At 50.7% G+C, this 71192-nt stretch overlaps 2 protein-coding genes across 3 annotated transcripts; one reads left to right on the forward strand and one right to left on the reverse strand.

The window, feature by feature from the left end:
• Positions 1–6345: 6345 nt before the first annotated feature.
• On the reverse strand, positions 6346–9943 carry LOC119099628 (uncharacterized). Its single transcript, XM_037222697.1, has 6 exons — positions 9596–9943; positions 8552–8973; positions 7693–7888; positions 7269–7505; positions 6814–6966; positions 6346–6747 (listed from the first exon to the last, which is right to left on the reverse strand). The coding sequence occupies exons 1-6, from the start codon at positions 9941–9943 to the stop codon at positions 6346–6348; spliced, it is 1758 nt and encodes a 585-aa protein (XP_037078592.1).
• Positions 9944–21438: 11495 nt separating this feature from the next.
• LOC119099633 (brahma-associated protein of 60 kDa) lies at positions 21439–31126 on the forward strand. Of its 2 annotated transcripts, XM_037222702.1 has the most exons (12): positions 21491–21526; positions 22553–22621; positions 22914–23082; positions 23252–23309; positions 23523–23631; positions 24015–24159; positions 24882–25055; positions 25373–25501; positions 25865–26038; positions 26434–26631; positions 27415–27621; positions 30217–31126. In XM_037222702.1, exons 3-12 carry the CDS (start codon positions 22951–22953, stop codon positions 30370–30372), a joined length of 1482 nt encoding a protein of 493 aa, XP_037078597.1. In that variant the 5' UTR covers positions 21491–21526; positions 22553–22621; positions 22914–22950; the 3' UTR covers positions 30373–31126. The 2 variants fall into 2 exon arrangements, with proteins under 2 accessions (XP_037078596.1, XP_037078597.1); XM_037222701.1 differs by lacking the exon at positions 22553–22621 and having other exon boundaries at positions 21439–21526.
• Positions 31127–71192: the final 40066 nt, after the last annotated feature.

The raw sequence follows: 71192 nt of genomic DNA on the forward strand, positions 1-71192 counted from the left end.
ATCGTTCAATCTGATGAAACAACCGAATGTTAAACGAAGTCATGCGTCTCTGACATACTTTCTTAGGCAGCACAACAATTGAATGACCAAATTCCATTGGCTGAGTATGTGACCTTTTGCTTAGAACAGGTATCTAGGTTCTGACGACACTTTGGAGACCAACTTGGAGATAACCTTGTTTGACCTTATTTGACCCGAAGGTCATGACCTAGGAGGCTCAAAATTTGACCTAACGGAGATCACGTACAGGTCAACGCACCCTGTGAATTGAGTGTCTCTAGCAATCCTAGTCCCTGAGATCGCAGGGGGTTCAAATTACCTCCCACCCCCACCCCACCCGAGCGAAGGGTATCCAGCCGGCCACTCAGGCACATGTTAACATAACATCAAACATGTTCAGGTCAAATAGTAATAGCAGTCATTTACACAAGGCTACGAGCTAAGAGTTTCGTGCTTTGCAGACACGTTGTCTTACAGGCGGGCTATCCAAAAGTGTGTTCGATCTTACTTTGTCCCAAAACTCGTTCCTTGCGGTTCCTGTTGTAACCAGGTTCTTGACCAATGTTTTGAAAGCTTACGCTTTTTGTTTCGGGCTCAACATTTCTGCGAGTTTACGGCTCGAGGATCGGAGACAGCCGACACAGAACAGCCCTGGGGCTCTCGCCAAACTGAGAAGAATACGACGGGGACCACCAGCTGAATGGTGAATATTCTGCTGTCTTCTCAGGCAGCTTCATCTTGTCATCTCCCCGTATCCATATTTATGTTGCGTCATCAAATACCCTGCACAAGGGCAGTGGTATATTTACCTGCGTGGGAGCGGGCATCGGGCCATGCCCTGCCCATTGGGGCCCAACGTGGTTTGGCTGCCTCGAGAGAGGCACCAAAGTCACAGGTTGACCGGGCACGAAAACATTCTTCTTTCTTTCTGATTTCTTTCTTGAGCTTTCTTTCCTTCTGATTTCTCAGTGAGACATTTTGGGTGCCGCAACCTTATTTTCACGAGGCACGAAATCAAAGCGGACCATTTAAACCGCCCCAAAGTCCTTATTTCTAAGGAGACTGACATCCAGTGGCACCACAGTTGCTTTATCATTCACCATGACGAAATGCTGTATTTTTTTTTCCGGTCGGTGGAGGAACCCCAAAATCTTTCGTTTCGGGCATCATCAAATTATTGTTCAGAGTCGCCAAATTCCAGTTAGCACCAAACGGGCCCCCGAGAGCTTTTTTTCAAGAGGCTACCAAATCCCAAGTTACACCAGTCTACCCGTGTCCTTCCATTGACTAAACCCTTGGACGGCCATGCGGCGAAAAGCACCAAAGCATTGAATTAAGGGCACCATAACATTTGTTCTCTAAAGGCAACAAATTCAAGAGGACATTCCAAGGAACACGAAGTCTTGATTCGGGTGGTACCAAATATAGAGGCACACAATTTATTTTGCACTCCACCCTGACGAAATCCTGGATGAGCTCCACTCGGCGCGGGGCACCGAAGGCTCTCCTTTTGGGGCGTCATAATCTTGATTTACAAGAGGCACCCAATTCCGGAGGACACCACAAAGGGCAGCAAAGCCTTCATTTCAAGTGACGACAGATTCCAGGGCACCATACATAGCCCAAAGTCTTTATTGTTCAAGAGAAGCCACATAGCATTCAACAACACTCACGGGGCCCACGAACGAAGCACCCGATCGTAGAGTTAGATGGGTAGGCCGTAGGTCATATCCAAGGTATCCCAGCCCTGACTCTGAAGTATCAGTAATACGGCCTGTTGCACTGATCGCGTGTCCCCGAGGCAGTGAGGGTCCTCTATCAGCTGACTGAGACCACCGATACCGAACTGTAGATTCCGTGCCGGTCCAAGCCCTAGGAGGGCCCTTTCCCAAACATTTCCTGAACATGACAACTACTTTCAAAAATTAAAAAAGCCTCAGCCGTTGGTTCTGGACCGTTTCGCGGTGACGACACATGAGGAATGACTGCCTAAGGTTTCACTTTCACATTGAAATAGTGGAGGTATCCTGTGTGAGTCAAAGGTCACAGTACGGAGCGAGGGCCCCTGCGGACAGTTTCAACCAGCGACCAATAAGCCGAATGTCGCAGTACCAATTATTGGACTTCCTGCGCTAGAAATGGGTCCTTGGCGTAAGTGAGGGGCCGATGCGTCGATCCAGGGCCAGGTGCTCGGGTCGCAGGACTTGTCGCACCAGGGAGGGAACCCGCGCAGTGTGTGATGTATCCCTCTGGGAGCCTCCAGATCGACCAGGGAGGCACGGTCTCCGTATCGCCAGAATGGCAGCTGCTGGATACCCCGGGCCAGGCCGGAAGGGTGATTCAGGCCCTGACCAGAAAATTTCGGCCTGTTTTTCCAAGCTGATGCTCTGAACGAAATTAGTAGTTCCAGTAACACGGCTGATACATATTGAGGCACTGCGTCATGGGTTGATGTTGCTGTAGGGGCTAATCCGTCATGAGCGTTGATCCAGAAGCCACACAGGTGAAATCTCATGTCCGGGATATATAACACGCATAAGAGTCGATTTCGTAAAACGTTTGGCTCCAGGTTCCGGGAACACAACAGTGAAGTGCGGTCCCTCCCTCGGCAAAGTTCTGGATCCGTCCCTGATTAGCTGTTACTTAAATATATTAATGCAACAACATTTGATACATTATGCCTGTGAACACCATAATTAATACTCAATGTGCAACAGCATCGTGCAGAACTGTACAGTCATTTTGTACTGTGTTGATGCAGATGAGTGATTTACCCATTTCTGGAATGAGGTGGATCTTTATTTTTTGTCGCAGGAGTAATATTCATCGTGCATTTCTTGCTTGCTCTTTCAGCCGGCTCTCGCTGACTCACTGGCTCGTGAATCGTGGCTCATCTGGTCGCTATGGATTAATGCATAGAGTTCGTGGGCCTGCCAGGCGGGGGGGGGGGGGGAGGGAGGGGGAGGAGGCAGCGGTCCTCCCGGCACCTATTGCGCGTCGTCCTCTCCCCCGACCCTGGTGGCGCTGGTGGCGTCTATGCCACACGTAATATAAGCCGGTTACTGCCTTGCCCCTGGCTACCACCTTGTCCTTCTCGCACGGCCGTCCCGCGACCCCCACGGCAAGCGAACAATCGTGAACTCTTGTAACTGCTCATGTCTAAGCTGGAGCTGAGGTCAAATATTAATTACATCCAGGTTTCAGCAGCTTGCTGTTGGGACTTTTCCTCAGATGCGGCTGCTGTGGACACATTGGTGCTGACATAACCTGTTTCCGAGCTGTCGGGGACAACAACCTGCAGCCGAGGCTTGTGGTCTGGCCGAAAGCCGCTTTACCGTGGAGGCGGAGGAGATGACGGTGGAGAAGGTGCAGGGCATAGTGGCGGCCGCTCTGCTGCAGGAGTTATCATACAAGTTCTTCGCTCAACCACTGGGCCCGGTCGAGCGCCACCCGCCACACGTCTTCCTGCAACACTTTTTGCTGCAGGTGCGTGATTGCGTAGTTGTGTCCGGGCCGTGCTGGACTCTGCCCGGAATGCGGGATTTAAGGGAAGAGGGCACAAGGGAGCTTGCCGATCGGTAGTGATGACACGCAGGTCCAGTGAGTGCGCGAGGCGCTGAAGCGTCATTGATAGTTGACGCGGCTTTGTCTTGTGGCTGATTTTGGAACACGATCTTATGTCGTGTGTCGTACTGCCGCGGGATGTGTCGTTCTGCTGTGGAAAACGTTCTGTCGTTCTGATTGAGATGCGTAGTTCTATTGCGCTGTGTCATGGCTATACAAGTTTGTTTGCAATGCTGATTTGAAAGTTTTGGTTTTTGCCGTCATCGTATGTCAAGAGAGACGCGTCGCTTTACCATGGAGCGCGTTGCTCTACTATGTAATACGTCATTCAATTGTGGATGCGTTGTTCTGCTGTGCCGAGTTCCGACGACACGACATTGTGCTGTGACGCGTTTCCGGCGTATGCAGATGGAGATGCGTTGTTTTACTGTGGAATGAGTAATCTGCTAAGATGCGTCGTTCTGTTGTTCCTATACATATGCGCCATTCTGTTGGGCTACGTTGTAACCACACTTGTTTGTGTTATTACGCTGATCTGAACGTTTTTGTTTTTGTCTCTGGTGGGCTTCGATGGAGATGTAAAAACATATTGCATGGTCGTATATTGCAAGTTAATCAACGTGATGGCTGAAAAAGGGTTGAAACCCTCGAGAGTTCTCAGAAACCATCCAGGTGTCTGCTTGGTATGAGGACGTTTTTTGCAAGGTTCTCGGAATCAGTGTAGGTTATCTCGCTCGAGAATGTTCAATGGCTATATATATATATATATATATATATATATATATATATATATATATATATATGTATGTATATATATGTTTCTACATCTCTATCGAAGCCCACCAGAGACAAAACAAAAACGTTCAGATCAGCGTAATAACACAAACAAGTGTGGTTACAACGTAGCCCAACAGAATGGCGCATATGTATAGGAACAACAGAACGACGCATCTTAGCAGATTTACTCATTCCACAGTAAAACAACGCATCTCCATCTGCATACGCCGGAAACGCGTCACAGCACAATGTCGTGTCGTCGGAACTCAGCACAGTAGAACAACGCATCCACAATTGAATGACGTATTCCATAGTAGAGCAACGCGCTCCATGGTAAAGCGACGCGTCTCTCTTGACATATATATATATATATATATATATATATATATATATATATATATATATATGTAGCCATTGGCCGGTGACAGAGAAAATCAAGCATTCTTAGGCGAGATAATTTGCGTTGACGCTGAGAACCTGGCCAAAAAAGAACGACACGAGACGAAAAGAACCCCTTTGCAGTTCTTGCAAAGTGTGGCTCTCTACAGAGGTAAGATCGACCCCCCCCCCCCCCTCCCGATAGGCTTTGAGAACTCTCGACAGGTTTGCCTGTTTTTCAGTGTTGGAGGGAGACTGCTTAAAGATGAACGAAGGCGCTGTTCCGCGTGAACAAAACAAGGTCACTGTACGTTGGACGGGCGCTCCTTCTGCGAGGAAGTCGTGTAAAAGCATTTGCAAAGGCTATGCAAGTATCCGCCCCAAAATAGTCAAGATGTATGTAAAGAAGGCGAATCTGCGCAGCGGGTCATTCAGTCCCTGCGTTGAACGCCCGGCCCAGACGTCCGTGCCTCACCCATGAACGCTCCGTTGGCTGCAGAATACTCCTGCGCGGCGCACCGCTGCCGGACTGAACCCAACTGAACGACGGAGCGTTATCAGCCGCATTGCCGGGGTGAAGCATTCATCAGTGCATTCTCGGAAACCGGAATAAACTCATGATTATTCATGATTATTACATTGCGAGATTACCCATGCACCGTATGGCAAGACGGAGGTCGTGCACATGACTTGACACTCGTGAGACGCTCACCGCCGAACATGCATATGTATATATATTGGTGCACATGTTACTGTTATTGCACCGGGCCACCTTGTACCGGATGTGTTATTTTGTCGAGGAATTTACCCGTTGTATTGCAAACTGAGAAAGAAATTGGCGACGAAAACGTTGGTGCGTTAAGCCGTCCGTTTATTGCTTCATGGATGACGCGTAAATCGAGCCAGAAAATAGCAGGTGTAATGCGCCGTATGGGAGCCGCCTGTCGCCAGTAATCAATCTCTGTTATCTAGTCGCATTCTGCAAAACAGTAGATCTCCATAAACTAATAACTGCACGCTTCGTAATAACTTTTTTGGGAGACATCCAAGAGCATACCGCTACACGGAATGATACAAAGTCAGCCTGCGTCAGACCGACCCCATATGATGCAGCGGTACCCTGGTGCCTCTTGTTTATAGCCGTGCGTATTTGAATGAACCTTGGTCTCGTCAGGTTGTTCGTGCATACAGTCAACCGGACAGTCGTGATAAATCGGGCCTGCGTGGTAAACAGTCTCTGTGTACGGGAGCGTAAGCAGGCTGTCATTCAGGGGAGTGAGAAACCCAGAGTTGGAATTATGTGCAGAGGTGATCCTTTTCTCACGACCAGCTTCTGTTCTCTCATATAACCCCAACAAGTGAATGCTTTAACATGAGAAAAATAGGAATTGAGTCTTGAACTTGTAGCAAAATAAAATGACCACAGACTGGAAAGATAATAGTGTTCGGGGATACCTTTGGTTAGTCAACATTAGGGTTAGATACCCTTGGTTAATCAAGTTTGGGCCCCCGACTGGTTTTCTAACCTTACACCTCTGAACCATGGTACAACTGTGCACCAGTCTGCCAGAGATACTGAACACTATTCCGTTGCGGCCTTCTTCGCGAACCATTGTGCATTTCTGTTCACACAGTGCAGAGTGGCTTGTTCTCCCCTGGTGCGCAAGCGTTGCGCACCATTGTCTCGAACCCATGAATCTCCGACCCGTATTCGACCTTGATCGTAGCTGGCAGCTTGTAGACCAGCCACTTGTTGTGGTTGGTGCACAACTTCCCTTTGAACACTCCCCCGTCGTCCGTCACGCTGTCCTTTAAGGCCAAGTACCATTTGTCAAACCGCACGTTTTCTAACGTGATCTGGCCACCGTGGCGCGGGAGCCCGCCCACCCGCCACAGCTGCTTGCTGCTGTCGTCGAACCGGTCGTAATAGATGTTGGACGTGTACGAGCTGTACAGAATGTCGTACGACGCGTCCGTGGTGTGTGCGGTGCGCAGTCGCACCCGCGCACCGTTGCCGACGATGTGGCCCTGCGGCGCGCCGTCCAGCAGCATCTGGTGGCGCGCGGCGCCGCCCGGGTTAGCGTAGAAGCGCACATGCGGCCAGCCACGGCGCCGGTGCGGGTAGGTAAGGCCAACGCATGTCTCGCGGTCGACCAGCAGCACCGTGTCGCCGCTGGCCAGCGCGCCGGCGTGAGCGGCGTACTCGAGCGTCCAGGCGACGCTCCGCGAGGACAGGCGCAGCACCAGCTGGTGGTGCGACGTCAGCAGGCGGCGCGGCGACGTGTCGTTCACAGCGTAGCAGCCAGCTGAGCCCGTCGTACACGTCGATGTAGTCACCGGCGCCGAGACCCGGCGCCTGCAGCGTGGCTGACAGGAACATCAGCTGCTCAACCTCCAGGGCGCAGCTCGCACGGCCCCCGCCCGCCCTCCGGCTGCACGGCGTCGGCGTGATGGAGAGTGCCCGTCGCAGCAAGCTGGACCGGCTCGCCGCACGCGGCGGCGCCGCGGGGCGAGGCCGACTCCGGCAGCGGGAACGGCGGCTGGAGCGCGTTTAGGTCCGGAATGGGGTCGTCCGGCTCGTAGCTCATCGAGAGCGAGCAGTAGGGGCTGGCGAGCGTGTGGTGCGTGCGCGCGCTGTTCGCTTCGTGGCTGTGCACGTAGCTGTCCAGCGGGTCGACGCACTTCACGAAGTAGCGGCCGGTGGCCAGCAGGCCGTAGATACGGTTGGTCAGCTGCTGGACGCGCCGCTGGCGTCCCATGGCGTGGAGCAGCAGTGGGTCGAGCTCCTGGCGGAGTTCGATGGTCAGCAGGCGGCTGGGCCGCGGCGGTGGGCGGCTCGCGCAGGTCGCCGCCCACATGTAGCGTAGGGTCATCGGCGGCCTCGTGCTGCAGCGCGGCCCGCACCTCGGCCTCCTGCGCCGGCTCGCGGCCCGCGCCGCCGGCCGGCCAGCAGCCGTCGGCGAACAGCGAGACGCCGCCGCCGCTTTCTGCGTAGTGCCACTCGCGTAGCTGCAGCTCGAAGTGGCGCAGCTCGTGGCCGCCCACGTTGAGGTGAGCAATGCCGTCGCGCGCGTTCAGTCCCCAGTGCAGGTAGGGCAGCGCCATCTGGCGGCCATCCTCCATGTACCGGCAGCAGGCCGCCGTCCACATCCGGGACGGAATGTTGACCCTGCAGAGGGGATGTGTTCCTTGAATGAAGTGTCTTTGCACTTTGCTGAGGGGCCCGGACTTTGAAAACATGTCTTTGAGGAATGAAATACTGTCTCCAGATTGCTCGCGGTACCTTATTTCCAGAAACATCGAGTAATTAAAGAGGCTCTTGGTACCCGTTTCCTAACAAATCATCCACATCATACAGGTATTGTGATACTCTCTCCTTGCCAGGTCCAAGGACCAGGTCTTGTATGCGACAGAATTCCTAAAACTCAGCTCCTAAGACGCCACGTGCATCACACGCCAGACAAGAAAGCCCGAAATAGGGTGTTGCAGCCTCTTGCGGTTTAAAGACAGGGCTCCGACATGTCATGGGAATTTGACCGACGCCTCAGGCCGGTGTTCCATGATGATGGCCAAGGAATTGGCTTTGACCTATGCTCAGGGACACTGCCTGGAGTTAATTGACACGATTTTACGTTGCAAAGGTGTTCTTCTAAGCGCCAGCGACTTATATCTGCTTTCAGTTTTTAATCGTTGCAATTATTATTTCCCCGAAGCCTTATGCACGTCTGAGCGTCTTCAGACGACACCGCGGTGCTCGTCCTGGAACTCAGTCTAACCTGTGGTACACGTCTTTAGACGACACCGCGGTGCTCGTCCTGGAACTCAGTCTAACCTGTGGTACATGTCTTCCTCGTGCTGGGGCCTCCAGACGCTGCAGCCGCCCTCATTGTCGCCGCAGGATATGGTCCGAGTCGTCCTCAGGTCACTCTCCTCAGCCGGGTAGTTCGGCACGGCGCCGGTCAGCGCGTGCAGCGAACCGTTCCGGGCGTAGCAGAACGTGACGAACACATCATCGAACAGCTGCTCGGCGCGCTTCCACGCGCCCTGGTTGAAGCAAGGCTCCTGAGGCACGGCGTTGGTGAGGGTGAAGGTGGCGAGGCGCGGATTCTTGCCGTCCTGCAGGAAGTTGGGGTTGAGGTGGCCGCGGTTGAAGCCCGACTCGGCGTAGTCGTCGTCGACGGCCTGGAGGCGTGGCAGCTGGTCCCGCATGCGGCGTGACACTCGGCCTCTGGAGCCTGGCCACTGGTCCATACCCTGTCCACAGACGACAGAGGAGGCGCTGCGAGGCTGGCGACGAGCGTGCCAGATACAGGATCACTGTGCACAAAAAACGGCTCGAGCCCGGGCCCGTCTTTCGCAGCTTTATTACTTCGTGAACATGGCGCCTATGATATTGCGCAGTTTTTTTTTACGTGTGTGTAGGTGCTGTTCCCATGGCCAGGAAGTTTTATATGTAGTGAGTTAACTCAGTGAGAATCTGTGGAAATAATGTCGCGTATTCAGAGGGTATTTAACAACATTGCTTATCTATTTGTGACTTATTAAGTCTTTCAGGCTAAAAAATCATGGGCAAGGTAAAGGCAGCGTCTGCTTGAAAAGGCAACAGCAAGGTGGGGTTTCGTGTTATGATACAATACTCAACGACAGGACAGACTCAGACTCTGTCATCAGGCCGACACGCTCGCTTTAGTCCCCGAACAGAATCGACAATCGGCCGGCAGACACCAACCGCACAGCCTTGGTCGGAGATAACTGGCACCGAAGCTCCGCAGCTGCACAACTGATAAACCTCTTTAGCATTCGCATTTACTCAAGCCAGATGGTGCGCTATTTTACGCAGCCCTGGCATTCCTCCCCGCTAGCGCGGTCATCTCACCTGAGTGCCGTTGCTGTCCTCGGCCAGGGAGTGTTCCACGTACCAGCGTCCGGTGCGACGCCTGCCGCTGCGCGCGCCGTCGGCCGGCTCCGGCGCCGGCACGTACGCCGAGTACACGGGGATGCGGTAGCGCGTGTCGAACAGCGTGAAGTAGTAGTCGGCGCCGTGGTACCGCTGGCAGAGGCCCACGCGGCGCGCGTCCTCCACGAAAGGCGCGCCGCGCGGCGGTCGGCCCAGCGAGAAGTACTTCTCCTGACAGGGGAGCTGCGTCGTTGCTGCCGTCGCGAGCAGCAGCAGCACGCCGGCCGCCCGCGGCGGGAGGGTGCGGTCGAGGCCCGGGCGCCACATGGTGCTGCAGCTGACTGCGTCTCAGCGGACGGCGGCGCCCGCGCACGACGGCCCGCAATCAGCCGTGATGCGCTGAACGAGTCAATTCGGCTTGTTGTCTGAGGGGCGTCGTCACAGCTGACGGGGTCGAGGTGGGCACGACTGCCTCAGATGTCAGCTTGTGGAGCGGATCGCATGCTCCTGCCTGCGGCGCACCGGATGAGGCGGTGCTCTGTGAGTTGCAGACGCTGGTGCTTATGCTGGGGCCTAGAGTGATAGTGTGAACTCGAAAACTTGGCTTTGACGAACATGACGTTATGCGTTCAGGCTGATCAGATCGAGAGCGACATGTTCCTAAGTTGCTAATTTAGAGTCATCATAGGTAACGAGTCTAGTGATGCCGGTTAAGGACTCAAAATTAATAAACATACCTTAATATGACTGGACCCGCTGAAATTGGGACGAAAATATTGACATGAAGCTATCGGTAAAAGTTATCGTCAATAACTGCGAGCGGCATCCGAGTTCAGTTGGTTGAATGCCGTGTAGACATGCAATCGATTAGGCGGGATGGATGCAAACAAGAACACAGCTGACTGTTACACAGAACGAGGACAATCTTGCAAGATAACATGGTGCCATCTAACAGGCAAGGTCAAGAGCCTGGCCCGCATTATCTTCAGTCAGGCCATCTGCTAGTGGAGATCTGAGGCAATTGGGATAAGGCAAGGGCGATTACAGGACTTCGCAATGAGTAAGGTGGGACCCCACTAAAAATATTCACTGAAAAAAACATTTTTGCTCACCGCAAGCGTGAAAATTCCTTGCGATGCGTGTAACAAAGCCAAGCATCTTCATCACGCTTATCTTACTTGCGCTTTTCGATTTCTTTGATGTCGGCATCACGGGACCGAAGCTCTCCTCTTCATGCCATACAAAGGAATCAAACACCAAGACCGGTTCGTGTTAGGACGCGCATCGGGCAAAAAGCCAAGTCACCCTGAGACGCCCGACCCCCGCTCAGCTGACGGCCGGTTATACTGGGAGCCAGCCCGCCGACGGCTGCCTTCGCCTGCCGCGACTGCTGTGCGAGACTGGAAACCTGGAATACCGCTCTCTGCCCTGTCGGACGTCCCCCTGTCGTTGTTTACCGACATCCATTAACATGCACAACGCGAAATGGAAACAATTGGAGGCGTGCGGAAACATGTATGGGAGAGGGCTTTGATGTAGCGTAACGGCAACGCGGGAGTTTATCCAGGATTGGGAGGCTTTGCTTCGCCGTAAGCCTAGTGTTAAACTTTCTCAAATGTTGGGGGTGGGGGTGGGGGCTGCAGCCCCCAAAGCTGCCTGCATCGGTAAATCTCACGCTTAAAGGGTATGTTCCACATTTGAAGATATTGAAGTAAACATCAGATACGATGGAACAAGCTCACTCATAGCTATCGGTATACCTTTGAAGCGTAAAAGACGGCTCTAGACAGCACAGTTATCTGTTTAGTAAATATGTTCCTCAACGCGTCATGGTTCGATTACGTCATCGTACCTTGCACAACATTGATCGAGAACCAATTGACAGCCGTTTTACCTGGACATTGCGCTCACGAACGCCACACTTAAACATTTCGATAATCATATTTTCTTGGCCTTGATCGTCGCATGGCTTATGGAAAGGCAGGACTTGAATGACGTTATTATGACTTCATGAGTGCCAACGTATCTTTGAAATACTCTCCTCGATATACCTTTCGCCATTTTCGCGGGTGTGTAGCTCAGAAACTATAAGCACTTAGGTCTTAAAACGGACAAGATTGTGAACAGCACCGAAAGGTCTTCAAGATGACTATTTCAGTTCAAAACCTTGTATACATGTGGGACACTTTCTTTAAGTGCCTATAACCTTAGCGCAAGAAGGAGAGAAGGGCATTGAAGGGCGTAACATGATGCTCAGGCAGGGGCGAGTCCAGAGGGGGAGGGCATGGGACCATGCCCCCCATTGGGCCCCGAAGGGGCCCATAAGCTCCGGAGGAACGCATAACCGGCTGAACAGACGAAGTTTTGTGTACAAAACGCAACGAAACTGTCCGCCTCCAGGTTTCCAGGCGAACAAGAACAGTTGCAAGAAAAAGTGAAGTACCCACATCTCGACACAAATTATTCTCCGCTAATTGGAAGGGGGGGGGGGGCATTAGGAGTTTTTAAAACTTCTTACGCTATCCAAAGTTCCCACGCCGTTTCCGAGCCCTTTATGCCTACCTGAACGGTTAATTTGATTGTGAACGAGCCTCCTATGTTGCTCTCGATTTTTTGCATTTGCTCGGAGTGTCCTGCGCTGTTGCTGGGCCCGTTCTGCTGGCGTGCCGGGGCACTCTTGTCATGCAGGGTCCTTCCATAAATGCTTTCCATTCGCCCGAAAGGTTCTGTACGCTACATAGGCGTAGGAACGTTTCAAAAAGTAGGGGCAAGCTCAGGATATACCTCAGGACCTTGTTCTGGGAGGCAAGCCCGCTGACCGCGGGAGGGGGGAGGGGGGAGGGTAGAGACGGAGACCGCTGTCTGCTCTTAATTCACATAGCATATTTTGGAGATAATTAAATGTCATTGCTGGCTAGAATACATCTACAGCTCTTTCGCTCTGGTGCGCGATCCTGGCCATTCTGCTCATCCATGTCATTCAGCAAAGAAGCCTTTCCAGCTTCCAACGATTATTCATCCATTTGAACATTGCTTTCCCTGGAGGCGTAAAATTCCACGAGCGCATAGGCATTTTGGGTCATTGAGTAGGCATCTATCCCAACAGTGTAGATGTCAAAATACAAACACGACATGGGCTGGTCAGAATTTTGAATGCAAGGCGATGACCCATAGTGCGTCTGAATTCTCATGCGCCTAGATTTCGCCGGCTGCTTTGTTAGGGATAAGATTTGTCGCAGCATTTTAGGCGGAAAAAAATTCGAAAGCTTAAAATACTAACAGGCAAAGACAGGGTGACAAAAACCATAGAACTGGAGTTTTGCCTTTAAAAAACCAAGAGACAAAACGAAGACTCTTCTGTTACATATTCCTTATCTGGACCCTGCTCTGTGATCAGTAAAACAGTGGGGTGAATATGTGGGTGCATGAGCTTGGCCGTGATGAGGCCATGCCGCGCCTCTTTTCCCACCACCGCCGAACATGCCTCGGTGACTGTGCGCACGGCCTTCTCCATCGCCTGGGTATGAACCGGATAAGGAGGGATGGGCAATGAAGCGTGCACTATGCCTCGCAGCTCGCCGTCACTGATGTCTCGTAAAAGTGGGGGTTGCGTGACTGGTTCGCGCCAGATCAGCTCCGTGTAGCTCACGGCTTCGAAGTTGAAAGCTTGGGATTGCGAAGATCCTGGGCCCCTCGGTTTGCTGCTCACCCGCGACGCTGATGATTTGAACCGCCTGTTCGCGGACCGCACGTCCTCGTCCGCCACCATGGCCAGCAGCAGCTGTTCCGGATGGGCCCAGCACCCGTTGCGCTGGATCACTGGCTGCACCGTGGTCCGTGTGCGCTGCGGCAGCTCGCGGGCAGCGCGATGCTTCGGAACAGGTTGCGTGAGCCCACGTCACAGCTGCTGTTCTGTCGAATGAAGAACCACGCCGGCACATGGTGGCCAACCACGTACTGGACGAGGTCCTATATAGCCCTGCTGGAAGTCTTGGTGGAGATGTATCTCGGAGCAGGCGAGCGGCCACAGTTAAAACAATTTGTTACAGAACAGTTAAAACAATTTGTCCCGAACTGAGCACCAGGTCATGCAAAAATTATTTCAATTTTAACGCAACGGCAACACTTATCAGCAAGTATACTCGTAAGCATGAACCAACGAGTAAATGATACGACATACTATGCCACAACACATGGTAATGAGTAAGTGCTTAACGATCAGTACATGAAATGCCAGATGATGCATGAGAAAGTTTCAATATTCGTTGCTATGAATTCGAAGACAAAACAGTACCAATATCGTTGGTTTTGTTTGGCGACAGTATTAATAACGTAGCTTGGTTTACGTCAAGGTATATCGCCGAAATGTCAATATGTCTATTATTCCATTTTCCTCGATACTCTGCGTGGAATAAGGCTATTATTACTGTCTTATCAATGTGCATAATATTTCTCGCAAATGCAATTAAAAACGTCCGGAATTAGAAGAACCCGTGCTTTCATATTTACCTAGCATGGTTCAGGGGTCCGTTTCGCTGCCGAGCTGTCGCGGTCCGGACGGAGCCGTTTTGTACGCCTGAGGCCAGCAGGTACAGCAGTTGCTGGTCGGTGTCCAGCCGCTGGACCAGGTCGACCGGCAGGCTTGACACATGCCCGGGCACAGGCTTGAATGCCACGACGTCCGTTTTCCAGACCTCTCCGTTGCAGGTCTTGCCGATGGGTCCAGAAAAAAGATTTCGGTCCCGCAGTCGTGCCGTCCAGACTCAGCAGCAGGGGACGTAAATTCAGCTCATTTCCGTGCAGCTGGCAGATGAACCATTGCACGGGTGACTCAGTGACCAGCTCAAACAGCCGGCACACTCCACCTGTCGTCCCTGTGATGATGGCCGTGCCGTCGTAGCCGAGGACCTTGACGAGACCGTCAAACTGCTGGCTCACGGAGTGAAGCTCGTTGAGCAAGTGCAGGGCGCGGCCGGACCCGGGCGTGAAGTGAGTCACGTAGCGGCTGCCTGGCTCAGCGATGGCAACCACGTGTTCTTTGACGACATTCACGTGGCTATGTGCCATGCAGGTTCTGTCTTTGCGGCCATCGAAGTGAAGACTAGTCCAACCTGACTCGTAGATTGATTCCGCATTCTGAGGGGCCGCCTCTTTTCTCGCTCTGTCTCTTGCGCGCCAGATCTTATTAGGATCTACATCTAAAGCAGCCTGTCCTCCTCTGCCGTCCTGTTGAAAGGCGCTGATGATGGCAGCAGCCGCCCGGTTCGAGACACTGTAGCGGTCAACCGCAAGAGCGGTGTTGGTGAGATCGTTAAAGTTACGATCTGCTCTGACAGCAGCCTCATCCGAAACAAAGAAATCGGCGTCGTCGCCACTTTCTACCATGCGCGAAGCCGTGCCAGATTCCGCACTCTCGGCTGACTCGCCAGCGCTGAGACCACTCGGTCCCGGAGCAGGCTCGAATTCAGCACTAGCAGCCAGCGCTGGCTCAGCAGGCAGCATGGGCTCAGCAGCCAGCGGGGGAGGTGACTCAGGTTTAGCAGCAGACACCGCCCCACTGGCGGCTGAGCTAGACGCTCTTGGAGCTGTCTGGCCATCCCTCGGATCTCGTGAGCCTCCTTAGCCACAGTCGTAGCCCAGTCACATATCCCCAGGGAAGGCCTCCGGTGCATGCGTTGGTCTTTTAAGAAAGCAACCTTTTCTTCCGGCACTCTGTAGGCAGCTGGACATTTGCAGCTGCGCTGGGACTGGTACTTACATTTTGCGATGTCGAGAAGATTATTGAACTTCGCGGTAACGACGATGTTCTGTCCTCTTTCCTTTTTCGTTTTTTTTTGCTGATGGCTTTGTGTGGTTCATGGCAATCCCTCTTCATATCTTTTGTGACGTATTTTATGTCATGAACGGGGATCCCTTCGTTCGTCCACAGCTCACTGATCTCTGCCGCCACGGTCTTGAACACGGTATTAGTGGGATTCTTGTTTGATTCGCTTAGCCATCTGATGTAAGCTAAGCCTTCCCCTTAGTCGGCAGTCGGTGGGACAGCGGCGCCGGGTGACCTATCACGAAATGGTTTGCACGTGACCGCGTGGCCTTCGGCATGCTTATCCAAGTAGTTACTCGAAAGGAACGTTTGAATACCGGCAAACCAAACTTGTACCCTCTTATATCCCATACAAGCGCATAAACTGCAAATCAATATCACAATGATGCGTAAACAGCTGTAACCTTCAACTTTCTGCGTTCTGCGGGAACATTCTGATAACTGCCCATTTTGGTACGTTACCAATTAACAACATTTTTCATAAAAAGTTAATTTATTATCAGTTAAGAAAATTTTCGTTGATATCCTTCCTGATATAGGCTCCATACTTAACTGACGGTTACTTAAAATCAACTTAGAAGCATTTAATCCGTCAGGTGTGGGTAGCATAGAAAAAGGAAAGAGGCTTGTCCATAGATGGTGTCGCTATTTATAATAGATGCCACTAGTATTGAAAGATGATTTTCTCGGCCCAGGTAGGAAAACCTCCTCTCGACTGATAAATACCAATATTGTTACGGTGCAACAGGCCTGGAAATTTATCATTCACCCATGTGCCAAGGAAAAACTTTGTCTCAGCTGATACCAAGAGATTAACCCTATCGAGGACATACCCTAATATACATCGAGCTCATTCATGTTCTACAGATCACGTTAAGTCCTGTAATTCTGAGGCTAAGTATTTCGGAACAACAGGCAAAATTGACTGGAGTTGGCTGGTAACAACCAGCAAAACCAGGCACGGACTTGATTCCTAGCTTTTTTACGGCTAGGCAGCTGGGCGATGTAATCAGCTGATGGCTGATGGCCCGTGCAGAATTTTTCCTTTGTTATAAAGTGGTACAAAATATCCTAGCATTCAAAAGGCGTTAAAAACGTGATGCACTAGTCTAATAATAAGTGTCACGCACTCAATAGCCAATGGAAATGGCGCATACGATGTCGGCAGCACGTAAAACTACGTTCAACGATTGCGCGTAAAAATTCACCTGCGTATATCCGACTGCTGTTCTAAGGCGAAGGCACAAAGACCAAAGAGGACGGAAACTGAGCGACCATGGGTACCGCAAGATGCCAACAAAGTGACTCTCGTCAGCAAGTATAGGGCCCTCAGACCAAGCAGAAAAGAAACCAAGACCCACGTGGGGGACCCCCAAACGATCGGTAGTGGCCCGCCAGGCTGACATATAAGGCTCCGATCACAGCACATTAAAGACCATCTGAGCAAAGGGAATTGTCCAGGGCCATGAGTTAATACCATTGTGCGATCAAGAATGCACGAGAAGGCTAACAGAAAAATCCTCGATAGGAGCGAATGAGATCAAAGGGAAGGAGTCATCGATCAACGTAGAGGGCCCCACGCATCGAGTGTCTCGGTGTCTTACCTTATTAAGCGCCTCAGCAACAGCACAAGACCCTCCGAGCAAGTGAAAATAACCCGGGACTAACGTGGAGGGCCCCTGAGCAACTGAATGTACCCTGGTATATGGGGCCCCTGAAAAAGCGTATAGAGCCTTTCGGGCAAATGTGAAGAGTCCGTGGAGGAAAACCTGCACCGACCAAGAGTGTCCAGGTGTGGAAGCAGATAGCGTCACGACAGCGTTAGGCCCTACGAGAAAATGCAAAGAGATCAAGGGAAACGTGGAAAGCTCCCTAGCGATCAGATTAATCCGGGCAATGGGCACATTGGGTCAGAGTAATCAACAGCATAATGCCTGTAGACAGCGTAATGAGCCCCCAAATTTCCCGCAAGCAACACGTTCTCAACCAGCAAAGCATTGACACGCACCCGGGTGGCCGGCTAGTTACCCTTCGCTCGGGTGGGGGTCAATTTGACCCCCCTGAGATCTCGGGAACTAAGAGAGCTAAATACACCAAATTTACAGGGCGTGTTGACGTATACGCAAACTCACTTAGGTTAAAGACTGAGGTTCCTAGTTTATGACCTTCGGGTCAAATAAGGTCAAATAAGGTCAAATTCCAGGCTGGTCTCCAAAGTGCCCTCAGAACCTAGATAGCGTTTTCTAAGAAAAAGGTCACATGCTCATCTGAGATCAGTGACCTTGTCTGACCTTTTGAAGGTTATGGTGACCAAAAGCATACAAGACTGCGTTGGGTTTTGCATTTGAATAAGCGACAAAGATTGCGCCAGACAGTATATCCCTTTAACAAAGATGCTGGCCTGGGTTATTTGACGTCAGTGACCTATTCTGACCTCTGAGAAGTTCATTGCAAATGTATAATGCGGTTCGTGCTATCAATAAATTTGAAATAAGCACTAGAAACTATCCCATACAGCAAGCCCTAGAGTAATAAAGCAGGCTGGTTTTGACTTTGGTCTGACCTTTATACCTGAACTTAGGTCAACTTAATTTGCTCACTCAATGTTTGTGTTGCCTAAGAAAGCATCTCAGAGATGTATGGCTTCGTCTAACACTCCGTCGTTGCATCAGATTGAACGATTCCATAGAAATTGACTTCGCTGAAACCATAGCCTGACTTTGACCCGCCATAGGTCAGTGAACTTACAGAATACATCTCAATTGTTCATGCCAAACGATTCGTTATTCAATTGTCTGCAGCAATCTAGAATTTGGCGCAGCTGCGCCGCGTCGTTCGGAAGCCGTTCTGGAAAAACCTTCGGGGGGGGGGGGGTCAATTTGACCCTCCATTCGAGTGCGTGTTAACTTCGTCTGCTTATGAACTCTTTACTTTTATTAGCAATTGTTTTTGGTCGTCTACAGGTGCCTTCAGGTCCTCTCGGCATGGTCCAATGGGGCATGGTCTCTTGCGTTCAGCCGCCCTCTGCATCCGCCGCCGGCCCGAGCAGCTTAATAGATGGGGCCTGCCAGGAACACAGAGCCACACATTCAACTAAGAAATACTAACGACACAATGTGTAGGGCTCCGAACGATTAAGTGTGTCGGAGCAGGCTGGCATATAGAGCCCCCGCTAAGAGTGTAGGGCCCTCCATTCAAATGGGAAGTACCCAAGACCCAATGTAGGGGGCCCCGAATAATCGAGTGTGCCAGAGCAGGTTAACAGATAAGTCTCCCAACAAGAACGTAGGGACGTCCATTTAAATAGAAAGCACCCAAGACCCAATATAGAGGGCCCCCGAGTGATAGAATGTGCCAGAGCAGATCAACAGATAAAGCTTCCAACAATAACGTGGGGACGTCCATTCAAATAGGAAGCACCAAGACCAAAAGTAGAGGGCCCCCGAGTGATAGAATGTGTCAGAGCAGGTTAATATAAACAGTCCCCGTCAAGAGGGTAGGGCCTTCCCTTTAAATAGAAAACACCAAAGACCCCATGTAGAGGGCCCCCGAATGATCGAGTGTGCCCGAGAATAGTATCAGATAGCCTCGACAGGAGTGTAGGGGCCTAAATTCAAACACCAAGGCCCGACATACAGGGCCCTCGAACACTCCAGCGTGGCCGAGGAGGCGACCAGGTAGGTTCCCGACAAGCGCGTAGAGCCCTCCGTTCAGGTAGGAAGTGTCCAAGACACAATGTGGAGGGCCCCCGCATAACGAGTGTGCTCAAGTAAGTTAACAGATGGGGTTCCCGACGGGAGCGTAGGACCCTCCATTTAAATACTAAATACACACGACATGATGTGGGAGGCCCCGAATAATGGGGTGCACCAGAGCAGGTTAACAGATAGAGCCCCGACGAAAGCGTAAGGCCCTCCATTCAAACAAGAAATACCCAAAACCCAGTGCGGAGAGCCCCCAAAAGATGGACAGTACCCGAACAGATTATCAGATGACTCCGATAGGAGCGCAGGGCCGTAAATTCAAACACCAAGACTCAATGTGCAGGGCCCCCGAACAATCAAGTGTAACCGATGAAGCGAACAGAGGGGAACCCCCGACAAGAGCGTGGGGCCCCATTCAATTTGGACGTGCCCAAGACCCAATGAAGTTGGCCTCGAACGATCGACTGTGCCCGAGCAGGTTATCAGATAGCCCCCCCCCCCCCCCCGCCTCCCACAATCGCGTAGGTCCCCCAGTGAGTGTGCCCAAGCAGGCTATCAGATGGGCCCCTGACAAGAGCGTAGGGCTCTAAACATTTGAACATTTGACAGAGGATTGGAAGCGCTCTAGACCAATGAAGAGGGCCCCTGAACATGCCGCGAGTGTGTCAGTAGGTTAACCGAGACCCATGTAAAGGGCCCCTGAGCAAACGAGAGTACCCCAGCTTGGCATCAGAATAACAGAATGTAGTCCGGAGAAAATGAATAAGCTGCGTATATGCGCATACGTAGTACATGTAACTTTCTAGGGCTCTGCACAGTAAGATAGGCTCCCGCATACAAGATAGCATACTAAGAAACTTGAAATTTGATGGCCGGAATGCAAGGACCTTTTGGAGGCACCCTAACATTTAGGGAGTCTTACAACGATGCGTACCCTCCCCTCCCCCCTTGACGAAATCCGAGATCTGCCCCTGTATTCAGGCATTATGGCGAATTGTATTAGTCCTTATATATACTTCACAAATTTAAAGTCGTATACTGCTGACACCCTATCATGACAAACAACACACCCATCTTTGTTTTGCACCACTAGCTCGTCAGTTAGGGCTGTAAGGGTGTTGCGTTTTTGGCATGTTATGCTCAATTAACATAGTGTAACCATGGGAAGAGAAAACCATGGGAAAATGACCCAAAACACGCATTTCGCAATGAAATTTCTGAACGACACACACCCTCGGATTTAGGGAGTGAGGAGTGCTGCAATAAATTTGGTCGGAAAGCCAGTGCAGTGAGCTGCCATTGCAACATATTTTTTTATGGTTGGAATAACCTGCTATGCCGGAAGCGGGAAAGAGGAAGAGGCAATCGCGCTGTTTGCTATGAACATGTTTCGGGGGCAAGTTTATTGCGTAATTATGGCGTCATAGGTCAGTTGCATGTGCAAATTTTTCAGGTCTATGCTAATGTTAATCTTCCTAAATCATCCATGCTGACAGGCAAGTTTACATAATCATCAGCCATCAGTTGATCACGTTTACCAACCAGCTGGCTGTAAATAAGCAAGGAATCAAGGTTGTGCTTGAAAAAGTGTAAAGTGCTGACACCAGATCGAACAGGGCCTTAGTCTGTGGTCTGTAGTAGAAGGGAAAGCAAAGTTAAAAAACTTTCCCGTCAGCCTACACATCAAACGCACCATCAGCACGCATGACGTCACGCGTTCCAGCTGATAACAGTGCTAGCGACGGATCGAACGGGGCCCTGCATCCCCATATGCCCGAATTTCTGTAGGTGAAGGACTCAGATAAGACAGTAGGAATGGTATTATTCCTCGAAGGAAAACCAGAAGGAGATATAGTTGGGTTGATATTTCGGCAACATGCGTTCATCGAAACAATAGCAGATGTGAATTCAAAATTACCTGCCGATGACCCTACTCGCTATCCTAGTCATTATGGCATCGCGATTGCAGCCTTTGCTATATCAGGTGATATGCTTTTTGTGTAATTCTGGGAGAAATGATGAAGACATGCTGTCTCATATTTTATGCAAGTGCTTGTGTTCTTAAGTAGCCGTATTATGTATTCGTTAAGACTGAGCTCTTTCAGAACGCAAAACACTTAAAACAATCTTTGTATGGTGTTACTTTTTGCTTTTCTTTTCCTGATGTATTGTAACTTACGTAGGTGAAGTACTGTTGAAGAGATTTTCAAAGCTGGTAGCTACAATTTTCAAGGTCAGATTATCTGGCCGCCTTTGAACTATCATCTTGCGGCAAAATTGGCGGACAAGCCATTGGACGCCGGTACGTCGTTAGCCGTGGGCCGCGCATTGGGGTATAGTCCAACGGCTTGGTCCTACCTTGAAGCTTCATTCTTTGTTTCGGTATGAAGGCATCCGTGGATTGTATTTTTTTGTATCGTGCTATTTTTGTTTTTCTTTTATTGATGCATTGTATTCAGAGTACTCATGCTGATGTCGAAATAATTTTTTGACGCGGTTAATTGTATTCTCTAATTAGGTATGGACAGTGTTGACACTTTAAAGTCTGCTCATATCATTGTGTGCTCAAAGGAGCAATCAGATTTCATTTTGTTAAGAAGACCTGTGTCTGTTGCCTCACCTGTCCTGACCTGCCTCTAATGATGTGATGCCTCAAATATTGTTATAGTCTAGCCTGCAGAGATAATAAAGTACCTAAGAAAGCATTTGCTGAAATATAGAAGGATTGAGGGAATCATCACATCAATAATTTGGTCGCTCTGAAGAATATTTTTGAAGCATTTTAGGGAAAAGTATCACAAATCTCATCACTATTTGGCCTGGTTCAACTTCAGAGCACTGTTAGATTTTTGCATAAATGAAGTCAACAGAGTAAGAATGGATCAACATGGGAATAAATTTAATCTCAGCAGGAGTAAATTGCAACATTCTTTCTCAGTAATGGGGTTGAAGATGGTTGAAACAAGCTGCCCAATCAGGTTGTTAAAGTTAGTTTGCCCATTGTTCTTGAAAGTCGGGTGGGCTTGTAGCCTGCAAAAATTGTTTTTCAAACATGTTCAGTTTAGCGACAGACCACCTGTATAACAAGTAACATCATAGCAAGTGATATCCTGACAGGAAGCGACTTACCAGCATTAGTTTCAGAGCATGCATACCATAAGTTTGAGCACTGACAGTCGTGCTTTTCATGGTCATCACCAATGTCAGTGCGTGGACAGGCAATATTTGAAGGAATTGTGATGTTGTCCATGTTCTGTTAGGCCAAAATTCCCCCTTAACTTGATTATGCAAAGGTCAATATTCTTCACATCCTGGCCTATTGTAAGTTCAAAACACTGGTCCTTGTGCATCAGGTTCAGCTCACTTATGTTTGGAAGACATCCTGTGCAATGGACTAATCTTTTGCAGATTGGTAGACAAGAACCTTTCTCCTTCTAGCCCTGCCCCTCCCCCCAGTTCCTGTGCCATCCATTTCAGGTGACTGATGATATGCTTTTACTGTAATCAGTTGGGATGCAGATTTATAGTATGCACCACTTTTATAAGATACAGTGCATTTGATTTGTATTGTTTGAATTTTGTTGTATTACTGCTCTTTCTGCAGCCATTATGTCATGGCATTGTCATTACAGACTGTGTCATGTCAGGTAATATACTTTTGGTGTTATTCTTGCGGAAGCGATGTAGCCATGCTGGCTCGTGATGCATGTGAGCATTGTGTGTTGTGAAGTAGGCGCATTATGCTTTCATTGAGACTGTACTCTTCCAGAACACAAAACACCAAAAACCAGTCTCGCAGTGTGGTTATGGCACTACGACACAACTACCCACCACAAGATGGGCAACCACGTCCACAGATTGCTCCTCAGCAGCCTTGTTTTGGAACTCCAGGGACCCCTGTGGCTCGTACATATGGCAGTGGAGGATCTGCATACAATGTAAGTGCAAGTTATGGAACTGAAGCCAGGTCAATGGTAGTGATAGTAACACTGATTGTGGTCCAAATTGTTTGATATTTGTTACTTGCAAACATGTTTCACTATATATTATATCTGGGTTGTGTTTCAAGCATGGCTTGCATGCTATCACATTTTCATGTTCTTACAGGGAATGCAGCATGGACACTACCCATCAAGCAGCTCTCAAAATATGATGCAGCGATCAGGTATTGTACTTGCCCTTTTCACCAATGATGACAAAGTCATAGGTACCCCCCCCCCCCCCCCCCCCACATGATGCCAATAACTAGTTAATTTTAGCTCCCTTTGGGAATCAGTTAGAAATCAGGTGTGACGGCTGCCCCTCCCACTCCATAACTATAAATGAGCTGTGCTATATGTATACTGTGGACTTTTGCCAAAACACAGTGCCTTGACAGGTGGAAACATGGTGCAAAACCGGTACCCTGTGGTCCGACCGCAGCCAGGACCGCAGCCTATCAAACGTCCGTCGGATCAGAGAGGACCGCTCGCCCAGCAGGGTAAAACGTAAGCTGCCAATGTGAACTGATGACCACCGTGCCTAGCGACGACTGACGAGGCACACAGTTGCCCTTAGCACTGTTGGTCTAGTGTTGTTTGGTGGTGATGGTCTTTTGATGAAATGCCTCAACTTGGTCGTAACTCGCGGTGTTCTGAAATTTTCTGCATCCATGTGTGATATGGAAGGTTTTACATTCACTCTGAATTTCCTCATTACATGTATTATGTTAAGGAAGCCACAGAGTGGCATGCACTCAGCCCTATCTATCTGTAAGCTCCAAAATAAGCAGGATAGTGTTGTGATTTGATTGTGTTGTTGTTTGTCTGAGTCCATTGCCTTCTGCCGATCATTACGTGGCTCGAACCGTGCTCAGACCCGGTCATTTCAGCGTTAAGAAGCGGAAGCGGATGGCAGACAAGATCCTGCCGTGGAAAGTGCGGGACTTGGTACCCGAGTCGCAAGCCTACATGGACCTCCTAGCCTTTGAGCGCAAGCTGGACGCCACCATCATGCGCAAACGGCTGGATATCCAGGTGCGCATGCCATGTTGTGCACCTTTGTTGTGGAGTTTGCTGCTGAGTATAGGTTGTCAATATACGCCTTTGGGTATGGCACCACGCTCTGTTACAAAGACATCTGCTTTGGTTGGTGGAGCACTTGTGAAATCAATCGTTGTGATACGCTGATTGATTGTTTTTGTAGTGTGTGCAGCTGTTATGGGAAGAGGCGCACATTCTCTCGCCAAAGGGAGCAGGTGAAATCAGGGCTCAGGGCAGTGGTCGCAGCCAGCGATGTTTTCGTCATAATTTGTTTTTCTGAGATATGGCACCCACTGCAGGTGTGCATATTTCCTGTATGCAGAGCTGACCTTGCACAGCAATGTGGTATAAGGCTGTGGATCCATCCTAGACTTCTACACCTTCGCCCCGGTTGGTAGTCACTGCTCTGCCGGTTTTGCTCTCCGTCTTTCGCCGTCCACCTCCATATTCCTGCATCTCTCTCTCCCTCTGTATCTCACGCTCACTATCACTCGCTCACTCACTCACCCAGTCACTCACTCATTGTATCTGTCTCCCTCTGTCCGTCACCCTATGTATCTGTCTCCCTCTACCTCCATCTCCTTCTGTCTCTGTCTTCCTCTGTCTTTTTCTCCTTCTGTCTCTGTCTGCCCCTGTGTGTGGTTTCCTCTCTGTCTTTGTCTGTGTCTGTTTATGGCATTGTCGGCGCGCTCACCGCCCACGCCCCACCGGCGTAGGAGGCGCTGAAGCGGCCGATGAAGCAGAAGCGCAAGCTGCGCGTCTTCATCTCCAATACGTACTTCCCTGCGAAGGCGGCGGCCGAGGGCGAGACGGACGGCAGCGCCGCCTGCTGGGAGCTGCGCGTCGAGGGCAAGCTGCTGGACGACGGCAAGCCTGACCAGTCGGCCAAGGTGCGTTAAGACGCGGGGGGCTGCCCAGGGGGGGGGGGGGGGGGCTGTGGTGTGGGGTATATGACAGGTGGTGGATGCTGTTGGTGAGAAGTGGTGGGCAGCCAGGTGTTGTGTGATAGTGGTGTGGGTGTTTGTGCCATATGTTGCTTTGGACATCGAAAAAAATCGTTTAATTCAAGTGCCTGCAACCCCATTTTTTATGCTGGTGGTACCTGTTGTATGTACTGTATGCAACACTGTGTACTGTGTTTTGTCCGTAACCGTTCGTTTTGAACATCAGTCGGAACGCGCTAGATCGGTTTGTGTTCATTCTGCAGGGCAAGCGCAAGTTCTCTTCATTCTTCAAGTCATTGGTGATCGAACTGGACAAGGACTTGTACGGTCCGGACAATCACCTGGTGGAGTGGCACAGAACAGCTAGCACTCAGGAGACAGATGGCTTCCAGGTGAGACCTCACAGCCAACTATCAGGGTCAGGTCGCAGACTGGCCCCTGCAGGTGGGTCCAACTGGGTCCTCACTGGTGGCTGTGATGTTTGTGTACTGTGGAGAAGCATCCGTTGTGACTGGCAGGAGGCCGGGCTTCCAACTGTTATGAACAGATAAAACGAAAAACGTACAACCTCCTCATGTCATCTTGCAACCCTATGTAATGGTGCTTAGTGCTACAGAGTGGAGGTTGAATGTTACTGTGTGCTTGTGCAGTAAACTTTGTCTGCTTGTGAGCTCTGGCCTCTGCCTGTCAGCTCCATGCGCCATCTATGAGCTTCCGTGTGCACCGCTGACCGGCGCCTCCCCTGCCCTGACAAGGTGAAGCGACCAGGGGACCGTAACGTGCGCTGCACGATCCTGCTGCTACTGGACAACCAGCCGCCGCAGTTCAAGCTGGACTCGCGGCTGGCGCGTCTGCTGGGCGTGCACACGCAGTCGCGGCCCGTCATCACGCAGGCGCTCTGGCAGTACGTCAAGCACAACAAGCTGCAGGTGAGAGCGAGGCAGCGTGTCGGCGTCCAACGCGCCGTCCGACAGTTCGGCCGAAAGAGACACGGGGGAAAGTACAGCTGCGCCAGTGAGAGGCCGCGGGCTCGTGGCGTTCGTGTGTCATCCGTACAGTGGAATTGTGCTGTGCTTTGGTTGGTGTCATTATCTTGGGCAGGGTGTTGAAATGTGGCTCCCGGTCTGCTTTCTGGAAGGTGGCGCGTGTTTGGGGAAGGCCAGATAAGACGACGTTATGACTGGTAGCTACTTGGTGTGTGTGTATGTGTGGATGTGTGTGGTGGCCTTTCCCCATCCCTACCGTCGTGCAGAACGGTGGTCCCGTCCGCTGCCCGTCGCCTGGTCGTGTCGTGAGGCCTGACGCGCCGCCCCCGCCGCCGCAGGACCAGAGCGAGCGCGAGTACGTCAACTGCGACCGCTACCTGGAGCAGATCTTCCAGTGTTCGCGTATGAAGTTCGCCGAGGTGCCGCACCGGCTCAACTCGCTGCTGCACCCGCCCGACCCGATCGTCATTAACCACACCATCACCGTGGACGGGCCCGAGCAGAAGAAGACGTCCTGCTACGACATCGAGGCCGAGGTGCGAGCCGCCGTCGCTGGCGGCAGGCCCCTCGCCCGGCCTCCGGTGTTTATACGCGCCGACAGCCAAATGTTGATGTCGTGGGGTGGCAGTTATGACTGGGTGGCAGGGAGCGGGGCGGCGCGACCGCAGCGTGCTACGCAGTGTTTAGCGATCGTGAGACCGTGTTCCATTCCACGAGGCGGCGTCAGGATGAATGTAGTGGGGTATTGGCAGGTGTAAGCTGCAGTAGCAGTACCATGGTCATTGTTTTGCCTGCTAACCAGTCCCCTGCGCGACCGAGCCCGGTCTGTCTGCGCGTCCCGGCGGGGCCGCTGGGCAGGAACATATTGGGTAGTTAATACTCTTTTTAATGTTGTTTTAATGTTTAAACTCATTGCTGAATTCGGTGGTGACAGAGTATGAACTGGCTTCGTGAAACTCCCCTGCCCTAGCTCCCTTTGCTCTTCGGCATAACTCTGTCAGTTTTAGAATGCTTGTAACTGTAACTATGACGCCGGGCAGGAACCAAGTAACTGTGTAACTGTAACTGTAATTATGTAACTATGTGACAATGTAACTATAGCAATGTTAACTGTGATTGATGGTGCGCCGTCACCCCTGGTGGAAAGCAAGACCGTTATTATTTATACGGGGAATTCAACTCAGGCACTTATATCTCGAAGCCCAACGCCGTTAACCCTTCTACGGCATAGGTAATTATGATTTAGGGTTTTCGAGCGCATCCACTGCGAGGGGTCATGCAGCGGCCGCTGACGGCCCCGGCATACCTTCACCGTGCAGGTGGACGACACGCTGAAGGCGCAGATGAACAGTTTCCTGCTCTCGACGGCCAGCCAGCTGGAGATCCAGACGCTGGACAACAAGGTGCACGAGACGGTGGAGATGATCAACCAGTACAAGGTCAACCGCGAGTTTCTGCTGGGCTTCGCGCGCGACCCGCAGCAGTTCATCAATAAGTGGCTCGTCTCGCAGAGCCGCGACCTGGAGGTGGGTGCGGCGCCGGGCGTCACGCTCGTCGGGTCGCGTGTTGGAGGTGGGTACGGCGCCGGGCCGCCACGCTCGTCAGGTCTGGTGTTGGAGGTGGGTGCGGCGCCAGGCCGCCACGCTCGTCAGGTCTGGTGTTGGAGGTGGGTGCGGCGCCGGGCCGCCACGCTCGTCAGGTCTGGTGTTGGAGGTGGGTGCGGCGCCAGGCCGTCACGCTCGTCAGGTCGCGTGTTGGGGGTGGGTGCAGCGCCGGGCGTCACGCTCGTCAGTCGGGTGTTGAAGGCGGGTGCGGGGCCGGGCGTCACGCTCGTCAGGTCGCGTGTTGGAGGCGGGTGCGGGGCCGGGCGTCACGCTCGTCAGGTCGCGTGTTGGGGGCGGGTGCGGGGCCGGGCGTCACGCTCGTCAGGTCGCGTGTTGGGGGTGGGTGCAGCGCCGGGCCGCCACGCTCGTCAGGTCTAGTGTTGGAGGTGGGTACGGCGCCGGACCGCCACGCTCGTCAGGTCTAGTGTTGGAGGTGGGCGCGGCGCCAGGCCGTCACGCTCGTCAGGTCGCGTGTCACGTGACCTTATGGCCCGTTTCGTTGGGCGAGATGTGCGGCCAGTGACGTCACTGATGCGGCGCAATAGCGTCCCGTCCGGTAGGATAGTTGTGCTGTGTCGTGGCTGCGATTGAGCCATTCGTTCTACGTTTGGCTGGACGCTGTCACTCTGCTAGCTGCCTGTTACTGGGGCCAGGGCTTGTTCAGAAAGCTTAAGTATGACTTATCTATGCCTGATAATGTAATAGGATAATTGTTTTTTATGGAAAATCAAAAGAGTAAAGGCTCAGTCTCTGAATCAGAAAAGATACAGTCTCTGAATCAGAAAAGATACAGTCTCTGAATCAGAAAAGATACAGTCTCTGAATCAGAAAAGATACAGTCTCTGAATCAGAAAAGATACAGCCTCTGAATCAGAAAAGATGCAGACTCTGGATCAGAAAAGATTCAGCCTTTGAATCATAAAAGGTTTGGGCTCTGACCCAGGACAGATTTATCCTAAATCAGAAAAGGTTCAGTCTGAATGCACTAAAGCAGGGTCGTTTTTGTTGAGTCACAAAATGGCATCATGTATATTAAGCAACGTATTTTTCATATGAAATCTAGCACCGATTACTGCACTCCATTTCAATAACCCTGCATCCTGGACCTCATTTTCGCGCTCTCCGCATGCATCTCGGATCCCAGCACCACCACTTCCCCCCCCCCCCCCTCCCTCCCCCGCCCCTAACCTTAATACCGTCATCGTTTTATTAATGTCGCCTAAGTCTCCTGCGACGGGCATGACCTTGTCCGCGTCCTCCCGGTCCTCAGTTCCGTCCCGTCTTCGAACCCCTGACGTCCTGACCACCCCATCCCACGTCTCCTCTGGACTCAGCACCGCAGTATCAAAACCTCAGCAGTGTGCTTCTCCGGGCCACCATCACCCCTGCTCCCCCTTGTCTCCGGGCCATCATCTCCCCCGCTCCTCTTGTCTCCGGGCTATCATCTCCCCCCGCTCCCTGTGTCTCCGGGTCATCTTCCCCCGCTTCCCGTGTCTCCGGGCCACCATCAACCCCGCTCCCCCGTGTCTCCTAGCCATCATCTCCCCCGCTCCCCCGTGTCTCCGGGCCATCATTGCCCCGCTCCCCGTGTCTCCGGGCCACCATTGCCCCGCTCCCCGTGTCTCCGGGCTATCATCTCCCCCCGCTCCTTGTGTCTCCGGGCCGTCCTCTCCCCCGCTGCCCGTGTCTCCGGACCATCATCTCCCCCGCTGCCCGTGCCTCCGGGCCATCATCTCCCCCGCTGCCCGTGTCTCCGGGCCGCCATCAACCCCGCTCCCCCGTGTCTCCTAGCCATCATCTCCCCCGCTCCCCCGTGTCTCCGGGCCATCATTGCCCCGCTCCCCGTGTCTCCGGGCCACCATTGCCCCGCTCCCCGTGTCTCCGGGCTATCATCTCCCCCCGCTCCTTGTGTCTCCGGGCCGTCCTCTCCCCCGCTGCCCGTGTCTCCGGACCATCATCTCCCCGCTGCCCGTGCCTCCGGGCCATCATCTCCCCCGCTGCCCGTGTCTCCGGGCCGTCATCTCCTCCCTCCCCTCCCACTCCCCCGTGTCTCCGGACCATCATCTCCCTCCCCTCCCACTCCCCCGTGTCTCCGGGCCATCATCTCCCCCCGCTCCCCGTGTCTCCGGGCCATCATCTCCCTGCTCCCCGTGTCTCCGGGCCATCATCTCGCCCCGCTCCCCGTGTCTCCGGGCCATCATCTCCCCCCGCTCCCCGTGTCTCCGGGCCATCATCTCCCCCCGCTGCCCGTGTCTCCGGACCATCATCTCCTCCCTCGCCTCCCACTCCCCCGTGTCTCCGTACCATCATCTCCCCCCCCCCCACTCCCCGTGTCTCCGGGCCATCATCTCCCCCCGCTCCCCGTGTCTCCGGGCCATCATCTCCCCGCGCTCCCCCGTGTCTCCGGGCCATCACCTCCGCCCACTCCCCCGTGTCTCCGGGCCATCATCTTCGTCCGCTGCCCCGTGTCTGCCTGGCTGGCGTGCCACCCGTGACCGGCTTGGTCGCCGCTGGCAGACCATCACGGACGTGGTCGGCAACCCGGAGGAGGAGCGGCGCAGCGGGTTCTACCAGCAGGGCTGGGCTGGCGAAGCTGTCAACCGCTACTTCTACTCCAAGGTGCAGCAGAAGCGCGCCGAGCTCGAGCACGCATTGGGCGTGCGCAACGGATGAGAACGACCGGCATCGTCACAGGCGTCAGTCACAGCTTTTCAGCGATGTTCTGTCAGCGAGAGTTGAACCAAGCATTGCGCGGGCGTCGCTACCTGCCGATATCGTCAAATTGGAGGGCGGTGCTGGCGGCAGTTTTGCATACATTGTGCGCCCTCGCCCTCACCACCGTAAGCGAATGGTGGTGGACAAAAATGTAGATTTAGTCGCAGCACCGAAAACGCATTCGTTGATTGAGGCACACACTTCTGTTGACGGTGTGCTTAGCGCGTCCCTTTGCCTTCCATGACTTTTGCTGTACATCGGCGAACAGTATATACTCATTTGTCGACATGTGGTGGTGATGTGCCAGTGCCGATGTGTTCTGTTCCGCGGTAGCAAAAGGCTCATGTCCGTCGCGGGCGCACCTCCGTCCCCCCGGCATCCCGGCCGCGAAGTCCAGCAGTTGCACGCCTGGTCGTGCGCTGACCCCGTGGTGAGGTGCTGGCGCCATTGCCATCTGCCGAGGAGTGCAGTGAGCGCCACACGTGTGCGTGGCGTCCTGTATGTCGCGTTTCTAGCGGCCAGTGGGCACGGGTCAAGCGCTGCGCTGTCTTCCGGGGCCGTATTGCTGTCTCGCTCATGTTTGTGTTGCATTGGCTTGGAATGTGGTCGCGGTTGCGGGCATTTTAGCCTTTGCACATTACTGATCTCTCTATGCTGTTTACCTCACTTGGGCCGTCGTCTAATAAATGTTTGAGTTTATATCGGGCCACTATTTCGTAGTTTATTGCAGATGAAACACGGACTTCACGTAACATAAACGAGTGCGGACTTCGCCTTCCATCAATGAACTGTACGTTCACATGCCCATGTACCACTTTGTCCTCAAGGCGGGACTTGAGTCATATAATGAGGATGCCCTCTGAGATGTAGGTGCTTACGAAGCTCCCTAGATTATTTCCATTGGTGCGGTTCGCAGTGCCTCGTTTTTAATGTTCTCGCTTCCAGCTTGCGCCAACGCATTAAAAGATGGAATGATTCTGGGACGTGGTCGTGGATGAAAATCGGGTGAAGAGACTGAACGAGAGAGAGAGAGAGAGAGAGAGAGAGAGAGAGAGGGAGAGAGATTTATATATATATATATATATATATATATATATATATATATATATATATATACGTATGTATGATGCAACTACACACACACACACATACACACACACATATATATATATATATATATATATATATATATACATATATATATATATATATATATACATATATATATACATATATATATATACATATATATATATATATATATATATATATATATATATATATATATGTAGTACGCAACTCGGAGGCTTCAACCGCTGTGCTAATCATAATAAAGATGATCCGCACAAAATCGCTCATATATTCGTCGCTCTTTACATTGCTACGTTTCGAGGTATTATCGCAGCGTCAGAGAAGACTGAGTGAGACAAGAAGTAAGTTTTGGGTTTTCAAAGGATGACATTTGCGCAGTACTGCTGGAAAACATATTTTGGTATGGAGAACGCAAATAAAGCATGGCCAAATGAAGTAAACGAAATCCTATTTTTACTTTTATACGTATAAAATACACTGCTGGTGGGAACGCTACAAAGACAAACATGTTGCCACAATCACATCAAGAGTGCTCACCGTCCACCACCTAATAATTTAAGGGTTGTAGAAGAATTTGTTGAGGGCAAGAGAGGGCTCGTCAATGAATATACTTTCCCAAATTTGAAGGCGTTTTCTGTCATTGCACGCCGTAAAGTGTCGGTGCTGTCTGTCACCTGTGTCAATGTCCTGGCGTGTTTGTGTCCCACAGGGGCGGATCCAGGATTCCGTCAAGGGAGGGGGGGGCGAGCACGCAACATTGTGGGGCCCCCTGGGGTTCGGGGCCTCCCTAAAAAAATTATCCCTACATTTCAGTCAGTACATCTTGAGACAAGTCATGTTTAATATATATATATATATATATATATATATATATATATATATATGGGTACGCATATATGCATGTATGTATTCACTAATTCATCTATTTCATAAATACGAAAACCCATCTTACTGCGCGCGGCCTTACAAAGCTGGGCGTGCTAGGCATGCATACACATAGAGCTCACTCACTTTGTACATATCATGTTAAATGCTGTGATGTTGAGGCTAAGTGTTTCGGGACAACAGGCGAAATAAACTTGACTTAGCTGCTAACAACCATCAAAACCAACCTTGGACTTGATTCCTAGCTTATGTCTTTAGGGCTAGCCAGCTGGGCGATGTAATCAGTTGATGACTGTTGATTACTGCATAATTTTTCCAACGTTACAAAGGAGTGCAACATGTCCTGGTATTCGAAATATGTTAAGAACGTGATGCACAAGTATTATAAGTGTCACTCACTCCATAACCAAGGAAAAGGACAGATATGTCGGCGGCATGACAAATTGCGCTTAGCAATTGCTCTTAAAAATTCATTGGCGCGTACTCGACCGCTGCTCTGAGGCGAGGCCACCAAGACCAATAGGGACGAAACCTGAGCGATCATGGGTGCCGCAGGAGATCAACAAAGTAGCTCCCGTCAAGTATAGTGTCCGCAGAGCAAGCAAAAAGAGACAAACGTGGTGGGCCCATGAACGACCGGTAGTGCCTCGGCAGGCGGTCATATAAAGCCTCGGCCAGAGTACAGAACCCTCCGAGCGAAGGGAAATTATCCAAGATCATGAATGAATAGCCCTGTGCGATCAAGAGTGCGCGGGCGGGTAAACAACACGAGCCTCGATAGGAGTGAAGTAAGTGAAGAGTCTTCCGCAAATGAGACCAAATCAAAGTAGATGGCCTCCGAGCATGGAGTGTCTCCGTGCCTCACCTTATAAAAACCCTAGCAACAGCATTAGACCCTCCAAGCAAGTGGGAAAAGCCCGAGACTTAAGTGAAGGGCCCCTGAACAACTGAGTGTATCCTGGAATATGGGGCCTGGAAAAAGCGTGAAGAGCCTTTCGGGCGAATGGGGGGAGAATCCGCGGGGACAACCTGATTGGTCAGCAGTGCCCAGGTATGGAGGCGGTAGCGTCCTAACAGCACATGGGCCCTACGGGAAAATGCAGAGATCAAGGGAAACGTGGAAAGCTCCCTAGCGATCAGACTGACCCGGCAAATGAACATGTAGGGCCAGGAAACCAACAGCGCAATGGCTCTGGACAGCGTAATGAGCTCCAGAATTTCCCCCAAGCAACACTTTTAATCAGCAAAAAGTGATCTTGGTCTGCTTATGAGCTCTTTACTTTTGCCAACGATTGTTCTTGGCCCAAAGGCTTCCAAATTTGTTGTAAGAAAACTGCGTCCGTCCGGCCGGTTATGGACCCCTTCGGAGCCTTTAGCTTTCTTCGGCACGGTCCATGGGGCATGGTCTCGCGCCTCCCCTCTCCCAGCCCTCTGCATCCGCCACCGGCCCGAGCACCTTAATAGATGGGGCCCGCCAAGAGCATAGGGTCATCCATTCAAAAAAGAAATACTCACGACACAACGTGTAGAGCTTTGAATGATCGAGTGCGCCCGGTGAAGTTAACAGATAAGGTTCCCGAAAAGAGCGTAGAGCCCTCCGTTTAAACAGGAAGCATGCAAGGCCCAACGCAGAGGACCCCCGAATGATCCAGTGCGTCAGAGCAGGTTAACATATAGGACCCCCGTCAAGAGCGAAGAGCCCTCCACTGAAGCAGGGAGTGCCAAAAACCCAATGAAGAGTGCCCCCGAGTGATCGGGTGTGCCCGAGCAGATTAACAAATAGGGCTCCCAACAAGAGCGTAGGACCCTCCATTCGAATGGGAAACACCGAAGATCTTATTTGAATGGCCCCAGAATGAAAGAACGTGCCCGAGCAGCTTATCAGAAGGAGCTCGAGAAGGAAGTAGTGTCCTCCATTCAAATAAGAAGTACTCAAAACCCAGTGTGGGAGGCCCCGAAAGATGAAGTGTACCCGGGCAGATTATCAGGTGGCCCAGAGTGTAGAGTGTTAGAGCGAGTGTAGGACCCTAAATTCAAACACTAACACCCAATGTGCAGGGCCCCGACAATTCAGTGTGGCCAAAGCGGTGAACAGATGGGGTCCCCGAAAAGTACGTAGGGGCCCCCATTCAGATAGAAAGTACCGAGACACTGTGAAGGGCCCCCGGATATTCGAGTGTGCCCGAGCAGGTTAACGGATGGGCCCTGGCAAGAGCGTACGGCCTTCCGTTCAAATATTTAATGCCCACGACGCGATGTAGAGCACCGAATAATCGAGTGCGCCAGAGCAGGTTAACAGATAGGGCCCCCGAAAAGCGCAGAGGGCCTTCCATTGAAAAAGAAAGTGCCCAAACCACATGAAAAGGTCCCCCACGATCAAAGGGGCCCGAGCACCTTATCAGAAGGGGCCCCACAGGAGCGCAAGGCCCTCCATTCAAATAAGAGGCACCTAAAACCCGATGCGGAGGGCTCCCGAAAGATGGGGTGTATCCGGACAGGTTATCAGATAACCCCGATGAGAGCAAAGGGCCCTAAAATCAAGCATCAACAACCAATGTGCAGGGCCCTCGAACAATCCAGAGTGGCCGAGGAGGAGAACAGAGGGGCTCCCGACAAGTGCGTAGGGCCCCATTCAAATAGCACATGCCCAATGCCCACTGCGGAGGACCCCCGAACGGTTGAATGCCCGAGCAGGTTATAAGATAGGCATGCCAAAGCGTAGGGCCCCCCATTAAGAAAGAAGTACCCAAGACTCAGTGTGAAGGGTCTGCGAACGACCGGTGTGGCCAAGCAGGCCATCAGATGGCCCCCGACAAGAGTGCAGGGCCCTAGACAAGTGACAGAGAGTCGGAAGCGCTCTAGACCAATGAAGGGGGCCCATGAGCATATCGCAAGTGTGTCGGTAGCCTAACTGAGATCCACGTAAAGGGCCCCTGAGCAACCGAGAATACCCCGGCAGCTTAAGATATGGGACCCCGGCTATAGCCCACAGAGCCTTTCTGGCGAAGGGAGAAAACACGTGGAAGCGCCCGTGAATGACAATAGTGCCCCGGAACGCTAGCAGGAAGGGCCCAACAACGGCGCAGGGCCCCGAGCAAATGCCAAAAATAAAGGGCAACGTAGAATGCTCCGTAACTATCAAAATGATCCTGAAAGCGGGCATATAGGTCTCCCAGAAACAGCATGGAGCCCCTATACAGTGTAATGAGGCTTAAATTTCCAGCTCACAACTTTTCCAATTATTGAATAATTTTTTGACTTCTCATAAGCCCTTCACTTCCGCTTACAGCAGTTCTGGGCCGTCTGGAAGTCCAGAGCCATCCAGTTTTGTTTCGTCTTGTACTTAAAAACCGCACCTGTTCGGCCGGCTATGGGCCCCTCGGAGCCAATGGACCCCTTCAGGGCCCACTGGCCTCCTGCCCGCCCCCCCCCCCCCCTCTTGGATCCGCCCCTGGTGTCGCATGTGGTCCAGCGGTGCTCCGTCACGTAATTGCATCGTCAGGCGTCGTGAGATTGTTGTGGTCGCACCAACGTAGTGTATGGAACGAAGATGCAGCCTTTGTGTTGCATTGGAATTGATGCACCACATTGGTGCATTTTAGTTCGTCAGGTTTGTCTGGGCTGTTTCTCACAAGAAAGTTAGATGTTTTCTTATTGCGATAATAAATGACAAGGTCTGTTTGGCGGTCATTCTTGTCTTTTACATGTCGAGAGATGATTTCCTGTAGAGCTTTTTCGTCTTCTTTGTGGGCAGATGTCATTTGATTTTGATAATACGGGTGAATGGTTGATTGGTTGTATCGTCTTGGTTTGCTGTCAAAGTGTCCTGTCATAAGTCGTGATCGTTGTGAAGTAAGAATTTTGATACATGTATATATATATATATATATATATATAATACATTTTAGCATCCAATCAAATAATAAGTGTGAGAATCGGCGCAAATGAAATCAATAAAGCTTCGCACCTTGGGACCCAAAGCTTTGTGAACGCTATGTAGGTCAGTCACAGCAATTCTTTTGCCATAAAAACTTGACACTCGTGCGTTCTTAGAATAACTGTAATGGCTAAAAAGCGTGAGACGCATTTTAACTAGCGGATCACGGTGTGCTTTGTTCCACTGATGAACACAAGACGCGGCTAATTCCACTGAAAAACACGTGGCACGGAATCACTTTCAGTACTATGGATAGTTGGCACAGTTCGTCGCTGATGCTCTAAGATCACAGATCGTAATTAGTCAAAGTACGTACGCAATTCAGAGGTTGCAACTGCTGTAACCAACGCGTTGATTACTTATGTACAACAAAGCAACTGAAAAGGAAGGTTCCATGTTGGATACATCGAAGTCAGTATCGGGCATGATGCAACAAGCACGTTTAGACTAGCGATATGCTTTTACGTGGCAAAAACCCGTCTAGATAACAAAGCTTTTTAGTAAATATGCTCAATACGTTTGACTTCAAAGCGTCATGGAACGGTTGCATGACGCTGAGCTGCTGCCAAACTAGCCGTGCGAAATTGCCATCCTAGCGCTGACTTGCAGTAATTCTCTTGCCGAGAAATGGCGGTGGAGGTGCTGGATGTTTTTACTGAGCCAAATGTCGTTATGCGCTCATGTTTTGCCTCTTTCTCGTGGTGGCTTTTCATATCTATCCGGGATTTTAAAATGCGTCATTGTATTGACATGCTCGGTTATGCTCGGCTTGCTCATGCTCACTGACATGCTCGGCTCGGCTGACGTGTATGCTCGGTTATGGCACCATTCTTGAGTTATTTTGATTGAAAGTCTTACTTCCTTGATAACTAGCAGTCTCGTCCAAATTTTTTGATTATATAGCATAGACCATGTGTTTATCCGCGGAATCTGGTTGACTCGCTCTCTGCTTAATTGCGCTGTGCGTCCACGCGGCGCTCCATCCGTCCGGGGAACGCCCCATCCATCCGTCCGGAGGTTGCTTTCGCAGGTGAACAGCGAGGGCAAAGGTGCCTTTCGGGTAATTTCGGATTTCCTCTATGGGCGGTCAAGCGCTGCGCTCATCCTGTGTAACATTTTTGCATATATATTTTCTCACCATACCGTTCTTAAATGGTGTGGTCCGATGCGTGATCCACATTGTCGGGAGAAATTGTTCTCGCAATAACATCTTGCTTTCTTCCCTTTTCACTTTCTTTTTTTAAAAGCACGCGACGCACGTCGTCGTGCCCCGTTTATGGAGCACCAATGGCTGCTTTGGCTCGTTAGTGTGAGGCTGGCAGAGGTAAGCAATACACCAGCAATGGGTGATTTGAACAGTGATGGTCGGGTAGTTGCCATTGATGATGATGACGATGTACGATTTATATTGCTGGAAGATGGGACCAGATTTAAAACTGACGCTCTAACCAGATAAGCGTGTTGTGATCACAGCTAATATTCTTATAGCAACTCCGTAAAATGCACTTAAACGCACTCTTCGGGCGAAATTATAAACATCTTCTTCCCGGGTCGCCGTATTCTGGCTAGCATGCTACATGGAGAACGGCTTGCATTTGATAGCAGCTGACAATCCACATACACACGTGGCTATAACGTGCCTTTAGCCTGAGAGGCAAGGCAGCTTGTCAAAAAACAACGGAAAGTGATAAGTGATGGAAAACGCACAAGCGCATGTGCGCATAAACACCTCTATCGCAAAAAAGGACCTGGCAGCGCGCTCAAAGCTGCGAGCACCGCTCTTTTTCCGGCTAACACCAGACGGTCTATGCGGCACAGAGAACTGTCCCTGCCCACGCAGCTTCTCAGGATTCGCCCGGCAGTCACGCCTGATCGCCGACCTCTCTCCGCTCCAGTCCGCGGAAAGCCGGCGATCTCCCCCTGCGACACAACACGCCCCTCCGCTGCGCCAAGGTCAAAGGTCACCGGGGTGGCAGCTGGTGCGCTTGGATTCATCAATGACATCAGTTTTGTCGGAGCGTGTTTGTCGATGATTGGTATGACGCAGTCAGGCAAATGGGACCACATATCAGCTGCTAATGGGTGCCTCAAAACACAGGACCGTCGACATGGTACAAATCTCAAAGCTAACAAACGTGGCCAGTCCGTTTTAACAGTCGAGTGTGGATACGGAGGGGCTTGACACGACACTGGCAAAAGTAAGGGCGTGCAAACAAACTGATGAGGGCTAAAAGCGTAGTGAAAACCCCCAACACGCTCAACGATGTTACCTAAGTTAGAAATGGCCACGTCTAAAGGCGACCCGGAAGAAAAAGTCGACAAACTGGTGCGGATGAAGCAATTGGATTATCTCACTTAATCGGTCCTTTGCAACGTCACTAGGAGGGTCCAATAAATTACGATTTGAATCACCAATGATGGCGATCGGTCCAGGATGCCGAAGGAGTAATCGCTGATATGCAGCTCCAGTTCGTTGAAGTCCGCCTGGAGAGCGGCCACGGCGCGGCGCGGAGGCCGATAGACCACAGCCGCAGTGAAATGCGGACCGGACTCCGATCTCACAGGCAGTCAGAGGGACGCTAGCCGACAGTCCGGACACTCAGATGCCGGCTGTGGGGCGACAGTGGCTTTGTAGCAGTCACGGCTCAAAACCACCACGACTTCATCGCCGACCTCTCTCGGCCGGTCCGCACGGCGCAGCACATGGCCGGGGACTGTGACCAGCCTGGACGCAGTGGCGGATCGAAGTCATGTCTCGGTGATCAGGCAAAAGTCGTAATGGAGCCGGCTCAGATGGTCATGCTGCAGTGGAAATATCACCGGCAGCAGGGACTGGATAATGATCAGTCCCACCAGCAGGTTCCGACAACGACCGTCCGGAGAAGAGCGCCGCCACACCTGACCGCCCTGCAGTCCCGGCGCCTGGTGCCGGCACCGCGCCTGCCGCGCCGGCAGCTCGAGCCGCAGGCAGGTCACGGTCAAGGTCACCTTGACCGTGGGGCGGGGCGAGTTCGTCTCGAAATCGGCCAGCGTGTTGACAAGGCCGATGGGCTGGGGAGGGGGAGGGTCGCTACCGGACAGCCTTGGATGGTGCTGGTCCGAGTCCGGGAGCTGGCTGTGGTGTTGGTCTCGCAGATGATATGAGCAGGTAGGTCAACACCAGCAGCACCAGATGGTTGGCAAGATCGCGATGCGTCTTTGCCGCAGCAGAAGAACTCTTTTGTCGGCTGACAGCATGCACGCAGGTCCACGGCACGCCACGTTACGTCATGAATCCACGACGTCACATCACACAAGATGTGACGTCTCTCGCACAACAGTCATTGGCAGACGCGCGAGACGAGGCCCGGTGCGGTGAGGCAGGAAGGGGCGTAGCTTCCAGCACCGCAGACGACCGCGGGCGCGGCGACAGCTTCTGTAACAATGCGAAGGAAAGGGTGATTTGAACAGAAAAGATCACGTCTGTCCATGAGTGCAGATTTGTAGTGCCGGCCGATAGAGCTCCCACAACGGCATGGTGTGCGCATGGCTGTACTCGTCGGGTAGGAACAGTAGTTCTTAATTTGGACGTCGTCACTTTGCAAATCGTTGTTGTAGGCGGCCTTTACCATAGAATAAGATACTGCCAGGACTCGACCGAATTACAGTAAAAATTAATTAGACAGGGGTGTTGTACAAGCAGCTTGTACCTCTATATCACTGCTTTCGAATGCAATTATTTCTTCGCGCGCCAATTATAGATGCTTTCCCCGTGCGCTCAAATTCTGGCTATTAACACGCGCTAACGGGTGAGGGTCTATTTGATCACCGCGAAGGTTCTTGCAGAACGATTTCATAACGGCGTGGCATAGCCGCGTCAATCTTTGCTTAGATGTAGGAAATTGCATAAGGAATCTTTTAGTGCGCACACATTGATGTACCTGGCAAGATCGCTGACCTATGGCAGGTCAAAATCAGGCCATGGCTGTCAGCGAAGGCCATTTCTAGAGAATCGTTCAATCTGAGGCTGCAACGAAGTGTTGTATGAAGCCATACACCCCTGAAATGCTGTCCTCGGCAATAAGACAACTGAGTTTATAATTTGACCATATTCCACTGACCTAGGGTAACATATGAAGGTCAGACTGAGGTCAAAATCAATTCTTTTTTTGCTTGAGAGCTTGCTGTATGGGATAGTTTCTCGTGCTTATTTCGAATTATTAAAAACAGTAACCAAGACAGACATGTTGCGGACGTAAAAAAGGTCAGAGTGATTAACTGACCTCAAGTAACCTAGGTCAACATTTTGTTTTAGAAACATACTGCCTAGTGTAATTCCTGCCGCTTATTCAATGACAAAATAGAAGCGATCTGGTAGGTTTTGGATCACTTTGACCCTCTACAGGTAAAAAAGGTCACAGGTATCAAGTGGAACCAGTGATCTTTTGCTTAAAACAGGCATCCGGGTTCAAGGCGGTTGCATAAGGAGTTCTCGAACACTTTGGATACCAACCGGAAATTTAATCTTTTTACCTTACTTGACCCCAAGGTCATGACCTAGAAGCCAAAAATTTCGACACAAGTGAGTTTACACGCAGTCCTAGCCACCCTGTGAATTTGGTGTATTCAGCTCTCCTTGTTTTTTTTTAAATCTCAGGAGAGTCAAACTGACCCCACCCCCACCCGAGCAAATGGTGTTCAACCGGCCACCCGGGCGCGTGTTAAGCTGCGTGTTGGCCGGCAGCAGTTAGCAATGCCCCTTATAGCGCTGAGTCGAGCAAAACAGCAGGTCTCATCGCCGGCCAGTGGCGCTTCCACAATGCCACCGTGTGTGAATGGTCGCGCCCGCCGTGACCGTGAGCATAGACTTAAATAATTGTTATGACTTAAGTACAGGGCGAAAAGACTTAAACTGAACTCATCGGGCCGTGGCTTTGCAAACCGACGCTGCGGGAATCCAGGCAGCATTGGGTGAGACGCTATCGAGGGATGTATGAATAGAATGGATTCTCTAATCGGACATGTGTTCATTATTGACAGCTAATAGTGCTGCTCCAGCACAGTCGAGTGCATATGGTCACATTTTGGCGCATGATTATAAGCATTTTTCCTAGCGCGCCGAATTCCGGCCTCATGCCGCAGACAGGCCGGCTGTAGCAAGCGATGCGCCGTCAAGGAGTGGTAGATTTGAACAAATAGATCATATCCGCTAATGTGCGATTTACGTTGCCGGCCGCCAGTGGTCCAACAAGGACATCATGTGCGCATGGTCGTAGCCGGCGCGGGCGATTTTTTAGTGTTTTTTGCATCCTTGCGAATCGCCCGCTGCAGTCTTTCCGACATCACGATGACTATCGGGGAGTTGACCGCATGAAATGCATCCCCTAATCTGTCAGGCGTGTTCTACTGCCAGCTGATAATCTTACAGAAATACTGTCCCATGCGGTCAGCCGGACTCTTCGTGTGCGACTATTCGTTCATTTATATGATGCACGAATTATTACGCTGCGATTCGTGCGCGATATTTTTGCCCATCCCGCCTTATTCCGAACATCTCGCTGTGGGCAGTCCTGCTTCAGTTACCAATGCGCAGTCAGCGGGTGATTCGAACAAATCAAGTCATTAGGGCCAATGAGCAGTTTGCATTTCTGGACGACAATCCTCCGACGATGATATCGGTTACACCCGCCGCAGATGACAGGTATTGAGTCTTGAGTCAATTAAGTCTCATACCAACACAATCGAATGTACACAGTCGCACTCTTCGCGCACCATTAAGCCCTTCCTTCCAGGACCCGAGGGATCCGGTCATGATCTCAGGGCCGGCCGGCAGCAGTTAACAGTCCGCGGTCAGCGTGGGACTGAAACAAAAGGCCACGGCCGGTGAGCAGTCCACATGGGCCGGCCGGCAGCAGTTAACAGTCCGCAGTCAGCGTGGGACTGAAACAAAAGGCCACGGCCGGTGAGCAGTCCACATGGGCCGGCCGGCGGCAGTTAACAGTCCGCAGTCAGCGTGGGACTGAAACAAAAGAGGCCACGGCTGGTGAGCAGTCCACATGGGCCGGCCGGCAGCAGTTAACAGTCCGCGGTCAGCGTGGGACTGAAACAAAAGAGGCCACGGCCGGTGAGCAGTCCACAATGGGCGGGCCGCCAGCAGTTAACAGTCCGCGGTCAGCGTGGGACTGAAACAAAAGAGGCCACGGCCGGGGAGCAGTCCACATGGACGGCTGATGATGCTTTCACAATCAATGATGTATGCGCATGGTCGCACCCGCCACGCACGACCAAAAGTATTTTAAATTGGATGCGGTATGCTCGTAAATCGCAGCTGTATCAGACTCTCCAGCATTGATTGAGACTCTCTGGGGAAATCGACCTTATAGAATTGATTCCAAGAAATGTGATGCACTGACAGCTGATGGTCGTATGCCGGCGCTGTTGAACACACAGCCTCACTGTCTGCGCGCGGTTGTAAGGGCACAGTCGCCCACAGAAAATCTGTGACCTGAGCCACCCCCCACACGCACGGGTTGATGTCATAAAGTGCTCCACCGCTGCCGTGCAGTGGCAATACTAGACCGTCGCCGAGTGCAATGACGGGCGCCGCGACTTTTGCTTGTGAAGACTTCGGCCCGTAAATGCTAAAAACTATCTTCATGCTTGTTTGCCAATAGATTCTGAAGAAAGGCTGGACATAACAAGGAAAACATGGGTTAACCGTATCATCAAAAAGGTTTGACCCCCGCTCGGCCCACAACCCACGTTCAATGCATTTGGCCGCGTCAATATCTCTGTGTTTTCCTGAGGTTTTCCAACAGCGCCCCCGCCTGTTATCGGTTGAAAAAGAGACTTCTTAACCATGGTAAAATAAACAGCATTCGCATCATTTGGTTCCTTTATTTTTTTAACTTCCAAAGACAACCCAAATGTCACATTGTAGTGACTTCTGGTTTTTGTTTCAGTTTCAAGGACAAAAAGTGAAAACAAAACGAAGCAGTGGGCTTCCTCCAAACCAAGTATGCTGAACCTGCTTTTTTGTGTGAGAGGGCCTTTCACTAAAAAGGGATCTCCGTGATCTCCAGCCCCCCCCCCCCCCCTCTTTACCGAGGCTCCAGCTGCGTCCCTGTCCTTATATACTGACGGTCGGTAACTGCCAGTATAAGAACCCCGAACTATTAATATATCAATGCATCCATGTATTTCGTGAGCATGTCCACGTGGCTCCTCCGATTTCCGGAACATGGGCCCGGACCACGAGGGAATAAGCTGAGCACATCAAACGTGACCTGGCCGTTGATCTAATGAAGCCGGAAATCATGCTCCAGTCAGCTCAGCAGTGCTGCGCGGAAATCCCCGGGCGACGCCAGCCTTCGCAGCATCTGGCAGCACACCGTTCCATGTGGCTGCAGCTCACAAATGATTGTCGGGCAGGCTCAAGGCGATACATACCAGACGAAACCGTCCCGACAACGCACTTCTCAGCAAAAATCCTTATTTGACGTTACCGGGACACTCCTTTAACGTTGAGACGGCCGCGCGCGTGACAAGGGTCATGGACACCGCACGTTTTACAACACGTTTGGTGGGTGGAGTGATTCATAGGTCAAAGTAAATGTGAATGAATGAAAAACTTGACAGTTATGCCTGATTTTGAATACATTTCAAGAAGCGAGGCGGTAGCATAAGACACAGCAAGAAAGCTTTTCTAAGACGATCCGCCGCGTTTTACACTAAAGAAGTGCTCAACGTAGGAACTTATCTATGACTTTGGAGGCACCAGATGGACTCAAAACTGCACACTCGGGATACCACTTTATTTCGTGCACCACAGCTGCCGCCCTGCGGGGTACCTACCCCGAGCGAATCTATGAGGCTTCTGAGCCCCAGTTGGCATTTGGATTGGTCTTCGGTTTAGCAAATCGCCCGACGGAGCAAAATGGTCACATCGACGTGGCCTATGACGGTGTAGCGGGGCGAGAGCGGGCGTATCTGCCACCTTCCTGGCTGAAATATATGTGAGGAGCAGTCGGGTATTGCAGCGCAAGAAGCTTGTAAGGTGCCCTAAGCTCCTCAGTCGTCGCTCCCGACCAGGAACTGGCCAAGCACATTCGCGCGGCTCCATCTAACGGGAACAGTCATATCAACGCACACTGGGGCCTAGTTATTCACCACTGACGGTTGCTAGTTTCATAGTGCAAAAGGCACCGCTGGTTTGCTCCACCTACGCTTGGCAAATACCGGATGAAACTTGTTCGAGCATTCACGAAATGCAGCCTAAGAGCGCATCACAACCCACGTCCATAACCTTTTGGCTGCTCCACTGCATTCATAATGAATGCAGTGGATCAATAGAAACGATATTCCTCGTCTGACAGCACGCGCAAGCTATGAGACGGCCGACTGTGCAATGTTATCTCGTTAACGCAGAAGCAGGACCAGATGCACTCCAGCAGGTCCATGGTCCCCACCGCCAGCTTCAGCACCCGGAGGGCCGCATGGATGGTGCCAGCACCGAGCTGAACCTTGGAAGCCACGTATCCACCTTGGTAGCGTGCTGTTTGAAGGCAGGGCATGTTCATCACATGCTGAGCGAATGCATAGGTCTTCCGGCAGGTGGAGCGTAGTGCGACAGTATTGACGACATCAGATCCTTCAATCGACCCTTGGCCAGTCGATGCTGGCTGAGTTGCTAAGTTGACTGGCTGAGCTGTCGCCGGCCGAAGACACCCTCGGTCTGGGCGTGCTGCAGGTCCCGAGTATTCCGCAGGAGCTGGCACACCTGGCGCAGTGGGCGAGCGATCCCCGAGGACGGTTGGTTCGGTGCTGGGCATGCGACTTCGTCCGCCCATAGTCAGATGGGTATGCTCGCGTCCCGGTGACAAATCCAGATCTGAGGATGACACAGGCTCCAACAGTGAAAAACGCTCAACGCGGGATGTCCGGCTGTTAGAGAACCGAACAGTGCGCAGTTTTTTCTACCGCCATATTTGTTGTTTGTTAACTACCCAGCTCACGCACCAGGGGCGTATCCAAGCCTTCTCCCTTTCAATGCGGACTCATTCGGACACTATTCAATTTAAAGCTGGACTGGTACAGATTGAGGCTGAGTGCTCACACGCTAGTAGGAGAGGCCCGCACTGTCCCACAGATTCCCAATCGATGCATTGGCTCTCTGAGCGGCCTTAAAGGTCATAGCCCATCGAACGGGGTGCGTTCTTATTACAACATATGGGGAGTTCTTCCAGCCCTATGGCCTCTTCAGCCTTCCAATGGGGCCCTTGATCTTTATTATTGAGGGGTATTGGGCCCTTTTTGGCCTCCTCAGACAAAGCCCGTGACGGACTCGGGGACACTTGCTGACATATGGCCCACTGTAAGGCACCGTAGACCCATGGCCGACACTGGGGTCCTGTCATCGTTTCAGGCACCCAGACGAAAGCAAATCATGGACCCTGGCTTTATCTTTGTTTGGGGAATGGGATCCCAGGGCTCAGACCGATGCGTAGCCAACTGTTTGGCGTTGCAATTTCTCAGCGGTCCTCAAACGGCGTAATGGGCCCCCTGTCTGATATTTCAGGGGGCCCCAGCAACCCTACGCTCCAATCAGGTTCTTGATTGTCGGTTGCGGCGAGCCCCCGGATCCGTGTTCGGGCCTCGCTGAACACTGTTTTTGGTCATCTTGGGACCCCTTACCAACACAGTACCAGCTGGTAGGCTCTGTAGGCCCCTGAGAGATGCAGGGGCCCCAGTTTAGTCGCCAGTCGTTCTGAAAGTGGGCCCTGCCAGTGCCAGTGCCAGTGAAAGTGAAAGTGGCACTGCCAGTGCCAGTGCCGGTGCTAGTGCCAATGCCAGACTCGGTGCCAAACCCTTGTCGACTCAGGAGTCCCCTAACCGCGCAAATGATCCGCTGACCGTCATCTGAGGACCCGTCGCCACAGGTCGGGCTCCTGAAGAAGACTCCGTTTGGTCGTGCCCTTAGGCCCTCCGGTCGGGTCCTTTTTCGTCGGCCCGGTGGACCCTCCTGGATCCTCGGAAGCCGGAACCTAAGGAGGGGGAGGGCTTGTGCCCCTTGAACCCACTCCCCTTCTGCATGCGCCACTGGCGCTAAATTTGGTTCAATTTATGCATGGTATATTTGACGCACAGCAATGCTAGAAAATGCAGAGTTTTCAGACATCAATGCTCCGCTCTTTCCTAAATGCAGGCCGCCAACCGGGAGCCAGGACACTAGTGGTTCTTCCTGCGGGCGGCAGGTTGGAGGGGCAGACCCTCCCCTCCAATTTCGCGTAACATTGAACAACCACAAGTACAAATCGAGTCACCTCCCCCCCTCCCCCTCCCCACCCTCTCCATAAATATTCCACCTCTACTGCTTCTTTCAGACAAAGACCGCACTACACATAAAACACGCTGCGTACTTCATGCCTACCTTCACCAGGATAAAATAACTGAAGATTTGAAATGGCATTCCCTACGATGTTAAATGCAATTTACACTCGCTATTCAGCCCTCAATCGTTTTTGGATTCGTCGACCACCCTCGCCTTAGACAGCCTTGCTTGCGTCTGCATTAAAGCGTCACGCCGTCGTCGATAGCAACCGATGGAATCTTCGGCAAAAACTGCCTAAAAGTACTGCAGTACTTCAACAGCCAGCGGTAACATAAATATAAAATAAAGCGGTAACTGTGAGCGCACCGGGGCCATATGTGTGGATGCAAAAGTTAAAGGGAACGTTCCACATTTGAGGATATTCAGATAGGCATCCGATCTGATGGAAAATGCTTCCCTGTAACCATTGGTAAGTTTTCAAATTTCAAAAACGGTGTAAAGTAGCAAAATTTCAGTTTATAAAAATGGGCCCCACTGCCCCTTTGTTTGATGGCGTCATGAAATGGGTTTGTGACGACAGCAAAACCTGGCAGCATCTGGCAGCCATACCTAAAGAATACCTCGAAGTACACGAAAGATGACGCCAGCCGGCCATTCTCGTCGCAGAGGCTGGGTCGGGGCGGATTGGCGGGTGGGTTATTTGTGGATTTTCTGTATTGGCGCCGGCCGTAAGAAAAGCTTTCGTGGACTGCTTGGCATTGAGCAACGTAGCGATCACCAGCTTTTATGGCAGACTATGAATATCAAAGCACGATATGCCGTGCTGCTTCCGTTGCTGCTTTGCTGCTGATGATTTTGTCAATACTTCATCGTCGACCCATTGTTGTGCGCAGTGCTGTTGTCCTGGCATTGCTATCATGTGATGTGTACAGTAGTCACTGTCCTTATTGTTTGTAACTGGAAATGGAGTATCTTGCCACAATTAATAAATTTGCAACATTGTCGTTATTGTTTGCAGCTGGAAATGCGGTCACAGGTCACGTCACAGGAGTCGGCTGGCTTATGAGCGGGTCATGTCATTGCTGCATAAAGCACTCGTCAGGTCATCTCAACACACTTTTACAAACGACTGATCGTCACGCGTGATCCTCTGGATGTGCAGCTTATGCACGAATTGATGCTGCCGTGTATGTTGAGTGACGAATATGAATATGTCAATACATTTCGCAGTGACAGCCATTTCATATCATTCTCCTCATACCGCCTACAGTCCTGATTCAAAGTCATCATTTGCGTGTGTGCGTGCGTGCGTGCGCACGCATGGACGCACCCACGCACGCGCACCCTCACACACCCACCCACACCTACCCATATATATATATATATATATATATATATATATATATATATGCATGAATTTATACTTGTCAACATATTCTATGGCATTCGAGCTCGTAATTTGTATCATCTGCCAAGTCCGAATAAAATGGGCCTTGCTTCCCGGTTTGGTAACGAAAATTATAACTTTCAGAAGAATTTTCTCAAGGTTGGATTCGGTGGAAGAGCCAGAGCTGTAATTTTTTGTGGTTCGAAAAGTTGTATTGTGGAAGGCCAAAATGTTAGAAATGGTCACGTGATTTTACGTCACAAGTTTAGGATTTTTGAAACTCAAAGTATACACGGATTTAAAAATAGCAAGAAGATGCACTGGATCATTGCTAGCTCATTGGTGTTATATTTTTTTGCAATTAAGATAATATATTTGAGTTAAGAACCCTTATAGCCGATCTGGTTACTTGGCCTCCCAGAAGGCCTGAGGCTTTAAGTCTTAAAGCGTTGCTTTGAACTTTCTAAAAAAAAAATGGCAGAGATGATTTTGGGACATAAGACATTTCCATGCTGATCCTTTCAGCGAAGTAAAAAATGTGGGTGTTATTTCCACCTCTTCACCCGTCCATTGGTCGTGGAATGGGTCAGGAAAGAAACATCATGGACGCACTCAGGCATGTTAAACAAAGCGTTGTATTTATTTAATGCCTAGAGCGTTGTATTTCTTTAATGCCTAGAGGTCATCACTTGTTGACGATGATGTTGAATGACAACCTGCGACGGCTATCTTTGACCAGCTGTTTCGACTAGGGGGTGCTGATGTGTGATTACTGTGTGAACAAGGTGGGAAACAAACTATGCAATATCCAGTCCCCATCTTTTGCTCAAGTGAATTGGTTATCAAATTGCACAATTTCTTGGTGCGTCTAGCCACATTCACCTATGTTAAAAAAGTGATGAAACGAAAATCCAGCACGACATATTTCAGTTTGCATTGATGGCAAGAACACAACATAATGATTGTTGAAATTCTTTACTCATAATTGTCAGTGTTAGTTGTCCATCAATTCAGCTACACCACACTAGGATTTCATCTGGAGAGTTTTGCTAAAACACAGCGTACAAGAAGGCATTTTAGGTGTGATTGGCCCCAATATGACATAACGGGTACACAAAAACACGTTTTATTTCTTCATTCCTTGCGTGCCGCCAATTGCATACATTAAAGGTAGTGTCTTACGTTCATATGGGGTTTTGAACTGAAATAGCCAGCTTGAATACATTTCGGTGCAGTTCACAACCCTGCCCTTTGTATGACCTAAGCCCCTATAGTTCTGAACTGCGTGCCCGCGAAAATAGAGATAGTATTTCGGGGGAGAGGGCAGGTACGTGAACTGCACCGAATAATCCTCAACATGGCTTTTTCAGTATAAAACCCCATACGAAGGTAGAATATGTCTTTTATGGAAGTTCGCATGTTTGGGAGACCCGCGTTTCGAACAAAGAGGCCCCTGCTCCGGTTTAGCAAGCACCCTTTACATTCAGGAGGCCCATTTCATGCATTGGATGGCCCCAGTTCAAGGTCAAGATGCCCTGTTTTGGAATAACGAGTCCGCTTGTCTAGATTTGGAGGCCTCTTCGAGGATCGGAAGCATCCTGTTCTGGAAAAGGAGGCCTACCTATGCATCAGGAGGCCTTTTGTGGAACAGGAGGTACTGTTTAAGGATATCGAGACGCTGCTGAATAGTTAAAAGGTCCCCATCCTGCACATTACCTGGATATGATAATGCAATACTTCGATAAGGGGTGCATGCCCTCATTGCTCCTCCCCTTCAAAACAACGCTGCCGAGGTGGCCCCTCTGTGGGTAGGACCCATTTTTTCCAGGAGGTCCTGTCCAATTCAATCCAAAACAAAGTCCAGATTTGCACTGTTCACTATGCGTGCAACTCTATACGGTTTCTCTCAGCATTTCGCATGGGCTACCTGACGTGCAAAATTCGGTCGGTTGGCAATCATCATCTTCAATGCACTGGACACATTTCTTCGTGTCCTCTTCATTTTCCACGGCACTGTCGCTGTCGTTCGCATTCTGCGCCGGGTGCTCGCTCTTCCTCACATGAGCCGAGTAAGTTACAGAACTGTCCTCTGTCACAGGCGAGATCTACCTTACACTCGACGCACTCACTGCGGAGACAGATTCCGCTGTTGCAGCTGTCGCGCCTCTTACAGGGCTCTCCCGGGTGCTTCAGGAGAGCACATACTCCGTCGTCACACCACTGCCGGCCCGAGCAATCTTTGCTGACCTGACAGTTGGCACAGGTGCCGGACCGCCCACAGAGACCCGAATGGCACTTTTCGTCCACCAAGCAGTCCTCCCGGAGGCCCTTTCGAGTGTCGCACGTGCCCCCGGCGTTGCAGTAGTGGTCAGCATCGCAGTCTGAATTCCGCGTACAGAGTACGCATCTATTTGTCTCACTGAATTTGTGAGAGCGACAGTGGCTGTCCGTGTGACAGCGGTCGCCGAACAGACCCTTGGATGTGCAGCTGTTGTAGATGCAGACATGGTCCTTCAAGCAGTGCCAGGCGTTGATGCAGTCGACACAAACTTTGGCGTCCTTGCAAATTTTGGACAGGCATTGACTGCCTGTGTAGCATGCTGCTGGCGCCTTGCGCTTCTGGCGATTGCCATCGTCACAGAACTGACCCCTGCCGCAGTCATCATTATGCAGGCAGTCTGCGCAGCGTTCTTTTGGCTGAGCCAGCGAGGAGCGCCGGTGCCAGCGGGCTTATGGCAGACGCCGGCCAAGCAAAGCTCGTGTTGTGGGCAAGGGTGGGACGCCCAACAACGAACGGTGCAGACGCCGTGCAGGCAGCGTTCCGAACTGCACTGCCGGTTGTCCTCGCAGATCTCACGGGCTCGGATCCGTTTCAGGCACGCGCCTCGATGGCAGTAGTGCAGCGAGCCGCAGTCAGAGTGGTAGACACAGTCTCCGCAGCGGCCGTCGGTGCAGTGGCCGGACATGCAGTCGGAGCCGCTGTAGCAGGGACCGCCGTCCGCCTCCTGCCGCCGGCACCCTTAGCTCGAGCAGCGGTGACCATGGGCACAGTCGCCGTCCGCCCGGCACTCGGCGCAGTGGTTCTGTACGCAGACAGCCGAACCGGCGCAGTCGTCATCCAGCGTGCACTGCACGCACTGGCGCGCGGCGCACACGAGACCAGGGCCGCAGTGTGAGTCGCACGCGCAGGCCACGCACTTCCCGGCCACGCGGTATACGTTGCCGCAGACGAGATGGTGGTTACATTCAGCGACCGAGTCCTCTAGGAGCGCGTCGCGCAGCCGGCTCTGAGGAAACGAACAGGTCAAAGACGTCGTGCGCCGGATCGCGCTTTGGTTTCAATTCAACATCTGCTGCAACCATCGGACCAGAGTTTCGCCGTGACCGGGTGGTCATGGTGTTTCAGCCATCCATAGAGACGGGTTTTGCGGCCTGTTAGAGTGTGTGTGCGCGCGAGGGCGTGAAGCCGGACTTAATGGCATCCATCTGCATTCCACTAACCTTGCATGGCCAGATGGCACCGTGGTTACGGAAGTAAGCACGCGGTCCATATAGGCCTCCCAGCGTCTTGGCAGCTGGCTCTGTGCTCATGTCGGCGACGGCCGCGACGAAGCCCCATTGTCGGTCAGTCAGGAGCGTTCGGTGACTTCCTCATCTCCATGAGGTATACAGCGCACGGCTGAAAATGAATTGCCATTTTCTGTCGAGGAGGGCAAACTGCCCTCAAACGCAGCTTCTCATTTCTGATTACCATGCCCTGGGTAGTAGCTTGCCATGCCCCAGGCGAACAAGGGTCATTCCGTCCCAGCGCTAGGTGCATTCCAGCTGTCATTCTGGTGACCTGGGGGCGGGATTCCCGGTCGATCCGGAGGTCCTTAGAGGGATACATCATACCACTTTGAGCACGAAAAAACAAGTGCTGAGGGGAGTGTAAGCGGCACGTTAGAAAAACAAAAACTTTGAAAAGACAGAACGGAGCCTTTGGCACTAAGGGAACCTCAGATTTACCCTTAAATATATCTGTTCACCGCCCATGATAGGATAAGATGCTGTCACTCAACTCATGAAGCAGTTTTGTGCACAGAAGTATCAGGAAGATGGCCGATGAACAAAGTAAATCAGCATGGAAGTTTAGGATATTGCAAAAGTAAGCTAAACGCAACTTAACACGCGCTCGGGTGTGGGTGTCAAATTGATCCCCCCCCCCGAAGGTTTTTCCGGAATTGTTTTCGAATGGTGCGGCGTAGCCCCGCACAGATGTTGTGTAGCTGCAGACAATTGAATAGCGGGTTGTCTGGCATACAAATTTAGATGTAACTTGTAAGGTTTCGGATCTATGACAGGTCAAAGTCAGGCCATGTTTTCAGCGAAGGCACTTTCTAGGGAGTCGTGCAATCCGAATCAACAGCTGAGTGCTAGACGAAGCCATACATTTCTGGGGTATTTTCTTCGGCACCGCAACAATTGACTGAACAAATTACATCGACCCAGGGTGAGGTATGAAGGTCATTCCAAGGTGAAAGCCAGTCTGTTTTATTGCTCGAAGGCTTGCTGTATGGATTAGTTTCTGGTGCTCATTCCAAACGTATTGATATCAGGAACCGCATTTAACACTTTCCATGGACTTCCATGGTCAGAATAAGTCACTGACCTAAAATGACCCAGGTCAACATTTGTTTTTAGGAACATACTGCTTAGTGTAATTTTCGTCACTTACTGAAATGCAAAACTCAAAGAAGCCTCGTACGATTTTGGTCACCATGTTCTTCAAAGGGTAAAGCAGGGTTACTGACTTTAAATGAGCATGTGACATTTTGCCTAGAACAATTATCTATGTTCTAGGGGCCCTTTGGAGACCAACCTGGAATGTGACCTTGTTTGAACTTATCTGACCCAAAAGTCATGACCTAGGAACCTCAAACTTTGACCGAAGTGAGTTTGAGTACGGGTCAACACACCTGTGAATTTGGTATCTCTAGCTCTCTTAGTCCCTGAGATCTCGGGGGGAGGGAGTCAAATTGACCCCCCACCCGAGCGAAGGATATCCAACCGGCTACCCGGGCGTGTGTCAAATCTGAAAAATGGGGATAACCCTGGCTGCCCCGTTACTACACCGATGTCTTAGTGTGATAAAGTTTGCTTTGATTATATTCTATTAAGGTGAATTTCGACCCTGCAATAGTGTAATCTACCGTGGTGACTTTGCCGTTTGAAGGCGGAAGCTGACAATGAAGCTTAACCTGTAAACGTTTCAAAAAAGTTTCCCCGCAACTTTGGGCGTAGACCTGTTGCTCTGTTTTCGCTGCCTAGAAACGCCTACAAATGCAAAGTACAATCAGAAATGGGAAGTAATCGAAACTGAACTCTTTTGGAACGCTAATGATGCACAAAAGTACGTTCAGAAAGGGATAAATTTTTATGCATGCCAAAAAGGCATGCCAATTTTTATCATTTCAGTGATGCCACTGATAAGATGCATAATATAACAGATATACAACGGAAATGCTGTCACAAAAACCAAGTTTAGCACGCCGTAGGTGCACCAAATTTCTTCTGTGACGTCCAAAAGTGTATGCTCTCCATCTGTTCAGGTTTACATGTAGACCTCGAAATGCTAGTTGTTAGTATCTGTCTACATACATATGAATGCATGAGTGCAGGAACAGGGTGCCAGAGGGTGGTCTTATGTTACGTTTAGCTTACTTTTGTATGACCTTAAACATGCATGCCGATTTACCTAGTTCAGTATCCATCTTCCTCAAGATGCATCTTTTTTCGTTTGCGCATTGACCATTACTTTGCGTCATAACTGCGGGCCGAAGCCGCGCGACCCAAGACCTCGGATAACGTGTTGACTGGGATGGGGGGGGGGGGGGGAATGCCACCGCAGTGACTGAATTTCCCCCCCTCCAATGCACACATTTTGCCCCCCCCCCCCCCCAGTGAGCCACCGAAAAGAGATAAGAAAAAACGGCAATGCACTGCCTGAGTAGAGAAATTAGCTATGGCGGAACATGTCCGAAGCTCACTAGTGCGAAAGACGACGTTATAACCTTTCTTCATAGTTTTCACAGCGTGTTTTTCCTAATATGGTAACTTCTTGGCAGCCGGCGTTTTTTTACTAAGGCACTTAACGACGCAGCATATACAGATTCGTTGCTTGGCAACGGCAGCAAACCCGCGCTTGGTAGAAGCAAGGCCCTGTAAGCGTTAATTCAATTGCCTGTGGTGGATCCGTTGTCGATTGGTGTAATCGTTCAGGTCGCTGGGCTCTGCAATGGACATACCGCGGTTCTTTGCGAAAAACGTAGCTATTTGATGCTCTTTCATCCCCAGTTCGAAAAGCACTGTGTATTGCGACTGAATTATTGGCGTTGTGACTGAGTTATTGTTGCTCCCAAGTGAGAGGTGTTCTGTTCAGTCGTAGCACGATGTGAGCTTCCAAGCGAGTAAAAGCCAAGTAAAATTGTTTGTCACGTGCAGTCAAGAATGGGTAGTTTCATGGTGTACTAGATATGTAAAGGATGTTAAATGTGCTATGCGATTGATTTATATTAATGTATAATGTAACGTACTTGAATGAGTGTAATGCAACGTATTTGAATGAGTGTAATGTAACGTACCTGAATGATTGTAATGTAACTGACTTCTTTGAAAGTATTGGTAACACTTCACCACGGCGTCCGTTGAGTCCGTCACTTTTAAACCATATGTGTTAATTCGTGCAATAGATGTCAATTTGCATTGTGCGTGTAAAAAGCAGAGAGCCAAGAGAACCAGGATGGCGGTGACACTGTGCAGCTGCTTCTTTTGGGTCCACGGGGTCACAACACAGGGCAAGAAAGCAGGAAAGGCCTGCCGCATTCTGCAGGTCTGAATGGCGCGGCTCACTATAAATAGTAGATTTTGTGGGATGCTAGAAGCAGGAGATCGAAGCAAACTGAAATATTGTATGTAATGGGCAAAACATCGAAATAATCAGAGATCCATAGGTGTGGATAGGTGTCAAGCGAAAGGTGAGGATTGTGTTAGCGTTGGCGGGAAGGGGAGGGATGGAGAGGCGAAGTTGTTTATTGCGAACTGTAACTAAAGACACGTGTTCCACCCACTACTTAGCCCAAATTTTATTTGGTATGGCCGATCAAAATGTACCATTTCCTTGAAAAAGACATCCAGCCAGCTATGGAAGGCTAATGTATTTGATTTCACTCATTACCTTGTCAAGGCTCATCGTTCCTGTTCCCTTGCTGAGCCTCTTTAGTTTTTACTGCTAGAAAGAGCTAGCCCCTGGCCCCAGGGGAATGTTCATCGTTCAGCACGGCCACGGCAAGGCAGGGGGCTGGGAATTAATCAATGGCCCCAAAACACTTCCCCGTTCTCATTAACCCCCCCCCCCCCCCCCCCCCCCCGGTAGTGGGCATGACAGAACCAAGTGCGAGGGATCCTGGAAGACGCAAGTCTGACCAAAATCTTAGTGGGTACTGACATTCCAGAAAAAGGCTGTCTTCCATGGCAGAAGATACACAAAACTCAGGATTCTTTCAACGGAACACCGGTGGCAGCAGCCTATGCAATGTTCAGTGAACCCGCATTGAACTTGTTTAGACTTACAATGAACTTCGCCGTTACCAGAAAAAGTACGATTTGAATAGGGTGGGAGCAGCGGGGGGGGGGGATAGGAGGAGAGTCCTCCTCTTCCCTGCTTTTTTCGTGATGGAGCATTGCGGAGTAGCTGTGCACGGAAGGACTGAATGTTGAAGGAGGTACTGCCCCCCCCCCCCTTCCTCCCTCCCCACGACACACACGCTCATTTGGTCGTACGTACATCTTTGCCAAAGTATGGTGGTTTGCACTGGGTGTTTCCAGATTAGGTGCTGGTAAATACCAGTTCAAGTGAAACATGCCGAGTCTGGTTGACATTATATGTGGATTTTAAGATGGCGCCGGTGTCGGGCTAGTATCACTTTTCGAACGTTTGCAATACCTCTCAGTACTGTTTGCGTTAATTCCTGTATATATGTTTCCAGTCTCCATCCAAGCCCATTCCCGTTCCCGATTCCCGCACGACTGCTGCTGATGATGGCAAAGGTGACGTTGACGAAGGACGACCTGCTGCAAAAAGGGTAGCTATGCTGGGCTAGTTAGGACAACATTTCGCTTTTATTTTTTACGTTTCTACCCTTCAAAGTATTTTAGACCAAAGCAGCTTGGTTTTTGTTGCAAACCATTTTTCCTGATACGTGATCACCACCCATTACTTGTTTCTGTGTAAATGTTACGTTCCCGATCAAATCATCAGGTGAACCAGCAGCAAAGCGCTACCGAGATTTGATTCCGGTGATCATTAACAAACACGCCCCCGCCAGGCCTCAGGTGGCCCTTCGCCCGGCCGGAGAAAGGGCGGATTTCCGCCCCCTTCCCCCATGACCTCGCCCCTCATCGATGGCATGGAAAAAAGGCACCGGCGGAAAGGTATTGACGATGTAAGGCGAAAGCACGTGTACTTTTTGCCCCGGTCCATGTTGTGATCACCGCACGCCACAAACAGATCAAGATGCGTGAGTGGGATTAAATGAACAGGTCAGATTCTGACAGGGAGAAACTCAGGTTAAACGGTAAATATTGAATCTTGAGACTATGAGGGGTTAAATGAAACAATTTCTAACTCTTCACTTGGGTCAGGTCAAGTATATTATTATTCCAAAATGGCCCACATGGGCAAGTATAGCATCTTTTCTTTCTTTTTGCCCGTGACCAGACTTTTATGGCCGAATTATATTCTTGACTATGTGAGGTAATAAAGCACCGAGGTGAGGAGGTAACAAAGCACCGAGTGTCATTTTAGGTGACGCAAGGGTCAAACTTAAGGTCAAGTGAGGTCGAATTTTCAAATGCTCAGAATCGAAGAGTTCAGTTATTTAACAGGAACATTGTAACATAATGTTTTTCAGGTAAGAGCAAGTCCAGTGATGACTGTGAGAGGTCAAGAGATGCATTTTACTTGTCTTCCACGTCGACGATCTCCGGTCCCCAGTGCCACTTTTGCTGCCCACAGCATGCATGAGGAAAGTTCTTATGTTCATCTAGCACCTAATTTGGTATCTTAGTTTGTTTTTTAACATTGTTTTTACGTACCACAACGGCCCATTTACCACCAAAAGATATAGATTTTCAGTTCTAACACCAGATGCCGGCACCAGTTTGCATTGCTGTAAATGCTAACCTGTTCCAATTATCAATCAAACAATCCCAAAGAAGGAGCGCGCGTGAGGACTGCCTTAAAGACGCTGCCTGTTGCTTATGTCAGTGGCGACCGATTTCGGGGATGCCGTGCCATTCATCGATGCGACACAGAATCGTTGGATCTGGTAGCCTTGGCCGGTATTCCAGTTTCTGCAGATCGATGTCAGCCGGTGGCTAAACAATCCAGTCGATCAACGAGATCACAACGGCGGCTATCCGATTTATAATAATTTTGAGCAGTGTTCAATAGTTTCTAAAGGCGATGCTGGGAATGGTGTGCCAATGATTGAGGTCTTCACAAGTATTATAGGTGATAATAAGGATCAACGGCACTGGGTCCTGCAGGAGGCGGAAGCCCACCGGTAGAATATCAACACTTCTCATAAGCGCGACACCTCGCGATGTGTAACGGCTTGTAACAGGTGTTCATCACAGTTATCTGATGGAGTGACGATGCAACATGAACGTCCGTTTGGCACATTATTCTAGTTCACATGGCTTGACGTTTTCTTCTCTTTTTTTTGTCGAGGTCAAACAAAGGATAGAGAGGTCGAACTGAGGTCAGATAGGGTTGGAAGCCAAACGTATTCGTATTGCATTTATATGCGCATGCACCATTGAGCCGCTTTCCTTAGTGTTTCGCTGTCGACGTCGTAAGTGTTTCGTTAGTGTTAGTAAGGAATCGTTCGACTTACATTTCGACGCAGTTGATGCAGCAAAATATTTTTTTAAAGCACTGCTGCCTCCTCAGAAAATAAATCGCATTTTCTTCAGCCAAGTGACGCCCGTTCGATGTTATGGTAAATAAATATGAAAAACAGAATAGGCGTGGTAAGGGAGATAAGGGCTTTGTAGCGTATGGGCTGAGGAGCTTTTCCAAGGGCTTCGTTGCAAGCGTCCAAGCCCATGTTAATGTCCTTTATAACACCCTGTTGGTTCCCAAGGAGCAAAAACGGATTGCAGCTGCCGAACTTCAAGCACTTTGCGCACCCCTAAGCATACGTGAACTTGGACAAAAACGAAACGACCAAACTTGGCTAGAACTGAAAATTAGACTATCCCTGAGCAGTCATAATTTTCATAGGTAGTTTAAGTAACTGTCCTATCTTTGGACCATATTCCAAGCACCTACGCACGCTTACAGTAGTCATCCTCCGAGTGATGGAAAATGTGAGCGAATGATGGGAACCATATTGAACATGCTCTCCAAATACCTGGGCGATAACCATGGCAAGTGGGATGTGCACTTGCCACTGTTGATGGTGGGATATCGGACAAATCATCAGGCTACAGCCTCTTCTTCCTCATGTTTGGGCGTGAGCCTCGTCTGCCGATTCACGCCGAGCTCGATGCACCTTGTGCTCTTGAATCTGAATACACGGCGGCTTATGTTGACCGTCTGTGTGCGGCTCTGCGCAAAGCGTATCATTTCGCTATTAGCAGGTCGGACGAGAACAGTGCCAGAAACAAACAGTCATACGAGCGTAAGCTGAACGAGTTCACTTACCAGCCAGGTGAAGTAGTGTTTCTGTTCAAGCGCGTCGCCAGGCGAGGCGAGGACTATAAGTTCATTCGGCCATGGAAGCTCGCTGTTGTGACCAAAGTAGGCGAGCTCAATTAGAAGGGGCGGCTGGAGAACATTGGCAAGATGTTGGTATACCAAAACAGGCTGAGACTCTGCCCCCGCCCCTCGAACTGCCGTGCCGACTGAGTTGAATGGGCGTGAACCTGTCGCTGGTCCCGGGTCGGCTGAACTGCATAACCATGAGCCGGCCAAATGTTCAGACAAATCCGCACCTGTGAGCGTTTTCTTATCGCTGGGTGCGAGTGGGGTGAAGGCCGTGGGTCCCCCTGACCGCTCCTGTGACCTTGAGTCGACCTTCGAGTGTATACCTGTCTCATGTCATGACCAGGTTGGGAATGCCGCGAGCACGGAACCTCCAGTTCCGACGCCGCGCGTGTCGCGGCGCGTCAGGCGCCCGCCTGATCGCTATGGATATGGAGCCATGTTGACCGGGACCCAATTCAGATTGTGAAGTTTTGCTTAGTCTGTGTGCTTTTGTCAGACTTTGATTGTGTTGTAATCTGTTTAGAGGTGTATTGTACTGTGGACATCGATGCTGCCAATATTCGAGTTAGTTATTACAAGTGGCGCCAGTTCGGGCGATTGTGTCGTAATCTGTTTAGAGGTGTATTGTACTGTGGACATCGATGCTGCCAATATTCGAGTTAGTTATTACAAGTGGCGCCAGTTCGGGCGATTGCACGTCTTATTATGTAACCGTCTCTGCTGCTGTGAAAGCTTGCCGTGAAGTAAGTGCAGTAAATGGGCTGGGGATTGACGTGGCCTGACCACGCACTGCCATCTGTGATCCTTGTTCGACGGGGATCGAGACGCAGCCGTTATCACTGACCCCTGACTTGGTGAGCACATCGGTGCTAATGGGCTGGTTTTGTGCGCGATGCCGATGCAGCTGACGAGACCGTTTTGTTTTCGCTAATTTCTCGCGTCAATCTATGCTTCCTAGCGCGCAACAAATCGTCGCTTACAATTTAATTTCTGTGTCTGCAGGAGCTGGTACAAGAAAGGAGGTCCCCTACGTTGGCAGGATTGACGGCAGAGTTTTGGAATTCTCGGCCACCGGTGCACCGTGTTGGTGTGCGGTGCCGGTGCGGTGCGGTGCAGCGGCGTGCTAGCGCTGTTCGGCTGCCGTCGTTTGTTGAGATTGATAGCCGATATAGTCACTGGATATTGTAGGGACCTAATATAACGTACGCATTCTTATTACATTGTACCGCTGGGCTTCCTCTGACGTATGGCAGGGAAGAGTGTGAGGCTGGAGGTGCAGCTGGCGCGTAGGACCTACCGCGGTCGCACCTTGGGTCAGCAGGCGTCAGCCCGTAGCCGGCGGCGGTAGGTCGCGTGACCGAGCTTTGTGGTTGGGACGGTTCGGGGCGCGCAGGAGAATAAAAGGGGCGGCCGCCGCCGAGGGAGTGTCGTAGCTGGCGCTGCACCGCAAATACAGGATGAAGATGCTCAGGCCTTACACAAACTTTACAGAACATGCACGTTGGAAAAGCAACGCAAATGAAATGTATTATTTCCATCGGGGTAAGCAGGGAATCCAATGAGATTTCTCCCGCAGGAGCGGCTGCTTAAAATCAAAATTCTGAGCTATTCAGAAGGATTGCGAGAAAGCTGGCATTACTGATCGAATTATGCACATCTGATCTAACACTAAGTGAAAAATGCAAAAAGGAGGCATACCCCCTTAATAAACTAGCCACTGAAGACAGATAAATTCTGCGATGCAGGTTGTCAGGTGACCTTTGTTTGGACAGGCATGAATGAACTGCGTGCTGCTAGATAACTGACATCCAAGCTAGCCACAGCGAGAAATGCGGAAGTCCTACATGACCGTTATTTCAACTCTTCTGTAAGCATTGCCCCACGTCCTCCTGATCCACTGAACGCTGCGGGACCAATCGCGACCGTGTTAATATTTCACAAGCGCTTTCCGCCAGGCTTCGTCCAAGGCATCAGCCGCCGGTGACAGGGCCACTCTGGTGGGACGTCTGCGCCGCTCGAGCGAACGAGCCGCTCCCCGGTGCTCTCTCGGCTTTCCGCCAGGCTTCGTCCAGGTCCAGGGCAGGGCCGCCGGCGACAGGGTCACACTGGTGGGACGTCTGCGCCGCTCGGGCGAGCGAGCCTCTCCTCGGTGCTCCCTCGGAGCCGAGCCGGGCCTGCGTGTCCGGAATGCCCCGCGGACACTGACGCAAGAGCGTTCCCAAGGAAGAAATGAAGACGGACGTACAGAGTTGATGAGGGTTTTTCGTGTGCACGTATCACTTCCTGGCAGTATGCGTTCTGATCTGCATCTGAAATAAATGAAAGCGATCTGTTTTGAGTTTCAAAGGAAACGCATATCGTTGCATTTACTAGCCCGTACTTCCGTACGCTTCGGTAACACTGCTACATTTTTACATTATTATTTCATTATAATTTAGTTATTTATTTATGTAGATATGTTTAAACGTCTATACACGTCGTAGTGAACACTATGAACATCGGGGTGCCTATAGTGCAGTGGCTAAGACGTCTGCGTTAATCACTGCGCGTATGGAAAACCAGAAGGGGTTCGACTCCTAGCGGTGCGGCACGGGGATCGACTCCTCGCGGTGTGGCACGGGGGTCCGATTTCCCGCGGTGCCCGCCCTTCCTGCCATAGTGAGAGACAGGTGACGCCATATAGTCTGTGCAGTTGAGTGTCGCGTAAAGCCCTCACGACGACGACGACGATCATACGATCAGACGACGAGTGAAGATCATAGCAAGTGACGCAACCACCACCGTGGTCACTGCACCAACGCTCACCTGACGAGTGAGCGTTGGGCCTTTGAACGGCAAATGAACCTCACCCACTTCATTTTGAACATATGGCAAACGAGATGCCTCCCGCGTCAATGCCACTCGTGCGCAGGCTGATTGCGACGGCGTTGATAGGTGAGCTGCCTCTTCAGCGGGCGTGCAATGATGCTAATGTATGCATGCATGCCCGGTGTTCAATGATGCTAATGTATGCATGCATGCTCAGTGGTCAATGAGCTCGCCCACGCTCAGCCAGCCTGGGCGAGCCTGGGCTGACCTCCGGAAGGCGCTGACAATGTACTTTCCTGTTACCCTTATGAACCACTTAGCTTAGTTGACATTTCACCTGAGTCTTTGATGGGTTCCGTTCATGACGTGTGCGACCACTTGCGCCGTAATTAAGGGCTTCCTCCAGCACTGAATAACGACGTCATTGTTGGCTTGTTTAAACCTGTTATCTGGTCGAGAAAGGCTTCAAACGCAGCACCTTTGCGGCCCCGGTTAAGCCTGCAATTGCGTAGTCATATGAGCTTGCGAAGTCAAACTTGGTTTCATAAAGAGTTGTATTTGCTTTTTAGATAACTGAACCTCATCTACTGTGGTGATGAGCCAATCATAGAAACAGACCAGCCTGGGGATATGCTCTATTATGTATGGTTCTCTGGGTGCTGATGCGCTGACAGCTCCTAGGAGCTAGTTGACATTTGAACTGTTTTTTTTTTTAATGGATTCCCTTCATCATGCTGTATGCGAAGCCATTGCGCACGAAATAGGGGGGTCCCTCAATGACTGTCGCGAGTACTTCTAAAAGCTCCGTAGGTCCTCTGTTACAAATATTGACAGCCATTCACACACTGTATGAGCTGCGCGGCACCTGCCTGGCGTTTATTAAGTTTTTAACGTACTACACAATATGGAATCGATGGGAAAGTTTTGGTGCACACTAAGGGCATCCAGGCGAACACCGCTGCGCGAATTTTAACCCTTTGTATAATGTGAATGCCGCTGAGGGCAATCTAACAGCCATGCGCGTAGCACGTGAAATTTCAGTACTTCAAGCAGCAAGAAGTGGCAGACACGGTCGAATTCCCTTTATAGCTGAGCAAATCACATTAACGCCACCTAGCCAACATCGATGACTCGAAGACACTATCTGATATGCTCAAGGCGTGTTAACCTAGCCTGTCGTCTCAGTTAACACGCGCTCGGGTAGTAAGTCAATTTGGCCCCCACTCTCTTATGTTGTTTCTTCAAAATGACGTTCGAACGGCTCGGCGCAGCCAGATCATATTTTGCATGGCGGTGGGCAGTTGAATAGCAGATATGTTGGTGCCAAACGTTTGGATGTGACTTCTAAAGTCGCTGAGGTATGGCAGGTCAAAATCAGCCACGGACTCAGCAACGGCAATTTCTGGGAAACGCTCAATCTGATGCAACAACAGAATGTTAAACCAAGTCATACATCTCTGAGATAGTTTCTTAGACAACGAAGCAATTGAATTAACAAATTTTGTTGTTCTAAGGGGAGGTATGAAGGTCACATCAAGGTTAAAACTAAGCTGTCTTTTACTCGAGAGCCTGCTGTATGACGTAGTTTCTGGTGCTCGCTTTGAATTCATTGACAGGAATTGCACCATATATCTAATATAAACTTCTTAAAGGTCAGGAAGGGTCACTAAACCTAAAGTGATTCGGATAAGCATTTGGTTCTCAGGAATATCCTGCCTAGTGTAATCCTTCATGCTTATTTAAATGCAAAAGTTAAAGCAGTCTCGCATAATTTTGGTCACCACGACATTTATAAGGTCAAACAAGGTCGCTGACGTTAAATAAGACCATAGACCTTTTGCTTAGAACAGGCGTCTAAGTTCACAGGGTTGCATGAGAAAGTCTGAAGACACCTCCGACGCCATTCTGGAGTTTGAACATGTTCGAACTTATTTGACCTAAATTTCATAATCTAGGAACTTAAAATTGCGTTACAAGTGATTCCACTTACAGCCCAAGGGTGGTAAAAGTGTACTTTTTGTTGACGACCAAATTTCTGGAGGAGAAATTGTCGCCAGTAGCGTAATGCGACATCATATGGCAAAATGGTCATGCCCAGTAGTGGTCATCAGTAATCAGCCTATCACCGAGAGTCTCTTTCATCACTGCAATTTTCAATATCATGCACATAACCGAAACGTTCAATCATACACTGTCCTCCAACAAATGTCAGGATAAGTGCTACTGCTAGGAAAGCAGGCAAACCTCCTCCTGACTAATGAAATAGCCCAATCACAGCAGGAGTTTTCCTCCACCCTCAGAGCCTTGCCAAAGCCTCACTTTTAAACTCGATCCACGGCTGGATTGGCTTCACTTCCACCGCTAAAAAACAACAACGAAGGACCTCGATAGCCAGGGCACCAGAATGCATGGCAGATTTCGAACCGGTGGCAAGCGGCACTGGGAATGACGTCAAATATGGTGGCCTCCAAGAGGCCATGCCCCCTTATGAAAATCACGTTTGCACTTCGAGCCCCGTCTCAACCGTCATCAGACTAGCCACTATGTCTTAGGCATGCTCCAAGCCTGGCGCGACATGTTTTGACTGGTGGATGCCTTTCACCGTGCCCCGACAATACATTGCATCGAGATTTGTCAATAACTTTATATCGGGTGGCCATCTTTTTCTGAGCAAAATACTTGCCCTGGCGGGGGGAGGGGGGGGCGGGGGAGGAAGGGGGCGATGCAAACCCCCCCCCCCCCGTGTACGGTTTTCTGATGATACCAATGCGGTATATTGTGCAGTATCGCTCAAATCTTTGGTAGTCTCTGCGGCATCCATTGCTCACGCTATCGCAGCGTAAGCCATCGATTTACTTTTAAATTCTCACCAGCCTATGTCCAGGCCACATTTTGGCATATACCCTATGAACGCAGTAGCCTCCCTAAGGGCCCAAAATGGCTACCCGCAGGTGGAATTTCGCCTCCCCAGAAAAGACAATGTTAAAATGGACGAATGATCTTGGTAAACTGGATAGCCTTATTTACCGAATGACAGATGAATCGAATGGGCAAGGTTGTGCATCAGTGAGAAACAGCTTCAGATGCATATCTAGCATAGCAGCCATGACATTTGAATGAAGAGGGATAACAAGCTCTGTCTGTACCCTTCCCCTCCCCCGGGGTCATCGGACTTGCTTTCCAGAAAAAGTTTCTGAAGTTCACTTTGAGCTCGCCCTTCCCCACTTTTTTAAACGTTCCTACGCCTATGCCTGAACTGTCAATGGCTCTTGTCGCTGAGGACAGGGTAACGAGTCGCGGCACCGTCAACGAAATAAGTAAGGTCAAAAATTAAACCCCAGACAGGTATTCATGACACTGCAATGCGAATGACATTTGCAAACTTGGCGTGCATTGAACGTCACTGCCCACCTCATATCGGTCGCATCGCAACGATCGAAACACGCCCTTGCGGCCAGATGAATCTCCATATTTAGATTTTTCATCATTTTATACTGCCTAGTTTGGGACACTGAGGGTTGGCTGTTAAAAAAACAGTCAATCGGTCGACCGGCCGGGCCATAGGAAATAAACTGATTGGTCGCCGACCTGTCCGCAAGTCTGCCGACCAACTAAAAATCATAGGAGGTTTTTGTCGCCGGGTTGGAAGGAAGCCTGTAAGAGATGCCATGGTGCTGTAGAGTACAGTGAATATTTTTTACTGTAGACCTTCGCTGGTGTTGTGTGACGAAATGTATTGCCATTAAGGCATAATATATATGTGTTGAGACCCGTATTGTTTTGCATAGCGTGCCGTATTTTATCGTGTTGGCTGTCACCAAAATTTGCTCCCCAAAAACATTTTTGGCACCAGGCTTCGCGTGGATATATACATTTTTGTCTCTGACCTTATCCACCAAGTCGGCAGGTCTTAGTACCCCTGTTACAGTCCATAACATCCGAAGAATTTGTTGCATTTGGCTGCCCTAGTTTTTGTGATCTCAGGAGGGCAAACCCGCCCCCTCCCCCCCCCCCCGAGCGAAGGGTATTCAACCAGCCACCCGAGTGCGTGTTAGATTGCTCCTATGAAGCCTCTGCCGGCTCGGGATGTACGGGTACCTGGTGTAAAACGCGTCCCAATTTTTTCGCGCACCAGCTTAATTTTTCGCTTCATGCATTCGCCCTATTTTAGCACAGGCACTAAGGAATGAGCGAGAATGGTTTAGTTTGCCTAATGTGTCCAGGGCTAACAGGAGGTCTCACAGGTGATGCTTTTCACTTCCATGTCAGTGCCTTAGAGGCAAAACTGCTTGCTGGAGATGAGCAGTAGCGCTGGCATAAGAACAATGGTCAGACCTTGACAATGCGAAGCGTCATGACAGCGCGATAGCGAGCGCCATTGGTGTTCATTGATACCATCGCGCATTTTGCGTAAGTTGGTCGGCGCGGCGTGTTCACAACAACACGCCTACATAAGGCAGCACTAATGGCCCCCCGTTGAATATGTTCCTCGCTGTTCTTTTTTCTCGCAGCTATTCGACGAGAAACAAGGTCATTAGTGCTGTCTTGCAGAGCACATTTTACTTCATGCTCGGCATCACGTCGCAGGCACAGAAAGTGGCACACATTTGTTTAGCACGGCAGCCTCGCGTACCCACCGGACTTGTTGCCAATACCTTGTCGGAGGTCCTCCTCCCGATGTAAGCAGGGAATTCGTTGGGCTGGGCTGCCAGCTCATCTACAAGTCTTGATGGCGACGTTCCCTTGCTGCCGACCATGCTATGCATAACGAGGTGCTCGGCTGGGCCTCACGGCCATAAGCGTCGTTAAATATATTCACGGAGGCCGCATTGGCTGGCTAGGTGCTCCCGGCCAGCCAGTTTCCTGTACGCCGTGCCGGTGCGACAAAGGTCAGGTCGCCGCGTTCCGGAAATAGCGGGATATCGACTACGCACGTCGAGGGGTGAAGAGTTTGTGGTGATCGGTCACATCGCCTCACAGCATGGGTTTGTCGGTTCTTTGTCCGTGTTGGAAGTGTGTGGTGACCTTTTACTTGACTCAAGGCCATCACCTTCTGGACAGAGTACGTGTTCGAGCATGGCGCATCGATTGGTAAGGAAACCGTGCGGGTTGGGTTCCATAGGCTCAGAGCATGGGATTGTTTGAACTCAATTTTGGCGCCTTAGGGCGTTTTGGTGCCTTCCAGACCCAAGGCCACTATCTTTTAGAGTAATAGGATTATCGGCCATGGAGCATCGATTTGGGAAGGTTTTGCACTGATTGGTCTCATAGGATGGGAGCATGGTGTTGTCTGCTGCATTTTTTTGGTGGTTTGGGTTTTGGTGATCCTTGACCTGACCTAAGGTCACTGAGTTCTGGAAAGGATCAGATAACTATGAATAGGATTTGGAAAGTAGCTGATAGCTATGGCATATTGACTGGTAAAGGTTTTGTGATCAGTTCCGTGGGCTCACAGAGTGGGGTTGTCTGCAAACAAATTCTCCGTTCTGGGGATTTTGGTGATCTTTGACCTGGCCGAAGGTCACCATCTTTTATATCGAATAGGTCATCGACTGGTAAAGGTTTGGTGTGACTTGGCTCCATAGGCTCGAAGCATAAGTTTGTCAACAGGTTTTGCCGCTCGTTTAGTCCCTCTTCGCAATCATACATCTAAACGCATGATTGGTGCCCAGTGACTGCACCGATGCCCACCTTAACCACCCCCGGGCGGCGCTGATGTGACTGTGCTGCCCAAGGTCCATTACCGCCTTGGTCGAAAAGTACGCTCCAAACGCAGCACCCCAGCGGCACTCGCGTTGCCTACAACAGGGATTGATTGATTGGTTGACGTGTATTTGGGCAATCCCGAATTCACTCCGGACTATTACAATCCATGATAAGCAGATGAATGGACGCCTAATAGGCCATGAGGACAAAGAAAGTCATCTGCAAACAAGCACACTGAAACACATGCGAATACAGGACAGTCACGACTCTGTCGCACAAACAAATCAGGACATCCTCAGATGTCCCACGATATGTCTTTTCAAATGCTTTGGAAAGAGACAACCAGGAGTCGAGATAGTCGGGGAGTTTGTTAAGTACGTTGGGTGCGCAAATAGAAAAACGTCGTTTTCCCATCTCACTGTGCGATCAAGGCATAAACAGATCACCGTCCTGTCTCGTGGCTCGATCGTGCACTTCACCCACAGTGCGGAGCATACGAGCAAGCGAGTGCAGGCTCGCCCGAATGGATGATCTTGTGGGTCACTGAGGTGGCGTCACACCCAGGTTTACATACCTAGCTAGATTTGCAGTGGAGACCCAGCCAAGCCTCTAATGCAGGCCCGACATATCAACGATTTTTGCAGCCAAAAATTAGTTTCGCAGCAAAGTTTAGCACTTTTTGAATCGTGTACATATTGAGCTGTGAGCCGCTGCCGTATATTGATATGTACTAACGGTCCTGCGACTAAGGCGTTCACCAGATTGATCCGAACACTGACAGGCAGGATGTGATCGACATGTGATACACCAGTCAAGATACCGCAGCAGCATTTACTGACATGCGAAACGTGCCAATGACGTGGCAGTGATGGAGTGCAGGACATGTGATATCAATGGTAGTTGCTTTGTTTAACGCATGAGGTTCTCCGGCATCAGATGACTAATTTAACACCGTATATGGGATCATTGTCCACTTCTGCAAAATAGAATGGATGTCGGATTTCTGAGACAGGATTTCATCAAAGCCAACAGCCAGGTTGTTCGCCTCCCTTACGGCGTTGATGAGTCGATCATCGGCGCCGATCTGCGCGGAGGGTAGGCATCTGATGCCCTGACCAGTCCCAAAGATGTAGCTCTTACCAATGTTGTAGGTGGGTTCTCCTTCATCCTGTTGTGAGCAAGCTACTTATGCAGGGATTTAACAGCCGTCGCCATGATTTGAAAATTCGTCTAGGTGCCATGTGTCTCCCGTCATACCTCACAGTACCTGACAGTCGTACGAGTACTGTATGGACTACGCCGCACCATGTTGACGGTTACGTTCGTTTTTTTAAGTTAACAAGAGAGGATTCGTGCGCGACCCCTCCCTTACGCTATACGCGGCATCTATTGGGATGCAATGGGATGCACTAATTTTAGCTTTTGCGTGCTGTAAACGACCTTGAATGTAGGCAACAGTTTAGTCATGCGTGTGACATGCTGTGAAATCCCAGTGCTTCGAACAGCAGGCAGTGACAGCATTAACTGACCGAGATTCACTGTCCAAACAAGCTATCTGACATGCTTGAGATTGTGTGACAGCGCTAACTGGCCGAGATCCACTGTCCGAACACGCTATTTGACATGCTTGAGATTGTGTGACAGTGCTAACTGGCCGAGATCCACTGCCCGAAAACGCTATCTGACATGCTTGGGATTGTGTGACAGCGTTAACTGGCCGAGATCTACTGCCCGAACACGCTATCCGACATGCTTGGGATTTTGGTATGAGGTGGTCGATTTCTACGACATCCTGTACGACATCCATCCTGGGATATTAGGCCCTGCCATGTAAAAGGCGTCGTGATTTTCCCGTCTCCACATGCGGCACTGCGGAAATGAGCGAGATTGTTTTCCTGAGGTGACCGTATCAAATGAGCCCTATGTTATAAGAGATATTTTCTACTCACCGATGCTACCCCAGAGACAGACTGCTATCAATAACGTGCACGGCAACATGAAGCGGTGGCCATGGTGATCACAAGTTCAAATTATGTCTCTTGATCCTACAGCGCTAGTTAACGCTCGGTAAAAAATTGCAGGCAGAGGGACCCGATCCCCGCAACGCTCGTGCTACGCGGCGGTCTCGCGTATCCATTAGAATCGCTGTCAGCACCATGCGGAGGCCTTGCTCATGTCAGCGAGGAATTTGCTGGCTTGGTCTGCCAATTCCCATGTGAGGTGTGCTGGTGACATTCCTTTGCCACCGATGACATTAGGGAAAGTGTAGTGCACGCTTTCGGGTCTGGCTGTCTCGGTGTGGCACGGTCACATCGGATGACCTCACGCTTCCGACGAATCAGGGCCTGTGCATCGAGAGAGAGAGAGAGAGAGAGAGAGAGAGAGAGAGAGAGAGAGAGAGAGAGAGAGAGAGGAGAGAGAGAGAGAGAGGAGATGAGAGAGAGAGAGATGAGAGAGAGAGAAGGAGAGAGAGAGGGGAGAGAGAGAGAGAGAGAGAGAGAGAGAGAGAGAGAGAGAGGAGAGAAGAGAGAGAGAGAGAAGAGAAGAGAGAGAGAGAGAGAGAGAGAGAGAGAGAGAAGAGAGAGAGAGAGAGAGAGAGAGAGAGAGAGAGAGAGAGGAGAGAGAGAGAGAAGAGAGAGGAGAGAGGAGAGAGAGAGAGAGGAGAGAGAGAGAGAGGAGAGAGAGAGAGAGAGAGATGCCGGTTTGTGAATCTGGGGACTTCTCGCTATGAAGCAAACTTATCGTACAGCGGTTTCGCGATCGCCAAAGCGTGTCTCAATGTTCACCAGAAAAGACGGCATGGACTACTCCAGGGCAGCCGCGAACAGATCCCGTAGAAGCGCGTCACTGTGCATTCGGTGATAATTGTATTAAGTTTTACGCGCGGATTGCCTGCGATGTCTTTTTTGCGTCTTATTCAGGGATAGTCGTCCATCTTTTTCTCTTTCTTCCTCTTTTGCTGCTGGTCTGCTGCGTTTTACGGTTAAGTCAGAATCTAGCAGGTGTTGGTCACTGCAGGGGTTAGGCACGGTATCTGTGTGTCGGATCTGTTGCGATGGCTCCGAGCAAGTTCGTGCCCTTGGAGTGGGCCGCCGAACCGGAAGCTCTATTTAAAGGCGGATGATGCACGTGACACCAGCGCCGCGGGCGGTTGTGGATGCGGCAGACGCAGTTCGCATAGCCACAAAATGATGACATTTTGTTGGGTGACTACCGTCGAGACCAAGTTTCTGTAATCGACACTGTTATGTGGCTTCATACCTGGACGTCTACGACTTCGGAAATAAAGAGCGTAAGCTGACGCGTGCGGCAGGATTACAAATGTTTCGTGGTCGATTTGGGATCTAAGATATAAAGAGCTTGTCACCCAGCGCGGCGACAGGAGGCCACCGATCGTGCGGCGTTATACTTTACGTGATACCGCGCGCATTGCAACTCAAGTGTTGTAGAGGGATTAAGAGGAATAATAACTCAACTTGTTACTTTGATGGGGAAAACACTCGACCTCCATGCCAGGGTCCAATATGGGCGTCATGGCATGTGGTGGCGCTGGCGGAGCCGGAGTCAGAATACGCCATACACTATAGTTAGCAACGACCACAATGCATAGACATTGATGTGCTGGACTGTTGTGATTCATCGACAAATACAGGAATGCATGGATGAATCTTTTGGACTATGCGGAGAGACTCAACAGCGGCCGGTCTTCTGGTATGTAGGTCAGTTGGCGGAAATGAGCTCGACTCCCGCCAAATGGTCGAGCACTGTGACGACGCCAACAGTGGTGTGCATTATTCCACAAACCGTCTTGGCTAGGCGACGGCAGCGCCTGCCAAAACGC

The sequence above is a fragment of the Pollicipes pollicipes genome, unplaced genomic scaffold (genome assembly GCF_011947565.3).
Source record: "Pollicipes pollicipes isolate AB1234 unplaced genomic scaffold, Ppol_2.1 Scaffold_4751;HRSCAF=5608_pilon_pilon_pilon, whole genome shotgun sequence".
Classification (NCBI taxonomy): Eukaryota; Metazoa; Arthropoda; class Thecostraca; order Pollicipedomorpha; family Pollicipedidae; genus Pollicipes; species Pollicipes pollicipes.

What these genes read in the sequence shown, in the direction of transcription:
- LOC119099628 (XM_037222697.1), bottom strand. Translation starts at nt 9,943, where the DNA reads ATGTGGCGCCCGGGCCTCGACCGCACCCTCCCGCCGCGGGCGGCCGGC. An exon ending in GAGGAAGACATGTACCACAG is followed by an intron (nt 7,889 to 8,551) that starts GTTAGACTGAGT and finishes TCCCCTCTGCAG; the next exon opens with GGTCAACATTCCGTCCCGGA. An exon ending in ACCCCATTCCGGACCTAAAC is followed by an intron (nt 6,967 to 7,268) that starts GCGCTCCAGCCG and finishes TCGCACCACCAG; the next exon opens with CTGGTGCTGCGCCTGTCCTC.
- LOC119099633 (XM_037222701.1), top strand. Translation starts at nt 22,951, where the DNA reads ATGGCACTACGACACAACTACCCACCACAAGATGGGCAACCACGTCCA. An exon ending in AAATATGATGCAGCGATCAG is followed by an intron (nt 23,310 to 23,522) that starts GTATTGTACTTG and finishes GTGCCTTGACAG; the next exon opens with GTGGAAACATGGTGCAAAAC. An exon ending in TCAAGCACAACAAGCTGCAG is followed by an intron (nt 26,039 to 26,433) that starts GTGAGAGCGAGG and finishes CCGCCGCCGCAG; the next exon opens with GACCAGAGCGAGCGCGAGTA.